At 35.1% G+C, this 69,082-nt stretch overlaps 1 protein-coding gene across 1 annotated transcript; it reads left to right on the top strand.

Moving 5' to 3' along the window:
• Nucleotides 1–15,418: 15,418 nt before the first annotated feature.
• Nucleotides 15,419–66,072, top strand: LOC145676742 (N-acetylglucosamine-1-phosphotransferase subunits alpha/beta-like; the record flags this gene model as incomplete). The annotated part of the gene is made up of 10 exons (XM_081747552.1): nucleotides 15,419–15,786; nucleotides 30,354–30,439; nucleotides 36,499–36,669; nucleotides 40,549–40,775; nucleotides 43,905–44,104; nucleotides 50,856–50,978; nucleotides 53,220–53,419; nucleotides 56,404–56,506; nucleotides 59,176–59,421; nucleotides 65,958–66,072. Coding segments are annotated over exons 1-10 (1,606 nt in total), but the record flags the coding sequence as incomplete, so codon positions are not given.
• Between the last annotated feature and the right edge of the window lie 3,010 nt (nucleotides 66,073–69,082).

The following is a 69,082-nucleotide window of genomic DNA, read 5'->3' as shown; positions in this document are numbered from 1 at the left end:
CTCAGAAGAGAAAACCAAACACACACAGGTGGAAACCAGTAACATGCAGGTGAAAACCAAACCAACCAAGGTGGGAAACGTGACACAAGGACAAACCAAAATATCAGCCCCTTCTCAGGACCAGAACAAAACTTTAACTACCAATCAGCAGCCCAAAACTAGCAGCCTACCAGAAGTCAGCCAAGATAGAGGGAAGAACCAAATACCAAAATCTAACCAGAGGAAGAAGAAAATACACATGTTCACGTGTGTTATTAAAGGCTTTCCCACAACCAAGGATCTGAAAAGCCTGCAAGAAGAACTCCAGAAGCAAAACATACAGTTTAACAGCCTAAACAGGATTCAATCAAAAGATGGCCCAACTCCACTAGTGAGAATGTTCACAACAAACCCAGAAGACGTCAACAGACTCATTACACAAGGTCTACGGACAGAATCAAAGACTTACAGAGTAGAACAGTCAAGAAGCCAACCTCGTCCATCACCCTGTTGGAATTGTTATGCATATGGGCACCGGAAGTTTCAATGCACCAGCGACAGAGTGTGCCACAGGTGTGGCCAAGCGCACAAAGACCCATGTAACATGGCAGTAAACAGGAACTTCTGTGCCACATGCAAAATAACTGGCCACAGAACAGGAAGTAGCGAATGTCCCATGAGACCGAAGGCTTCAACTCAAATCACGAAGCCAAAACTCATTACAGAAGAAAACTTTACGAAAACAGGCCCTTATCAGGGACAGACGAAAACCACAAATCAAGTAGAGAAGGATGTCCTACAAAAACAAAACGGAACCCACAACTACATAACATCTGAAGCACTAGACGAAGCTATTAATAGAGCGACGCAACAAATAGTAACGTGGGTTACTTCAATATTAACGATGACGACACCACCAGCGAACAGACCCAAAATCACCGATGCAATAGCTACAGCAACAAAAAAGATCTTCCACTTGACAATAAACACCATTTCAACAACAACCGGCGAACTGTATGTTACCAAACCTCAGATGGCCACTAGAAGCAGACAGAACGGGGGAAGCAGCGCCAAGTCCAAACCGACAGAGGGAAGAGAGGGACATTGATAAGTTGCGACCACCGAAAACCGATGACGACCAGGCGAGGCCAAGGACCAAGTTGCATGCTTAAAAATAACACAAAGACCCACTAACCAAACTTGACCACCAAACTACAGACAATTAACAAATTAGATTAAATCACACCCAGCTTTTAAGTTAGATTAAATACAGACAGTAAAATAATACTTTTACATGGGTTTTTCCACCCCTTCTTAGTGTGGTTTACCATGTAAATAACTTGAGCATGTGCATGACCGATAAAGGGGGTTTTCCTGGACTCCATGTGTTTCCCAGGTTTTTCCCTCCTACTACCCAAGCCAATGGTGAGGTGAAAAATCTTCACGCGCTTTCCTATCTTCTATTTTACTCTTCTTTCTTTCTCTAACACACACTGCCCGGTAAATGTCTTAGGATAAAAACCGCGGCGCGACACCACAGACGACATGCTGCTTTAGATCTCTAACTGCATGTAGGAGGTGCACGTAGATATAGGTTGGTGCATCACTCAAGGGGGCGAGCTTTCTTGCTAAGGGGCCCTCTTTATTCTCTAATTTATTTCCGTATTTCCGTACATAAAAGTTTAGATAGCAAGGAGAAATGTATAGGTGTTTTCCTAGATCTTTCGAAAGCATTTGACTTAGTGTCATATAGCAATCTTCTCTCAAAGGTACAAGATTACGGAATAAGATTCATTACATCCAAATGGTTTCAATCGTATCTGAAAAATCGGTAGCAAGTAGTGGAAATTACATACAATAACAGGGATACAAACCAAGCTACATGCTACATATCAGACAAACAAGAAATATCATGTGGAGTGCCACAAGGATCCGTATTAGGACCGCTATTATTTTTTATATATATTAACGACCTACCAAGTAATATTGCTCCAGCAGAAGCATCCCTTTATGCAGATGACGCTAATATTATAGTAAAAGGTAAAACAAATGAGGTTGTTGAAGGTAGTGTAAACGAAATCCTTTGTAAACTATCTCACTGGGTTAAAGAAAATAAGCTTAAATTAAATATTGAAAAGACACAAGCAATCAATTTTCATCACATGCGCAACAAACATGCAGAGCCTAGGAACATTGTAATTCAAAATAACGAATATGTAAAATCAACTAAGTTCTTAGGAATTTGGATAGATAAAAATCTCTCCTGGGATGTGCACATAACTAAGCTTAGTAAAAAAATTAAACCAAATATATTTCGCAATTATAGTACTTAAAAATGTTTTAAGAGAGTCTATTTTAAAAACAATTTACTTTGGATTATTCCAATCAAACATATGGTATTATATTTTGGGGAAATACACAAAAGGCCAAAGTAACTTTTACGATACAGAAACGAATAATAAGAATGATGGCAACTGCTAAACCAAAAGATCACTGTAAACCAATATTTAAAAAAAACTTTGTATACTTCCAGTACCCTGTTTGTATATTTTAAATCTATTGATATTTGTAAAGAGACACCTTCAAGGTGTCCTTACGCGAGTAGAACAGCAGCATGATTATGATACAAGAAACAAACAAAACTTTTCTATGGTAGAACACAGAACAGTATTATATGAAAAAGGGTGTAAATACGCTGGCATCATGCTTTACAATAAACTTCCGAAAGAAATAAAAGCTCAGGACTCTGTTGCTAAATTTAAAAAAGAACCCCAGAAATATTTTTAAAACGTTGATTTTACTCGGCTGAGGAATACATGAACTGCTAAGTGAATATAAATGTTACATCATGTACAGTAAATCAGTGTCATTACTTGCTTTTAGCATTTGAGGATATTTGTTTGAGGATTTCTAGATACACTGCAAGTAATAATTGCTTACTCTAAGTTTATATTTAACAATGATGTCATGTGAAATGTACAGTGTAATAAGTTGTAAGAAGTAAAGGCTTCATTATTAACCTAGTGTGTGTAATCTTCACTATTATTGTTTCTTTTACTTTTGTATTCATATATAAATGGCGTGTCCACTTCATATGCATTGTAATACAGTGCTAAATGTATGAAAGAGGACGAAATAAATACAATACAATACAATACAAAGCAACTTTTTTTATATAAGTTTATGAATGTTTCTTTTGTGATTTTTTAATAGTTTCTTATTATTGTTATGCAATTGCAATCAAAGAAAAATTCTAAAATTGTTTCGTTTTAATAATGTTTACTATTGTTAAAATACATCGAAATGCCGTACTTTTGTGGGTAGGGGGGGGGGCATACAAACCCCACGAGAGTCATTTCTTGAAATCAGAAGTATATTTGGTATCTATATAAATGGGTCAGGCCATAGTGGACTCAAATAGTTCGTATTTTTATTCACTTTTCTTACTGATATGCAAATTAAGTTGTATTTCTTTAACTTCGGCTAATAAAAGTCGTAGTGAAATTGTCCATATGTAATTCTGTATAATGGTTTCACTTGTGCAACTGTTTATCTCTTTGTCCTTCTGATAAGATTCTCGACAATTATATTAACAAATATGTACAGCGTAAAGATCAGTACAGCGTTTTTATTTATTTATTTATTTATTTTTTATCAGGAGTCCTTCGTGAGTGAGTCTGCAGACGTATCGCATTTGTGGCCAATTAGACCTACTTTCGCGTTCAAATGGAGGACAATTTCTCTCGGATGAGCCGAGAAGCGGTTTGGATTCCGCTTCAAGCTTATGTGACCCTTTCCAGCATAACCCAGTTATTGCATAGTAACACCAAGGCGAAACAAACTTATTTCTGTCCATTTGTGATATAAATATATAGAGCAAATCATTTAAACCAAAAAAAAAAAAAAAGAAAAGAAAAGAAAAAAGAAAAAAAGAAAAAGAAAATGGTTTAAACCAAAAAAGAACCGAGTGTAAACAAAAAACGAGTTTTTTTTTTAATTTTTTCAATAAAAACCATGGTTTTTGCCATTCCTGATTACAAGTGAAATATTTTCATGTTATCCCGGCGCAAATCTTTTATGGTACAATAAGAAGGGAAATTAGTGAAAGAATTGTATTTTTCACAATTATTTCGATCGATGTTCCAGAAGTAAACCCGTACGGTATTTAGATCTTTGTTGACGAAATGTACACGTAATATTTTTAAAAATTATTTCTTATGTTGTTGCATTCCTAGGTGTAGATTTACTTCTCGAGGGCTTCATCGTCATAAATACAAATACATACGAGACATACCCAGGCCCGTGCTGGCCCACCGGGACACCGGGACGTGTCCCGGTGCGCCCTCCGAAATATCATAGTATAAATAAAAGTACAAGTTTTTAGTAACAAATTCTTACAGTTTTATTGGTAACCCGTGAAAAGTGCAGTGCGCCCTTTACACTAGGCGCCCTTCCGAGACCAAATCAAAGATGAACGATTTTATTTACTCTTCTGTATAGCACAGTTCTGTACAATAAATACACACAGTTACTGTTGGCGAAGAACCCGTGAAAGGTACAGTGCGCCCTTTACATAAGGCGCCCTACGAAACATCACATTATAGATAAGTGGTTTTAGTTATCCCGCACCAGCTTTGTTTAATAAATTTAAATACTGACTGGTAGTACAGAACCTGTGAAGAATACAAGGTGCCCTTTACATAAGATGCCCTGCGAAATATCACATTATTCCTTTTTTTATTTTATTCTTCCGTATTTCAGTTTTGTATTATAAATTCATACAGTTGCTATTGGAAGAGAATAGGTAAAGAGTATAATCACTTACAAACATATTATAATGTTATATAGCTATAAAGCGAAACAATGTGATACATCAAGAATAATTCGGATAGTCAAACGTACGATGCATTTATGTAATACTACACTGACACTAGTCTCTAATTTACGATTTTTATGGCATCGAAGCTTTCACAGTATTAATATGCATCCATATATCCGAGCATATTGATTGTTCCTGTGTGTTTTAAAGCAGTGTTCAGATAATCAGTACCTGTTGTATTTCTGAAATATAGCTGTATTAATTTCCGTAAAATGGGGTCTTCCTGTCACCACGGCACGGCGCGTCCTCAGGTTGTGGATCGAGGAGAAGACCTCTGGGATAAGAGGTTAGCTGCGAATATACTGAGTAAGCAGTCGCGGAGAGACAGGAGGTGATAATCCAGCTTGGGAATTTGGTGTGAGGCTAACAACCTCATCCTGCAAAAAAGAATTGTTCAGACAAGTTCGCAGAATCCTCGGATCAGAACTGATAACTTGGCACGAACTCAGCAAAGTAAAATCTACATGAGATTTGGAACATGGAATATAAGAAGTCTCTGTAGGACAGGCGCGTTAAAATTTGCAAAAAAAAAATGAGTTTAGAAATAGAGGTTGTACCTAGTAGAATATCAGGAAGTTAGATGAGAAGGAAATGAAGGAGTCAAGTCGGAAAATTTTCCGTTCTTTTACCGGGAACAAATTAAAAATTACCAACTAGAAACAGGGCTTTCCGTTCACAAATGAATACGTAATATCAGCAATTACATAGGTTGAATTTGTTAATGATAGATTTTCTTTTACTTCTCTTAAGGGTCGGCGGTGTAATATTATTGCTTTAAATGCACATGCCCCAACAGAAAATGAGGATGGCGATTAAAAAAATACAGTTTTTACGAAAGAATAGAACGGGTATTTGATCATCTCCATATGAAAATTCTGTTAGGCGATTTCAATGCGGAGGTAGGACGAGAGGGTATTTTCAAACCGATTACAGGAAATAAATGTTTGCATAAGAAAGGTTGTGACAACGGCGGTAGACTCGTGAACTGTGCAATATCCAGAAACCTTATCGTGAAGATTACAAAATTCCAACATCGCGACATTCATAAATATACTTGGACTTCATCAGATGGAAAAACACATATTCAAACTGATCATGTTTTAGTAGACAGAAAAGAGCAGTCTAGCACAACTGATGTTCGGTCGTTCAGAGGAGTTGATTGTGATAGTAAGAGAGAGACTATCGTTGAATAAAGGAAATATTCAATATCTGAAAACGGAGCGGTTTAATTTTTTTTTAAATAGAAGAGAGTCAGGTGAGAGGGGAGCCAGATTGAAGTGTCAAATAGATTCTCGGTTTTAGAAGGTTCGGAATGCACTAGTGTTCAAGATACTTGGTTGAAATTAGAGATAACATTAAAATTTCAGCAAAAGAAATATTGGAGCACGGAGAAATACATAGGAACAAACCATGGTTCAACAAGGAATGTACTAAAGTAGCAAAGAAGAGAAAACAGAAGAAACTGCGTTGGCTACAAATTCCGAACGAAATAACTACATAAAATTTCATTGTCATCTGGCAGAAAACTTCTAAAACTTTTAGAACAAAAAAACGATACTTTTGAAAGTAAAATTAATTAACTTGAAGATAATAGTGAAAACAAAAACATTCGGAGCATGTATAAATGCATCAACGAACTTAAGAAAGGCTATCAACTTCGTGCTTATATATTAAAGAAACCTAAAGGAACACAGATACAGATAGCATCTTAAATAAATGGAAATATTTCTTTGACGATTTGCTTAACACATAGCCAAAAACTAATGCGCGTGGAGAAAGTGAAATGCATGCAGCATAACCGTATATTCCAGAACCTAACCAGACAGAAATAGAAATCGCTTTTAAAATATTTAAGAAGCACACATCTCCGGATGTCGACGAAATTCTAGTTGACTTAATTTTAGCTGGAGGGGAAAAATTGTAGAGCAACATACACAAACTCATTCTCATTATCTGGAACAAGGAGGAATTACCACAAGAGTGAAGAGAATCAATCATTCTTCCAGTTCAGAAGAAAAGCAACAAAACAGATTTAATAATTATCGAGGCATTTCTCTTCTGTCAACATCCAATAAATCCTCTTAAACATTGTATTAGCAAGATTGACTCCATACGCAGATGAAATTATTGGAGATTATCAGAACGGATTTAGGTAAAATCTATCAACTATCGACTAGATATTTACCATTCGACTAATACTTGAAAAGAAATGAGAGAATACAACATTCTGGCACATCAATTATTGACTTTAGACTGGTAGGAGGGAAACATTGTACAACATGCTTACAGAATTTGCAACACCACAAAAGGTAGATTATTTAAGATATGTTTAAATGAATCCCAAAGTAAGGTTCGAGTAGAGAAATTCTTGTTCACGAGTTTCACGTTGAGAATGACCTGAAACAAGGAGATGCGTTGTCGTCATTATTATTTACTTTGTTCTGGAGAACACGATAAGGAAAATCAAAGACAGCAATCAGGTCCTAGAGCTGAATTGTATTTGCCAGGTTATGGTGTATGTTGATTATGTAAATTTAATAGGTAATAATAGAATAATAGAAAGGAATGCAGAAATCTTAATTAACGCTTGCAGGGATATACTGTAGGCTTAAAAGCAAATGCAGAGAAAACTAAATAAATGGAAGTTTGTCGGGATCGTAATACTGCATTTTGGGGATGCGTTAAAATACCAAATAATATTTTCTTTCGACAAAATGGATACTTTCAAATATCTAGGATCATTATTGGTAGACCAAAACCATAATCACTAGAAAATTTGATGTCAACTGAAAACCGGGATTTCGTGCTATTATTCAGTTATTTTATTTTATTTTATTTTATTTTATTTTATTTTGTCGCTAATTCTGTTGAGGAATTTGTAGTTCAAAATATAAAACGATAATCATGCCTGTTGTGCTGTATGGTTGCGAAACATGGTCACTGACTCTGATGGAATATCGCAGACTGAAAGTATTTGAAAACAAGATTCTTAAACCAATATTCGAACTCCAAAAGGAACGGGAATGAGGAAAGGCGGAAACTTTATAAGGAGGAACTGCATAATTTTATACCGTTTACCAAACATTGTTAGAATCATCAAGTCTAGGAGGCTCAAATGGTCAGGTTATGTAGCCAAAATGGAAGAAATTAGAAACGCTTTCGAAGTTGTAACTGGAAATCCAAATAGGAAAATGACCGTTAGGAAGACCGATGGGAGGACAATATTAAAATGGTTCTCGCAGAGATTGAAATATAAAGTAGAAACTGGGTTCAGTTTTCTAAGGACAGAAATCAATGGAGAGCTTTTGTAAACGCGGCAATGAACCTCCTGCGTCCATAGGCGTGCTATATTAAGTTGTTGATACATTTTTATTTGACAGAAATGTTATTGCAGGAACTAAAAAGTTTTTCTGTAGTACAGAGGAATCGATTCGAGGTTAGCTATTTACGTTAATACTAAAACAAATTTGGTGGTGATTTTGATATAAAATGGCACCTATACTTTTTTCAAAGTCTCTCTCTCTCTCTCTCTCTATATATATATATATATATATATATATATATATATATATATATATATATATATATATATATATATATATATACATATATATATATATTCCCGTTTGTATGGGCGCCCTTTTAGTAGACTTGTCCACCGCCCTCATTAGTATCCCAGCACGGCCCTGGACATACCAGAAAAACTACTATAGGTTCCAAAACCGCTAACTGACGTGTGCTAGGTGGCCACTAATAGCAAGAAGTGTATGTAAGAGTCAAAGCAGAGAGGGAGCGCGCATGTTACCTAGGGGTTTGTCTATAGAGGGGAGGTGCATCAACGATGGAGGATATGCATACAAGCAAAAACAGTGGGAAATTTGATGTGCTATCCTATTTTATCCAATCACTTTATTACGAAATTTTATAAGTTGTTTCTTAGGATAGGAAAATGAAATAAGTTTTACATCCCACGATAAAGACGACGCTGATGATGAGAAATGAAGGAATTGGTGGAATGAATAAAGTGCTAGGAAACGGTAAAACTCGCAGAAAACCCACGCACACGGTGTTTGTCTACGACTGAGCCATGCTGCCCCTTTTAGGATATGGGTTGCATTCATTGGAGCAGATTGACCTTACGACGACGTCCCTTACGGGTATAAATACACATTCGGACGTGTTACAAAATCGACTGTGCAAAACATATACCAACTTCTGCTAGGTGGCAACTTGAGCAATAATGCTATTTAACTCAGTCAGGGTACGAACGGAACAGGTAGGCCCGCACGGGGATGCGTCTGCTGGCAGTGTTCGCTATAACAGTTCCGCACACGGTGTTCGCTACAAGGCCTCAACTAGTCTACTATAGGAACGCATATACCATTTGATAATCCTGTGCACTTACAGTAGTGTTTACGGCAATGTATTTCTGTCACGAGAGTTGTTTTGTATATGTCATATACGTTCAAACATTGTGAAAACCACATTAAGGTAGTTGTAAATACAACGTGAAGGATGATCGAAATGCTGCTGTTAGTGGATTTCTAGAACAGGTTTTTGTGCAGTTTTTGCAGTAATAATGTTTTCTGCGCATGCATGCCTTGTTTCGCGCCTTTGCTTTGTATCTTCCACTGATGGCGATGTAGATATAATTTTTGCTTGTAGTGTCAACCTAGCACAGGATGAACCTATGAACAATCGTTTTTATAGCACATCAATTTTCACGCTTCTTACCCCGTGTCTATAGGGACCACGCGCTAAGTAACAGTCGATATGTGCAGAAATGAAAAAGAAATACATCAGTTTTGTAAGGAACACACACCAACGTGAGATAGATGATTATAAAATAACGGATGAAATGGAAGTATGGCAGTAAACGAGAGAATCATGTTGCAACCAGAAACTCAGCTGGCCTAGGATCAAACTCCTCGTCTCAGAGGTGATCTTTCTACCATTGAGCAACCGTACACCTTGAAACGGTCCAAGAAGCAGGTGTTTTTAAATTCGTAACATAACTAACATTACCTTGATCCGAATGCATTGCGGGAGTTAGAACTCTCTTATGATGTCCAAGTTAGCATAAGTATTCGTTTTCTTTTGTCATGACTGTTGTGTTAACTTGTCTTCATGTATTTTGTAAAGTTACGCTATTATTAACTAATCTGATATTTAATGTATACTATTTCAGCGTTCATTGATACTTCTCTCAGTGGATTTAGCTCATCTCACTTCTCAAGACTTCATATTAAACTATTCCATGTATAGGAAGGAAGAAAAAAGTCGTGTATGTATGTTTTATTGATGCGGTTCTAGGTCAAAACAGCGCAAACAATAACAGCGATGGGCGAAAACTGCGTGTGTAAATACAGCATGGACAAAAACAGCGCATGGACAGAAACCACGCAAGGACAAAAACAGCGCACGGACAAAAACCGCGCAAGGACAAAAACAGCGCATGCAAATACCACGTGAACAAAAACAGCGCAAGGATAAAATTGCGCAATGACAAAAACCACGCAAGGACAAATACAGCGCATGCAAATACCGCGTGGACAAAAACAGCGCATGGAGAGAAGCCGCGCAAGGAGAAAAGCAGCTCATGCAAATACCGCGTGAGCGAAAACAGCCCATGCACAAAAAAATAAATGAACATTTTGCACTAGACTCGCTCGCGCTCGAGCTCACTTCTTTCAACTGGGCTCACTCGGGCTCGCGATCACTTACCTCAATTGGGCTCGGGCCTCCGACCACTTCCCTGAACTGTTTTCACAATGACTCGCGCTCGCGTTCACTTGGGCTCGCACTCACCTCTCTCGAGTGGGCTCGTAGTCACTCGATCTTGCACTCACACGAACGGGTCAAGATACTAATTAGGCTGAAAACAACTGCCACAGACTGTTTACAATTTTTATAGACATCTTTAGGAAAGCTGAGCCAGGAACAATTGCAATTGAAGTCTGTTAAGTTTGACAACCCAAATGTCTTTACTATGTTTCAGGTTGCATAATTGACAGGCGCTCTTCCTAGTCAAATAGATATGACAAAAACAGCCCATGGACAAAAACCGCGCAACGACAAAAACAGCATGGACAAAAACAGTTAATACAAATACCGCGCGGCTAACAACGCATGAACAAAAACCATGCAAGGAAAAAACAGCGCATGCAAATTCTGCATGAGCGAAAACAGCCCATGGACATTTTGCCATGGACCATAGATGAACATTTTACACTAAGCTTCGTGGCGCTCGAGCTCACTCCTTTCAACTGGGCTCGCGCTCACTCGAGCTCGCGATCACATACCTCAATGCGGATCACGCTTACCTCACTTGACTGGGCTCGTACTCACTCGGAGTTGAATTCATATGAGCTTGCACTCACTATCCTTAACTGAACTCCCGCTTACTCGGGCTCACGTTCACTTCTTTCAACAGAGCTCGCACTCACTCGCGCTCTCGTTCATTTCCATAAACATGGCTCGAGCTCGAGATCGTTTCTCTTGACTGGGCTTCCGTTCACTTCCCAAAAATGGGCTCGCGCTTACACCAGCTGGCACTCAATTCTCTCGAATGTGCTTGCTCTCACTAATCCCAAGTAGGGTAGCGTTAACTCAGACTCACGATCACTTCTCTCAACTGAAGTTGCGCTCACTGAGGCTCGCGATCACTTCTCACAATTGGGCTCCAGCTCATTCTGTCTCGCATTTATTTCTCTCGATTGGGCTCAAGCTCAGTCGGGCTCTTGCTTACTTATTTCATTGATGCTCGGGCTCACTCAGGCTCGTGCTCAATTATTCAGCCGGAGCACGGCTGAGGGCGAGTGCCGAGCTCACGAGCATCGGGCTTGCTAGTTAGGACACCTATGACAAAAGCAGCGCATGCATAGCCCGCAATACACATCCTTTCCCAAAGCAAACATTAAGGCAATAGTTGTGAAATTAATTTAGTAAAATATACTAACTCTTGCGCTGAACCCGACTCTTGGCTGGATCGCTCTGACTTGCAGTATTTCAGCCTTTATTATAGACTTCATCTTACTGCTGATTCCTGCCAGTCAGGACTATATTAACAAGTAACACTTCCCAATTGTAACACTTCGATTTTGATAATATTTGGCAGGTAGATACTACAAATAAAACAGACGAATACGTGTTTTTTTAAATTCTCTGCGGAAAAACGGTTTTATGGGGCAAAAGCCCCCACAAAAAAATTTGGAAATTGATGTTCGAAAGGCAAAAAGAAGTGGACCGAATTGAACGAAATTGTGCACAGATGTTGTAGACGTAGAATGAGGGAGTATGTATTTCGTATTTTCCTGGAAAAGTGGTTAGATGGGGCATGGACCCCTCCAAACCTTTGACCACGAAATATCAAAAGTGCTAATAACCGTCTGTCATATGTGTAAAGGACATGAAGAATTGCAACGAAACTTTGTGTAGGGACAATAAGGAAAAATAAACGAATACGTTTTTTTTATTTTCTGAGAAAAGCGGATTTAGGGGGCAAAGGCCCCACACAAAATTTTGAAAGTTGACGAACGAAAGGTAAGAAGTTAACCAAAGTGAATGGAACTGTAAACAGGTATTGTAGGCGTAAAATGAGGCTCTATATGTTTCGTATTTTCCTTAAAGAAAGATTGGGTGGGCTACAGACATTCTAAACCGTTGATTACAAAATATCAAAAGTGCAAATAAGTATATGTCAGAAGTTTCTAAAGCATATAGAGAATTTCAACGAAACTTCGTGTAGGGACAATTTGCAAAAAAAAAAAAAAAAAAAAAAAAATAAAAAGTGTTTTAATTTGTGCAATAAATAAGTGTTGGGGCAAGGCCCCCTCCGAAAAAAGTAAATATTACCGTAATATTGCAGGAAGGAGTGGACCGCAGCAAAAGAAATTGTGTGTACATATTATATATGTAAAATAAGGCTGTTCGTCTTTCTCGAATGTCCCTACCCGATTTGATTCAAATTTGACTCATCAACAGCAAGGAGGAAATAAATCGACACGTGCTTTTGTTTATGCGGAGAAACATTGTAAGGGTTAAAGGCGCCTCCTGAAATACTATAAAGTACGCTATCCTGTTTGTGCTTACTGTTGATCTGCCAAATTTGAAGAAATCGGATGGAGACACTTGTGAAACACGAAAGGACTTATTTTACATAAACAACTTTTTACCCACAATTTCATTCGTTTCGGTGCAATCCTTCTGCCACCCAACTCCTCGGTCCACCGAAGTTTTTTTTTCTTTTCAGAAAATACGAAACATACATTCTCTCGTCTTACTTCTACAATACCTCTGCACAATTTCATGCACTTCAGTCCACTTCTTCTTGCCTTTCGGACGTCAAATTTCTAAAGTTTGGGTGCGGCTTTTGCCCCTAAAACCGTCCTTCCACAGAAAATAAATAACTCGTATTCATTTATCTTTCGCTTATTATCCCTACACAAAGTTTTGTTTCAATTTTTCATGTCCTTTAGGCATTTCTGACATAGTGTTATTAGCATTTTTGATATTTCGTGATCAAAGCTTTGAAGGAGTCCATGACCCACTCAACCGTTTCTTCCAGGAAAATATGAAACACGTATTCCTTCAATTTCCGCGGTGGATCAGTGGTAGAGCGTTCACCTCTGGTGCTTGGGGTTCCGGGTTCGATCCCAGCCCCCACCAAGTGAACTTTGTGGTGGACAAACACCGTGTGCGTGGGTTTTCTCGGGGTTCTCCCGTTTCCTCCCACTTTCTTCATTCCACCATTTCATTCATTTCTCATAATCACCGTCTCCTTTAGCCTAACCGGCATAACCGTGGGACGTAAAACTCAAAGATTTCATTTCATTTTCAAAATAAAACCATCCATAACAAAAGGATTAGATTAGTCAACTCTATAAGAGAAAGAGATAGATTAAGTCGTTAAGTAATAAAAACCAAAATGATTTAGAATTTGACGAATATTGTAGAAGGTAGCCTATAGAAATAAACTTACACAATTAATAAAAGAAGTTGAAAATGACTAGTATAGAAAACAAACTATATTATATAATAACAATGATAGTAAATTATGGAAGGTAATAACAGACATTATAGATAAAAATGACAAAAAAATATGTAGAAATAAATTAACTAAACACTAAAAATGGTTTAGTAACGTTTGAACGTGATCCAATGTTAATAGTTGAAAGTTTTAATGAGCATTTTTCCAGTGCTGACAAAAAAGGTTAATGCTTTTGCAATATAGAATCTACATACTCTTTTTTATATTTAAGCTGAATTCAGCCATATCCACCAAAGTCTGTTCACATCATTGAAACCGGATAGACCCTTCTAGATCTGATTTCTGTGAGAATTTCTATTGAAACTTAACAAACTCTTCTTGATAACCTCAGAAACAACTTGCGAAAAAAACAGATGTCGAAGCGAGAAGAAGCTCCACAGTCTATGCTAAAGTCCACAATGATACACAGGAAGACTATGCTGTGCATTTGATGGGATTGGAAGGGAATCATGCATAATGAATTGCTGCCGCCGGCAAAAAGATAGATTCGGAAGTATATTCTAGTCAATTCGCGCTGGTGCACCTAGCAATTAAAAATAAACGGTAAGAAATTATCAACAGAAAGGGTGTCGTAAACGGTCTAGCTAACAACGCCAGACCACATAACCAGAACTTGGCTGGAAGATTTAATCAGTTCACCTATAGCCCGGATCTGGTACCACCAGATTAACCTCTGTAAAGTGAAATTTATCCTGAAATTTGTTTTATATTTTTTCGAAATAAATTACTTTCAGCTCAAAATCAACAATAAATAGCGGAAAACTATAATTACTTCTGAATTCCCTTTTTGAAAATAAAAATGAAATTAAATGAGGTTTTTAGGTTGTACGTCCCATGGTTATGCCGGCTAGGCTAAAAAAGACGGTGATGATGAGAAATGAATGAAAAGGTGGAATGAAGAAAGGGGAGGAAACGGGAGAACCCTGAGAAAACCAGTGTACACTGTATTTGTTCACCACAAAGCTAATTTGGCGCGTGCTGGGATTGAACCAAGGACCCCATGCACTAGAGGGGAACGTTCTACCGCAGCCACCCGCCCCCTAATTCCTTTTTTCAAGTGGGAGAAAAGTCTGAAGTTGACCCCACCTTTATCTTCTTAATATTTATTTGTTTTCGAACCATGGACTTATTAAAACCTCCAACCAGTTTCATTTTCTCCAAGTGTGCTCGCCAAATATTTTGGCTTTTATGCAGAATCGTTCTGGCGCGTGATTAGAGTTACACTAAAGAGTTCGACTAACATGTTTCCTCCAGTAGTCAGACCTTTAGTACGACTCTAATCATTCGTCAAAACGACTCTGCATAAGGCCCTTTATTTTTACGAAACAAAGTAATTGCTTTGAAAACAATCAGAAACAAACCAAGATGGAGTGATTTACGTGTGTTTTCAATGTAGATTTAAACATTAGGGCCACTTTCAAGGTGATCCCATTCTTTTTGCTTTAAGTGCAAGGGCCATTGTTGAATGTTTCTCCTCGTATGGTTCACCTGATTTTGGGGCGCTGCATGTCTCGGGGTGGAAAGTGGAAGTGGAGCATCATGGCTGCTGAGCGCATATATGTTTACGAAGTGCAAGTGTAAATAATTATTGCGTACGAATTTTTTAAACAAATGGACCCAACAGTTTAGGATAAAACTATTGCTAGTCAGGATAGTATCATATTACCAGATGTGCTGCAATGTTCATAGTATAGACGATAGCATGAGTCTAGTTCGCAAATTTCGCGTAATTTGAAATCAAGTTATGATCTCGATGAAAAAACCAGCATGGAAAGTTATTCAGAAACAAGCATATGATATACTTTCACGTAAATATTCTGTATTGATCTTATGTTTAGCATGTACAGGATTACTCATCTCTGCATTCCAATTTGGCGAGGTAGGTTAAATGAAATCAAGTGCAAATAACTGCAAGTAGATTTTCTCTGCGTCTGTAAAATCATGTAACAAAAAAGTTGTTAACTTTACAATACTCGTTCCAGCTGGTATACTCACTCCGACGAGAAATTACATTCTATTATTTGTATGAAAATGTATCAAAACTTCCCTAACCTTAAGCTAATCCGTTCGTACCCCTACCCTACTTATCCCTATCTTGCTCTACTCTATCCTACCCTACTGTACTGTACTTTTTAAAGCGGTCCTACCTATCGATGCGCAGCTGGAGCGTCTACTGTAAAATTCACCCCAAAAAGTATCAACTTGACGTTAGTAACGGTAATTGGTGTCACTCCGTGTAGAAAGTAGCACTGGTTTGAAGTTTTATCTACAAGTAGAATCAACACAAACCAGCCTAGCGGTGCTACTGGTTCGGTTCAGGGCTGGACGAAACTGCAAGACATGCACGGAGGTGCGTCTGTAGGAGCAGATGTGTCACCGGTGGTTGGTATACGCGTAAGAGAAGATAGAATTCTTTCATTATTTTCGGCGCAGATTTGCTATACGGATTCACAGATTTGTAAACTTACAGAACAGATTTCTAATAATATTTTAATAAACTAGTGTGTAAATAACTAAGTATTTTGTGCTCTTAACAAAGTTACGTGTCTACGTACAAATACATTGGTGAAAGCCGAATGTGTTATGCAAGGATTCATCCATGAGGTAGCTAGTAACTACGGTATACGAAATGAAGTGACGTGAAGAATCTGAAGTCAATATGCTAACTCATAATGTGCAACTATAGAAATGTCCGGGGGTTAAGGGATCCACATAATTGTGAAACTTACGTTAGTGGCGTGTTAGAACAGAGATGCGTAAGGGCAAGGTTCTAGATTACTGGTCTCCCGTCCCATTGAGCATTAATAAAAACAGAAAACAACGTGGCCTGCGGGACTTTAACCCACCTTCACTCGCTAGCACTCGCTCGGCAATACTATGTAAATTAAATATATAAACTTTAGTACAGAAAGAAACCATCCCAGCTACTAATCTACATGGGTGACCAGTAATCTGGAACTTTACCATGTGGGCGCAATGAAAACGTATTGGGGTATTACCTATAACATCTTTAGTAACGGACACACACATAATTCAGCACGTATGGTACTTTGGGTAGTATTTGGATTCTTCCCCAAATCACTTTGGTGTAACTCTGGTTAGGCGGAACTGTTATCTTTGATTCCCAGTAATCGTTTTCAGTGGTTCACTATTAGTCATAGAACCGGCATCGAAGACGACGATGGATGTGGGGGAGATACTACTGTATGCCGTCTGGTAATTTTATGGGCATATATTCCGAAGTTGGGCGTCCGCTTTCGCCACTTTTTTTCGCTGTTATTTCCTTTCCACACTTCCAGCAATTTGTTATTAGATTCATTAATCCGTTCTCTTTACAAACTTTTAAAAGATTTTGCGCATTATCAACGTATTGCTTCACAAATGTTAAAACTGTTACTTCATTGCCCTTGTACATTCGCCATGTTGATAACATAAATGCTCGTTACTTTCCCACAATGCTACTGTTCGGTTACCTTGCGCCAAGTAGTTCCTTCCGCTCGCCGTATAGTCCCATGTTTATAACCGCTTATATATAACAAATAAACAGATTTTTTGAGATTCTTATATATTATCAAGCACAAAAACGATCAAATTATCCATATCTTTCCTGTAAATTTAAAAAATTTTGCTGGAAACAGACGCCCAACTTTGGAACTTAACCCATTCTATGTCATATAGAGTGTTTGCTCTATCTTCGTCTATGTTTATACCCATCTTAGCTGACGCGCCTGCTCATTACGGACGCACCCCTCCCTATAGCTCGGGCCTTCATACTGCGCTCCTGCCCTGACTTGATTAGATAGCATTTGTGGTTCTTAATGGTCATCTAGCACTGGTTGGTTAGTGTCTTTTGCAAAATTGTTCTTATCGTTTAAATACACTGATACACCGTAAAATGAATCGGCACAGAGCAATGGAAGTTAATACTCCAAAACTGAACGTTTAAGACACAAAGTGTTGATTTACTGAAAAAAAAAAGTATATATACTAATGCAATGAGTTTATGTATGGATCCGTACGATAAATCTACCTTATTTTCTAATGTTGTGGTTTGTTGTAATATGTTGAAAGTAGTACCGGTAATATTTTGTCGTTTTTTATACCAGCTAGTGATTGCCGATGCTGATGTAAATTTAACCACAATAAAAAAGACTAATTGTGGCACTAGTACCAAAGCCAGTCATCAGTGTGGTACAGGGTTACGTTTTGTTTTAAACTACTTTTAAATTAATAATTCTTTTAACATCCTTTGTGCTACAACGTAGTCTGGCGTGTTAAGATTTAGAGTAGATTCGGTTTCATATTTCTGGATTTACTCTGCGGCACTTACCTCTTTTTAACAATGTATGTATAGCACGGTTGGTTGGTTAAACCAGGCATTTTTTTTTTCAAAAAGAAAAACAAAACAATTGGGTTAAACCAGAATGCATAAATAAATTTAAGAGCAAAAATGCCACAAATTGTTTGAGTTCATGAAATCTTCGTGTCTCACATTATTTAGAAGAGTGTTTCCCAATCTGTGCTCTGCGGACTCACCCACCTAGGCTGAATGCTAAATTTATAATATTAGGCCTAACTTGTATGATCTCGCTTTTTATTATTATTATTATTATTATTATTATTATTATTATTATTATTATTATTATTATTATTATTAATGTTTTCATTTACAATGAAAATAATGAGAGCAAGGTTCTAAAACACATGTTTCCCTCCAGGTCTACGACCCAGAGGAACAAGTTAGGTGAATTACTAGAAAGTAAACTATTTCAAACTGTTCACTAATCAAAATACCACTTTCATAAAAGGATTTCTTCCAATAATCTACATTATAAAATAACAGTGGCGGGCAGAGACCCCACACACCCCTAAAATGTATATTATATATGTTATTAGAAGAAATCGTTCAACGCAATCCTTCAATCCTTTTCTCATACATTACGAACAGACGAAGCATGAATGTAAATGCTTTATTAGAATCAAAGTTATTTTATGCTTATGTATATGTATGAATCTTTGAGATCCAAATTGAACTCAAATGATTCGTATCGTTATTCACTTCTTTTATTGATATGCTAATTAAATGAAGTCGCATTATTTCTAACTCATTGAACTAACTTGGACTAAATTAGATATTCTGTGCTCTGTAGTCTTTAGAAGTTGTTAGTTTATTTTAATATCGTGTATAACTCTGTGCAGTGATTTCATTTGTGTAGTTAGGTATGTTTTTGTCCTTGTGAAATAACTCTTAAAATATTCACACGTATATAACATTACTACAACACATCTATATCAGTTGTACCCCTGGATGTCAGTAACCTTTGTAGTCAAGAGGTCTTCGTTCGAGTCCAGATTGAGGACCATTTCTCTCGGATGCAGAGTAGTTGTTCGGATCTTACTGTATGCATATTGCTGCCAAATTTTTCAAAGAGAAAAGAGGAAGATCTTGCGATTTTAGGGGGGAAAACGAAGATATGTAATATTGAGAATTTATGTATCACAAACATAAATATGGTTCACATAGTAACGGAGAAACTGGAAACTGGAGCAGTTGCATTAAATAGATACTCACACACACACACACACACACATATATATATATATATATATATATATATATATATATTACAATTCCCAATGATCATGTCGCTTTTAACTCGGATTCTACGTTAAACTACATGTCCTTGCCTTACATAACCTCGGTGCTGAAAGAAATACTACTCTCAAATCCAACAACCAAGTATGTTACACAAATCTTCTTTGCCTTTTAACTATTTTAGTGAAGCCATATATTCTTTTTCATACGTTCAAAAAACTTTCATTTTCACAATAGTTTCTGTTCCTCATATCAGTATGTCACGATGGATTCAAACTGGGATGTGAAAAATCAGTTCCTCGAATAATATATATTTTTTTAAAGTAACAAAGTCGTGTAAAAACATCTTAAAAACACCCAGGACTGTTATTCCTTTGTTTATTTTTTTTTTAAAGAAAAAGAAGTAAAGAAATCGTTTAACGGGGAAAATAAAAACTTATAACGTGCGAAGAAAACGTAACACCTGACACCTCTATTTAAGTTGTAGGTCCTGCTCTTCATAACCTGTTTGTTGCGTAAGAACGTTTAAGCCAAATAAATTTTTTCTATCTATATGTAATCTAAATAAATAAAATAAATCTATTTAAACAAAAAACAAAACCGGGTTTAAAAACAGAACTTTTTTTAAAGACATGGCTTTTACCAATCCTAAATGTGTAGTGTGAAATCCATGTAAGCTTTGTTCCTTCCGATTAAATTAAGTACGGTATAGTATTTATGTTTCTAGGGTGATGTTTCAATGTCATTCTCTTGATGATAGTCTTCGAAACTTAATCTACCATTAGATGTTCTTACATATATACAAATAATGAAGAACTGCTTTTAACTGTAATTACAGATAAGCTCCTTGTAGGAACGTGCAGATTATGAATGAAGGTGCTACCATATGTCAACTGTAAATATAATGAGTATTTGGCGCTTGCTATTAAATTCAGAAAAATGATGCATTTTATATGATAAATGGAGAGAAAGAACGATTTTACGTCACACGATTCCTCAGTGGATGCGTACACAAAGAGTAAAAAATGCACGATTGGACAAAGAATTGAACCCAAGTTACCGTTCTAATGCGTTAATCATGACACTACTCAGTCCAGTCTCCTCTTTGAACAGCCACCGTGTGCGTGGGTTTTCTCGGGGTTCTCCCGTTTCCTCCCACCTTCTTCATTCCACCATTTCATTCATTACTCATCATCACCGTCTCCTTTAGCCTAACCGGCATAACCGTGGGACGTAAAACTCAAAGATTTCATTTCTTTTCATTTTCATTTTTTCTTTGAATAGACATAATTCTATCATTCGTGGAGTCGGTGCTCGACCGCTCAAAGCACATAGACTGTACCACAACTGTTGTGCTTGGACAGCCAGTGTTTACATTAATAAATGCCTGTGTACGGTTAAATTACACCTATAGAAAAATTTATTTGGTGCAAAATGGTTATTTTCCTCATTTATCGTATATGATATAAGCTTATAAATCAACTGTCCTATAAATCAACTTTAGTCAGTACGGTAAGCCGAACATCTGGTTTCGATTCGCTGTGCAGTAGTACAATTTTAACGTATATCATGTAAGAAAAAGGATAATTTCCCAGTGGGACGTGCTTACTAAAACTGTTTTAGCTTCGAGGGAAAAAAATATGAGTTAAGAAACGAAAGTACCGTATTGTACCGAAAATAGCAGAAATTAAAGCATAATTTAATTGTTTCGAAAACGATTTAAAAAGAAATCGAATTCTCTAAGTAATATATATATATATATATATATATATATATATATATATATATATATATATATATATATATATGAGTGCAAAATACAATTTACAAATTGAAATGTGGACATGTAGTACCGAACTAGTGCCAAAATTTCTTTCTTAGTACCTTCAAAGAGTGTATTTTAGTTGCGCATACAGAATTTTATCAACTCACGGTTTTTACATGAACATTAGCTATATCAGTACTGAATATAGTATACGTATTCTGTCTGTATACGTTTTCATACAGTCGGCTCCTAACACCTTAAAAGACTCTCATTCTACTGTAGACTTACAATTTTTTATAGTTATGTTTCCATGAGGATTTGCTTCCAACAACCGATGAGAGAGCATAAGAGACTAGCCGAACAATTGCAAACAAACATACGTGAATACCATAAAGGAACAGAGTGGAATGCATATTTAAATGAAAAGCACCCAGGTTAACATTTCATTACTTACTACTAGTAAGCTATTGTGTGTGCACTGGGAATCCTAACCAGGTGATTATTTCAGCTGAAATGATTTCGGTAACCAATCCTGCTACGGAACTTAGCCCTTTTTTCAAAGAAAATTTTAAAAGCATTAATTACTTTTCAGTTTGAGATTACCTACACACACTAACTCAAAAGTTGGCGATACTAATATACATAAATAAAAAATAATCTAAGACAGCATGATTTACATACCCCTGTACAATTTAAAATGTTTCACTTCACTTCGATAGTACTTTCTGTATGAATTAGTAAATTTTATGGCCTCCCAGATTCTTAGTTTGCACTGGAAAGAAGATACATTCATGTCCAAAATTATTGTAGCATGTCTATAAATATGTTGCTGTAGGCTTATAATTTGATAACTATTTTGTCCGGTATTTCTTATAATGTTAGTATGTGTATAATCAGCAAAGACATGTATGTGGCAAATTTCATGTCAAAAGAGTAGTAAATAAGAACAATGAAACGAAAATAGAACTTTCTTGTCCATTTAGCAACATTTTGTTTTATTCTAATTTTCGTATTTATAATTCTTTTCCTATGAAATTTACCACCAATATACATTTCCCGATTATACACATAGTAGCAGTATTAAAAATACTCTGCAAAGTCATAATCAAATTATATTCTTCCAAGAAGACAGTTATAGATATATGTGACAATCATTTTGGACATGAGTGTACATATACCAGAAAATTTACGCCAGCGTCATGTATTAATTGGCACACATTGTAATTTGCTTTCAGTTTAATATCTGACGAGTATACATCGAAGCTAAGGGAGACAGTAATGATGTTAATGAACGAAGTAGTAGAATGAAGACAGTGGGAAGAAACGGAAGAACCCGGAGAAAACCCACATACCTGGTATTTATTCACCGCAAAACCCACTTGACGTAAGCTGAGATCAAAACAAAGACCGCATGAGCTGAGCACTCTACCATTGAGCCATCACAGTGCCATTCCTTGAGATTTATCTTAGTATGCTACAACTAAGAGAATATGTTGCAGTAAAGTAAGTGCCTATCACGTAAACTGCAATCGTGCATTAGCGTTTCTCTTGTAATTATGATTATTATTAATTGTAATAGTAACTGTATCTGTTAACAAAGCCATGAACGCTAAGTTGTTACGGCGGAAAATTAAATAAATAAATAAATATATCCTTATACATGAAACATGAGTAATGTGTTAAATATTTTATGGTATGTGTAGATGAAGAAATGTGCAACTGAGCCACGAATCAAAACAGCTTCTCCGACTTAACCAACACGAACACGCTACCCAGACGTTGCCTGAACAGGCGAATCCTCAATTACTTGAAATCGTTCTCGGCCACTGAGACCACATGCACTATACAACTCCTGTAGGGCTTGGACTGTTCTATAATACTAACATTGGGTTATCAAAGCACAACGCCAGTTGTGGTAGAGTCCATGTGATCTGAACACTGACATCAAGAGTGATAATATATGGCTGTTCTGGTGTGAACTAAGTAGCGTAGTAGTTAACGCATCGACACAATAAGCCGGAGACAGATATCAATTTCCAGCCCAGTTGATCATATTTTTACTCTTTGTATATTACTGAATTTACACCAATAAAGGAATTGATGTGATATAAAATCGGTTATTTCTTCCATTTATCATATGAGTCGTACAATTCCAAAATATCTCTTGTCCACTTTTTTGGAATGTGTTTTTATTCCTGTGTTTATGGTTCGCTAATACCTAATTTTAACTTTTTTTCATCTAATGTGTTCAGGTATTTATCTTACATTTTACGAAACTTATTTTGCTTATTTTTAGGCAGGGTTGAAAAAAAAAATTAAAAAAAGAACAAAACATGTGTTTAAAACATAAAAAAGGTGTTTAAAATATTTTAAACATATTTTAAAACACACACGAAAAAATACACGTTTTAAACATTTTGAACAGTTTAAAACATGATTTTAATTATATTTCAAAATCGTGTAATAACGTATTTATTATGACCTTTTTGCTCTTTTATGATGTTTTCATTTATTTTATTCTCGTTAAGACTACATTGTGCTGGGTACAGAATATTTCAGTATAGATTAATAATTCTCAACTTATTTCATATCACGACCCCCTTTTATTACATCCTCTTACTAGTGACTCTCGTAAGTACTTTCTTGGTTGTAATAAGCTTTTTAGGTAGATTTTAAAATCTACCTAGTATAAAAACTTCACACAATCTATCAATATACATAGCAAAACAAAAGTCCTTACCATCCTGGTGTAGTGAGAACGGGTTGAGGGAGAATGATGAAACTTGGAAGTAGTCTGACACATCAGATGGTGCTATCAAGCATCATGGCGAACATCTTTGCGTAGTATTCGAAATTTCAAATGCAAATGGTGTCATGTTACATGTTTTAAGGCTATAATTTTACCACAAATGCGGTTGTTCGGTTATTTTAACCCTAAAGCAAGTCATTTCGAGTTACCGCTTCGAAAAGTTTTGCAGTTATGCCTTTAGTGGCTAAGCTAATGTTTCGTGGAGGCGGATGAGATTTTTGTTGCAAAATTTGATACTATTTCAGAGCACTGATGCTAATAAAATTATTTTAAAATAATATGTTTTCGAAAAGTAATGTTTGAAGCATATTTCATGCTGTGCTAACTTTAGAATATTTTTTGCAAGCCTATGTAAATTGGTTCTATTTTGAGTTAATAATTTATTGAAGAAAGGTAATATTTGGGTCGTTCAGAGCACAATGGCTCCAAATCCATTTTCAATAAAGTTCAGTTTTCCTCAGCAAATGAATTCTATTTCAAAACGTAATACACCTCGTTTCAAAAAGAATTTACGTATTACGAAGAATTATTTTGTCCAAACTATCGATCGCTGTGCCTCGGCTCGGCTATTGGAGAAACGAATACATAGTCTAGTTTATATTAATAGCCGCTAGATGTCAGTTGTCTTCTGTTTTGCTTGATAACCGTCATATGTTTAAAATGGCTACACCGCAGCAGAAATCATTTTGTGTTCTCGAGTTTGCGAAGTACAATTCCGTGTTTACAGTGCAAAGACGTTTCAGGTTGAGGTACCAAATTGATCCTCCGAATGGGTGAAACATTCGCAGATGGTATCGACAGTTTGTAGATAAAGGATGTGTATGTAAAGGAAAGAGTCCTGGCTGCCCTCGTGTTCCTGAAGAAAATGTTCCACGAATTCAAACTGCTTTCCAAGTAGTCCTTCAAAATCAACTCGTCGTGCCAGTCAGGAGTTACAAGTGCCGACATCAACAATTTGGCGTGGTTTGAGACGTCGGTTGGTTATGAAACCGTACAAGTTACAGCTGTTACAAGCCCTACGTCCTGATGACAAACGCAAACGTGTGGAATTTTGTAACGAGATTCTGGATCCTATTGACAATAATAACACTTTTGCACAACGCATCGTGTTCAGTGATGAAGCGACTTCCCGTGTTAGTGGTCAGGTGAACAAACAAAATGTTCGAATTTGGGGCCTACAGAACCCACATGCAGTCTTTGAACATGTACGAGATTCGTCCAAAGTGAGTGTGTTTTGTGCGATATCCCGTTCATCTGTTTACGGTCCATTCTTCTTTAATGGAAAGATGGTTAACAGTCAGCAGTATCTCATTATGTTACAAAATTGATTTGTTTCCGAGGCTGCACGAAGACAACTTCATTTTTCAACAAGACGGGGCATCCCCTCACTGGAGTCGAATATCTGAATGAAACACCGAATCGTTGGATTGGTCGTCAAGGAGCTGGCGACTTAGCATTTCTCAGCAGGCCAGCGGTCACCGGATTTGCCACCTGTGACTTCTTCCTGTAGGGTTTCGTTAAAGACAACGTTTAAGTACCACCACTTCCACAGAACCTGGAAGAGTTGAAGAACCGGATCCGTACTGCCATAACATCAGTGACGCAGGACATGCTTGCCCGAGTATGGGAGGAATTCGAGTGTCGATGTGATATTGTTCGTGTCGCTGATGAAGGACATATTGAACATCTGTAATTTGAACTTTGAACTGTAATTTGAACTTGAGAGGTTCGTAAATATGTGTGTAAAATTTCATATTCGTATGCCTTAAAGTTTAATAAATATATGCATTCGAAATACGTATATTCTTTTTGAAACAGGATGTACTTCGCAATCAAGAGTCTAAAACCATGAGAAAGGACGTGGGATAGTTTCATATGACAGCCGTTAGACAGGGGCGTCAGTGGAACAGGAGGGCAACCGCACCCATCCCCACTCTGAATTTCAGATATTGGGGGCAGTAAAGCAGTTTTAAAAATCTTTTGATAAGCAAAGTCCAACAGAACAAGCTTGAGGTTCTTACACCGAATAAATACGGAGAACTCTACAGATGAGTAAAACTGGAAAGTTGGTTAGGCCTAATTTCCAGAATTTTAAGCAGGTCCGAAATTCGAAAGTAGAACCACTTTTGGAATCTTTGGGCCAAAAATTATACAAGAGATCAATATAGGCCTATAGCTCCTTATGGCCAATGGAAGTGGATTATAACTGATCAAAATCCGTATTTATTCGGTGTAAGGACTTCAAATTTTTTTGTGTTGGACTTTGCTCAGCAGCACTACTGCCCCCAAAATCTGAAATTCAGGGTAGGGGACGGATGACCTCTAAACAGACGCCCCTGTCTAGCGGCAATCATATAACATTCTAGATTGCATCTTTTCATGTAGTTTTTCTTTCTTTCATCTCAAATTCGTGGTTGTGAAAATATGACGTTTTCTGTCGGTGTATTCTTTTGGACACACCCTGCATTTATTTAACGTAATTATGCATCATTGACTATGGCATTCGGAGCTTGACTTGTTAATCATTCCCACGCTGCAGCGTACACAATATAATGTTAATATCTAAAATTTATGAGCAAGAAGGGGGTAAAATTAACCCTCCTCTCCATTCCATCAACGCCCTTGTGTAGCGGTTGTCCTATGAAACTCTAGTCCACATGCTTTCACGTGATTTTTGTTTAATTTATTTCATACCCTACGCTGTAAAGATACTACGTTTGCTGAGCAAAAGTGAACCTGGATCCCTTGCGCTCTGAATGCCCCATATCTAAAAATATTTTATAAAAACTGAGTTGGAGCCAAATTTATCCTGCAACCCAAGTTTGTTCGAAATGCACAAAATTCGCGGGCGACTGCCATACCTTGCGCTTTCTCGTCTGGCTCCTTCATACAAGCTATACCAAGTTGAAAAGTTTTTAAGAAAATTTAGAACTGAGGTGGAGAAGAGGGACGAAATAAAATTTTCATAATATAATGAAAAAGATGTTGATACAAAATTAATTCTTATCTGAAGTTTCCAGTTGTATCTCAATCATATCACTGACGTTAGAATCATCAGAAGGAATTTTCGGATCAACACTTTTACCATTTGTTTGGGTTTCCAGTTTTTTCACAGCATTGCATTTTTCATAATGATTCTTCATTCTTTGAACTAAACCAACCATTTCTTTCTTACACGTTTTGCAACGAGCTCATATGGTCGTTTTCTTTTCTGATGGAGTTTGAGTTGCTCTAATAAATTTGCACCAAATCATGTCCTTTTTTTCTTCTCGTAAAACTCCAAGTTGTACGGAGACGAGAACCAACATGTACTGTATCAATGAATGCCTGCGATATTTTAATTTCAAAACCTCAATGTAGCAAATAACCTTTTGTTTGTTTTCTGAATACAACACAAAAATTTGTTTTCGTGATAATTATTTTATTTATTTTTTTAATATGAGTTCTACAAGTAGTCCAACATTTGACTACTACACTTTCTCGCAAGTTAACTGAAAAACATTTAAACAATACAGTATACGTTAAAAATAAGGGAAAAGAGACAAAATAAATTGTAGATCACCACATTGACCTGCTGTAGCCACGAGAAATCAAAACATTCACATGGGAAGAAAATAGTCTTCTGAATGAGAAGCACTTTTTGACAATTTTCTTGCTCTGGTAGTTTTTTTTTTTTTTTTTTTAATAAAATACACATACAAATAAACATATGTCTAAAACAAGTCTTAAAAATACGCGTGTTTAAAACAAAATGTTTAAAACGTATACAAAATTTGTTTTAAATAAAATGAATTGTTTAAAACAAGTTTTAATCATTTGTCTTAAACAAAACAACTCTGTTTTTAGGTGTAGGAATTAAGATGGTAAAAGGAAAAACTTGATTTCTTGGAATTTTGCAAAGTAAACAAGAGATGTTTTGGAATCGGCAACTCATATATGTTAAGTGTTTGTTTAAATTTAGCAATTCACTTAGTTATCATCATTGGTAATCAAGCTCATTATCGCCACTGCTAATTAGAACATGGCAGTATCTGCTCATTCTGAATGAATCCGATCCTATCTCAGCAGTCGATATATGATTAGTATAGTATTTTATGGAGTCAGTGTCCCAAGCACAAAAGTATCTCAAAAAGATAATTTGGTATCAGAGCATGGGGACCAAAATTAGAACAGACTCCCTCGAAAATTACAAATAGAGTGCGCGGTGTAAGTGGAGTGGATTCTTTATCGAGTGCAGTACTAATAACGGACCTAAGAGTCACAAGACGAGTTAAGTTCGCGAAATGCGGAGAGCATGGGCGGTCTTTTCACCGCATTCGGTGTGCCAGCCTAGACCGTGTTCAGACCACACATCGCCGTAGCGAACAACTATGCTGGACAAGTGTTCCATAAAGGAAACACCAATGCAGAAACTAAAGGACGCTCGATGTGTTAGCACAGTAAAGATTAACATAGCGCCAAAGTGAAACCGCTGATCGACGCAGGATTCACGTGAGTATCGCTTGACCAGACCTTTTGGTCTCAAGGATTGAGTGGTTTACCTAGTAATCGGAAGTACATGTGTAACTGCCTATACATTACTGGATTTATTAGAATCAAGCAGAAATAGCATATGTATTCACAAATTCTTTAGACTCTGTTTTTCCTGTGACCGAAACTTACGAACTTTATAATCTCTATCTCGCACATGTTTGCAGGGATAATGTTAGACCTGTCTTTTTTTTTTTTTTTTTCCTGAAAATTCACATTTGTGTATTCCCCGATCCACAAATTCAGCTCTACCGTCCAGAAATTTAGTTAAAGGAAGTAACACAATACTGCCGACTCTGTCTGCTGGCAATGGACAATCGTGCGTAAGTTTTGCACGTTTGGACCTCTGCAACACTTACCACAATATTCAGAGACAACATAATGAATTGAAGAGAAACCACGTAGTACGAAGGCAACTGATGCCTGGAACAAATATACACCAAAGTATGGTCTTCTTTTAAGTGAAATGAAAATCTGACTCTTATCTTTTCAAGAAACAAACACCAACAAGACGAACAAATAAAATTACTAGGACATTAAGATAATAGAAACTTTCGAGTTCGAAGTGACAGTAGATGGACAAATGACAGAAGGACCTACTAGGCAATACAGCATGTAATTTTCAACAAATCGCAAAACACCTGATACGGAGTCGGAACAAAATGAAAGTGAAATCTTTCAGTTTTAAGTCCCACGATTATGCTGACTAAACTAAAGGAGACGGTGATGATGAGAAATGAATGAAATGGTGCAATGAAGAAAGTGGGAGAAAACGGGATAACCCCGAGACAACTCACGCACACAGTATTTGTCCACCACAAATGTCCTATTTGGCGCGAGCTGGGATCGAACCAAGGACCCCATGTACCAGAGGTGAACGCTCTACCATTGAGACACCGCAGCCCAATGGAGCTGCAATATACCTAGGAAAGTTAAAATGCTATTTACCTCGTAATAACCTACACTGCATCATTATGTATAATAGTGCACCACTGGTACTTACATACTGAAAGGTTGAAAGAAGAGCGCATACGCAAACAATTTCTGCATGTGAAAATGATAGGTAAACGGCTACAAGAAACACCAGGGCACAGATGGCAGAACGAAGAGTGAAGGGAAGAAGGGTATGAAAAATGATGAAGTGGAAGAGGTCGTTCTAGAGAAGCCTAGTATAAACCCAGACCCTGTAGGATAGTGGATTTGGATTTTACAATGATAACAAAAGTATATAGGCAAGTGCAGAACAGACTGTAAAATAGTAACATTATATCTTATTGTGGAAGACTCATAATTCCCTTGCATATCCTTATGTTTGTAGTGGTAAGCAGTATAGGAGGTTTGACACTTTTGATAGTAGGTGTGGATGAAGATTTAAGTCCCACTTTATAATCTCATCACCTGATTTCAGAACAACACTCAAGTGAATTTTGGTTTGATTTGAATTTAGCGTTTCTTTCAGTAGCGAGGCTATATATGAAACGTGGACCTATAGCTTAACGTAGGATCTGAACCACGTGAATTCCCGCCGGGAATCGAACTTGGATCTCCGGGATTCACGTAGCCACGAGGGAGCTAAACACTCAAGTGGAGCTACTTATATCGTAAAGATCTCTATGAATACAGTAGAAACTTAATAATAGAATTATTAAAATTGGATTAAAAGTTTTAATCTGTGTACAATCATTAATGACAGTAAAACATGAGAGTATTGTATCGAATAATGTGTATTTTTCGTTTTGTGTTTAGAGTTGGTTGAATTGGAGTAAAGAGAAGTATTTGTCAGTATTCAACTCATTCAGTGATAATATTGTGGGGAGATCACTGCAAGAGAAGTAAGTATTCTTAATGTGTCTATATATGTGTATGTGTAAAGATGATATATATAATGTATCTTTTCATAAGAAACAATGACATATTTTTAGGTATTATTTTGTAAATTTAAGAAAATCTTATTGTAAAACTCATCTTTTCACGCGATTATTGTTATTAGTATACGAACGTGTTGTTTAATTTTTCATATACGCGTATATGGGATATGTCTGTCTACTTTACGATAGTTCTGAAAGTGATAATGGTGTAAGGTGACGTAATTCTTTCAACAAAATAAAATAGTTGTTCTGAATAAGTGACAAAAATGCCTTGTTTCAGAGTTGTCAGTAGGGCTGCCACCTTTAGATAAGCCTAAAGGGGAACACACGGATCGAACATACACAGACTGCTTGTTGCTCATATCCAGTTTTAAGAAGAATAAGAGAAAGAAATAGATATGTTCATGAATAAAAGATTGCAATGAAAATATAAACCAAGAACATGAGAAACAGAAAACTCTTTGCATCAGCTTGTTCTAGGTTAGTTGAACAGAAGTTATGAACCAATCAAGGAATAACCTTATTGCCGATAATATCACTGCTGATAACAGGAAATATTGTAGCTATACAACCATACCGATACCTTGATAGTCATAGGTACCCCGTCGTCGTGGGGCGAAATTTACAAACACCAGTAGCAATTTCTGTCATATTTTGTAACTGTAAGTGTAAATAATTTGGTGTCCTGCCATATGATCCTTTCCTGTTAGATGTAGTTCAGGACTCTGGCATTTTTCTTAAAATTCAGAAAGCCCTATTTAATTTGGGACAGGTGGTAACACCTAGTTGCAAGTTGCTGAAAGTGAGGAAAATAAATTTGTCAGGCAGCATTTGTCAACACCACTGGAACCTTAAAAAAATAAAATAAATCTTGATTTGAAAATTATACTAAACAATATCCGATATTTCTAATTAGGCGTTTCAGAATCGTGCTGTACGCAACAGGACGATTCTTATTTCAAAGATTAGTTATTGAATTACTAGCTATTTTCTATCCCATGTTTACAAGATAATGATGATGATGACATTATTATTAACGTTACGGTGAAATATTTCCGTAGTTTGTAGCATAACATGAAAATACTGTATTAAATCAATAGCTGAATGATGTTTGTCATGTAAATTGTTTGTGTTTCGCCTTTGGGCTGTAGAGAGGTTTTTTCTTTCTTTCTTTCATACGGGTCTCAAGTCAAATATATATCACCATCATGCGTTATGAACTTTTCATCTGAACCATGCTTTTCGCTTCCTCTTTTTGGGCCTTCGATTACTTCAACACTGTGTTTAAAAAATGAAAACGTGATCTGATTCAATATTACATTTCGATAACCTGACTTAGCTCGTGAGCTTAAGGAACCTATTTCCCCATCCAGTATAACATGAGGTTGTCTCTATAGCAGTGGTTTCCAACCTTTTTAGATTTACGACACACTTTACTTAATGCCCGCGACATAGCGACACACTTATTTGATTTTTTATTAATAATAATATAAATTATAATAATGTAAGACTATAAGTTTCTATAAAGTAGTGGCTCTGTATAGTACTGAGCATTGCTGGTGCTGCTGAAGGAGTTGACTGATACACATTGTCTTAAAATTGATTTAAACTAATTAAGTGCTTCAAGATTCTTAAATTCTAAAATTTTGCGGCACACCCATGGGAATACCCAGTACACTGGTTGGAACCATTAATCCATAGTATCAATCCCTATTTATGAATCTTTGTCATTGGCTCTCTGTTATGCAAGGAAACATTTCATTGTGCACTGTTAATGGAATTTCAACGTGATGTTTCTTCGTGGGTGTCACTGTTGTTTGTAGTGCAGTTATTCTTGTTTCTGTTATTATTATTGGCTGTCTACATATGAATGATATGTCGTACATAGTGTTATTGCTCTATTTATTGTTCATTAGTTCCTGAGCATATTGGAGTACACACTAAGAGTGGTAATAAAACCAATGATATAATTATTTTAAAGCACGATGGTTTATAATTCCCAATGTTCTCCATCTTCTTAAAAAGAATTGCAAACAAAATTGCTTTAGTATGTACAAACAAGAGCAGGGAAGAATATAAGAAGCATGTAAAGTAAATAGGAGCTCAGTTCAACAGATACTTGGTGAGTCAAAGGAAGTTCAGGACCACAAAGAAAATATAAAAGTAGATTACCTACCTAACCTATTTCAGCGAAAATATTCTCCAAAGAAGGATGCTTTATTATTATGAAAAGATTGAGTATCTCATCACGGACAAGCTACATCTTTAAAATTAGTTTTACAGGTGATAATTTTTCAGTAACGTAGAGCAATATTCAATTAAATATATATTCTTGCAAGAAGAATGGTGCAGCTTTGCGCATAACATCTTACATAAAATTTGGTTGCATGGTAGGCCAGTGTTAAGACATTCACCTCTGCTGCGGGGATCCCTGGTTCGAACCCAAGCCAAGTGAGTTTGTATTGGACAACATTGTATTCGTGAGTTTTCTCAGAGTTCTGTTTCTTCGCACTTTCTCATTCCATCAATTTTGTCAAATTATTCTCTTTCATAAATCAGCCGTTTCCTTTAGCCTAAAGAGCATAATGTGGGACGCTAAGAAAAGGTTTTATTTTTTACATAAAATCTGCAAGTGAAGAGAAAGAGGATCTTGAAATGTTTTATATGAATGAGAAATTATCCTAATTCAAATGTACACTCATGTCCAAAATGATTCTCGCATATCTATAACTGTATTCTTGTAAGAATATAATTTGATAATGATTTTGCAGGGTACTTTTAATGCTGATACTATGTGTATAATCGAAAATGTATATTTGTGGTAAATTTCATAGGAAAAGAATTATAAATACGAAAATCAGAATAAGTAAAACAAAATGGTGCTAAATGGGCAAGAAAGTTTTATTTTCGTTTTATTGATCTTATTTACTGCTCTTTTGACATGAAATTTACCACATACATGTCTTTCCGATTAAAGACATTCTAACATTATAAGATATACCGGGCGAATTCGTTATCAAATTATATTCCTACAACAATATATTTATAGACATGCGACAATAATTTTGGACATGAGTGTACATCAAGATTGCGATTACAAAAATAGAATGGTTGTGATTGTTCTGCATTCCACCAAAACATTTTTTTCCAGAATATAAATTAATTTTTCGTGGTAAACGAACTTGGTGCTGTTACTGTTGCTGTCGCAGATATGGATACTTTTGTCTTTAAGGAATACTATAAAGTTTCAAGTATGTAGTTAGACGAGCCACACATATCAAACGCAGAAATTGTGATAGGAAATGTAGTTTATCATTATGTTGTCCTCAATGAATCTGGAAGACATACGGAGAAATATGCTTCAGCTTAAAATGTCTGAAGCTTGCAGAAGTATGCGAACTGTACGCATTGAACAAAGTTCATGCAAATCATGAACATACTGCGACTCGACATCCCATCCTGGTTACTCTTATAATAATCTAATAGAAATAATCGAAACAAACACACACAAAAAAGAAAAAGAAAGAAAGAAAAAAAGAAAGCGATCAATTTGAATAGAAACAATACGTTCTGACTAAATGGCATGATATATGAACGTTCTAAAAAGTTACAGATCCAATTAAATTTGTAACCGTCAATACACTTCTCTTTGTTCTTTTTATTTCCCACTTAGTTTAATTAAATTCCTCTTAAGAATTTATTGAAAATAACCCCTAATGAACAAAATGTTAACTATAGCAATAATACTTAACATTAAGTAGCTGTCATAGTGTTAAAGACTTCAACAGGCGTGTGGTTCAAGTTCAACTCGCATTGGTATAGCGTCGCCATATAGACCAGCTGCAGTAGAGCGTAGCATTACCATTGCAGAGCAAAGAGAGCTAGAAGTGTAAAAGAGCGTAAATGACTACAAGGTAAGCGAACTTAATCTGTAATGTAGTTATGTAGTTCCCTTTAAGGCGAGATAATATGGTGGAATGAAATATGGCGGCCTGTATTATGAAGATCGATCTTACATAATAGTCTGTTCCCGCCAACTGTACCGAATTAAATCCCTGTTCAAAGTTCGGAGTCCACATTATTAATAGATCCTATCCTTCGTAACTACGTAACTACAATCTTGTGTAAGGGCATAATGACCTAGAGGATTTTTTTTTTAAGACAATTTCCTCTCACCGACTAAGGAAATGTGCTCTAATCGTAATGAGAAGACAGGTGAACCTTTGTTTTTTCTCACTTCGTAATTGGTGTTCCTGGATTCCTATCTCTTTACCAACAACTTGACTATTTTTCGGTTTTTTCCACCAGTACTAGAATAACATTTTTAATTATAAAGGACCTGGCTTTTTTTCTTTTTTGTGAATTCTCTTTCTTTTGTTAATGCTTTAGTTCAGCAACTAAATGTCGAACTTAGTGAGTAAGTAATAAATAAAAATAGATAAACGTATCTAACATCATCTAAAGCAGTTTACTATCACTGGCTTGTCATTTAGTTCAAATGGAGAAGCTTGTATAAGTTATGATTGCTACAATAACGACTTCATCGTCAACAGCAATAATAATGTAGTTTGTACGCCATATTACAAAGTGCTCCCTTCCCTTTGTACTTCACTCCAAACTCTGACACTGTTATTAACAAATTTAAGTTGATTTTTTCTTCTTTCCCGATCTCCAATGTATCTATTTGGTCTAGGAATTAATTCGTGCGGTTGGTACGCACACATTGAAGCTGTAGTACAAACACAAAATACATAAATACCTTAAGAAAAATATTGTCCATCGCTAGCCACCACTTTCGCCCATCTGTCAGGCAATGTACGGATTCCGTGGCGAAAGAAGTCCTCATCCTTGGAAGCGATCCAGTCAGAGACCCATGTTTCGATATCTTCTGAAGAAGTAAACCGCTGTCCAATCAAATTGTTGTTCATGCAATCGAACAAGTAGTAGTCCGAAGGAGCAACGTCTGGTGAATACGGCGGGTGGGGTAAAACTTCCCATCCGACATTTTCTAAATAGGTTTTGACCGGTTTTGCGACATGTGGGCGAGCGTTATCATGTTGAACAATAAGTTTATCATGTCTGTTCTCCCATTCTGGTTGTGTTCTGGCCAGAGCTTGCTTCAAACGCATTAATTGTCGTCGATAACGTTCTCCATTCATAGTTTCACCCGGTTGCAGCAGCTCATAGTACACCACACCTTTCATATCCCACCATATGCGCAGCATAACCTTTGCACAGTGAATATCTCGTTTTGGTTGTGATGGACCTGGTTCACCTGGTTTCACCCAGGCCTTTTTTCGTTTAGGGTTCTCGTAATGGATCCACTTCTCATCACCCGTAATAATTCGATGCAGAAACCCCTTTCTGCTCTGTCGTTGAAGCAGCAATTCGCAAATGGTTTTTCGTCTTTCAACGTCTCTGTCTTTCAATTCATGTGGAACCCAATGTGACATCTTTTGAATCATTCCCATGGCTTTCAAGCGTTTGGAGACTGTTGTTTGATCAACGCCTAATGCTGCTGCAAGTTGTTCCTGCGTTTGACACGAATCCTGCGCGAGCAATGCTGTCAATTCTTCGTCTTGAATTTTTTTTGGCTGTCCAGCTCGCTCTTGGTCTGCCAAGCCGAAATCACCACTTCTAAACCGTGCAAACCACTTCTGACACGTTCGCTCAGCTAGAGCATGGTCACCATACACTTCCACCAAAATACGATGACTTTCAGTCGCACTTTTCTGCATGTTAAAGTAATGCAGCAGGACACCCCGCAAAAACACTTTATCAGGCACAAATTGCGCCATGTTCACTTAACTACAAACTGGTGTTGTTGACGCTTTAATCCACTGCCCTATACTACGAACGATACGCGATGACAGGGGTTTGCAACACATGTGTGGATACACGGAACTGTGGGACGCTCCGTTCGTTGCGCCATCTCTTGTCCACCCGCACGAATTAATTCCTAGACCAAATATATAGGCTATATATAAGGTAAATCATGATAAGTATTTTTTTTTCTTTCCCAGGTTATGTCAGTATGTGCCAATAGATATTGTTTATACGTGGGTAAATGGAAGTGACCCTTTGCTTTTAGAAAATCTGCAGCATTTTTTGGAAGAATATAAACAAGAGAGAGATGAACTTGACACAAGTTGCTCGTACAAAGATTGTGTGCCATCACATTACGTAGCTTTCAGGTACATATTGTTAAATGAACCTTTAAATAAACTTTTATGATGAATATTCATAGTTAGAAATGGAAGGGTTGTTACATCATCATTATCATGACGTTTTTTAAATTAAGGAGTAATAAATTGGGAGTAATAAATTAAGGAGTAATAAGGAGTGACAATTGTTTTTACTAGCTTAATTAGGTGCGTTTTACAACTTTCATTTCTAAGTTAATTTTTATTGAATGTTCATGTTAAATGTAGTAGCTATATCTACCCTAATATCGTCTTTATCATGTCTACTTTTAACATTGTTAAAAATATCTAAATCCTTATATTCCAGCCATAACTGCTTTCTTCAATTGTAAGTACTTTAAGCATTATTAGTCCTGTCCTCACTTTTAGTTTTTAAAAATGTACCGTATACATCGCCAAGTCAACGAATAGTATAAAAATTTATCTTCTTAATTTTGTGCTACTTAGTAAATAAACATCATTGTTAATATTATTATTAGAGACCGAATGTTAGGCAAAATGCCGATTCTTTAATATTAAAGATATGATCAAAAATATCGTTTTAAAGTTTAGATGGGGGTTTATAGTTTCAATTTAAGACAATTTTATTTTGCCTGTTTCGCCCATTCCTGCCTAACGTTGTCTATTCTATGCATTTTCTTCAAAATAAGACTTTATTGGGGAAAATATATAATTTAGTATTTCAAGAAAGGATTCTGTCTCTTCCGAGAAATATAAATGTTGTTTGTAGTTATAAAATGTCGTAAAACTTTGGACTGCTGCGTGTACTGGTAAAATGCTGTAAAACTTTAGGCTGGTATGTGTACTGATAAGTGTATAAAATTAGGTTCGTTTTTATATATACTGTCAAAGAAGATATTAACAAACAGGTATGTTTCTGTATTCTTTGAACATTATCTATGACTTGAAATTATTTTTTAATTGTTTTGAATATTTATCTCTATTATTTCGAGTTCATTTTAGTGCCTATTTTACTGCTTATTTTTAAATTTTGAGTGCCTGTTTGCCTGCCTATTTTCCTTGTTTTTAGTGCCTAAACATCCTTTCTCTAATTATTATTATTTTTCAAGAAAATTTCTTCAACTATGGCATTAAGAGCTTATGTGAAGTATTAGGCAATAACAAGCAGTACCTCAGAAATTCTGACTTTTACTAACTAGTATTTTCCGTTAAGGAGGTTATATTAAGCTAGAGTTAGTATAGAATGAATCATCAGTAGAAATTATTCAACTAATTGTATTAGTCATCATCAAAACAAGATAATGACAATCTCTTGAAAATTCAACTAGCAATTAAATTGTGTGCTACTCAGTTGAATGCACGGGTGAGTGTAGGCTTATCAATTTCGAAACATGTTTATATGCTACAATAATGTGTAAATAAAAATATAAATATACAATTCCTTGTTCAAATATATCGGAGCCTGAAACTGTCTGTGGCACTCAGTGTGTTGTAATGTATGGAATGCGGGCCCTGTGGTACTATATCATTCATTGTATCGAATCAATTGAGCCATTAAGTTTATGTAGAAGGTTGGATCGTGCCCTCTTCATGTTTGTTAAGTTCGACAGTTGTCATAGTAGGTGTGCGGGAAGATGGATCCTAGTCGCCAAATAATACGTCGGGTAGTCGCCGATGCAGATTATCTAACAAACTGTAGAAGGAATGAGGCAGCATTGCATCAAAGATGAAAATAATGGCAATAGAAAAATGCTTATATGCAAAGAATTGGCTCTAGCATCGTATCTAGTGGAATTTTCCACTTGAAAAGATATGAGAAAATGCTAGTAATTTTGGAAGACAATCCATGAGTTTTGGCAATGTCTTGGAAAAGAGCTTGCTTTTACATTGACTTAAATAATAGAAGTAAGGTTTTAAAAAATATCATCTTTTTCCATGCGAAAAATTATTCAAGTTCTGGTAATTCTAAAACATTTGTGCATTTTTTAATCTTTTTAATGTCAGAAACCTATTTTAAGCTAGTCTTGTTCCTTTCCTTTTCCATATTACAAATTAGTATCAAAATTTCAACATATTAAGGAGTTACGCTTAACAAAATCCGGTAAAATTTATTTTTTGTATGGTGACTTTAAGAACGGAAATTCTCCAAACACCGTATTTGAACAGGTAACTATTCAAAAGAGATAGTCTCGTGCTCGTGGACCAGTACATGTCCAACAATAATATATATAGAGAGTAGCTTTGCAATCTGTTTTCGTCAATGATACATGGAACTTGCTGTGGATATTGTGGTGGATCTATGAGATGGTGGTAGTCATAGGCACCAGGTTCGTGTGATCGGGACCCCCTTTAGCCTTCCTATTCTCTTTAATATCTTCTATGTAAAACTCCGCCATCTAAATCTTCAAAGTTGTTTTATAACATTACTTTTTACTTTCACTTATCATGGTTAATATTTTGGAAAGTTCCGTTGTACCATATGTCGGTTAATATTACGTATATATTGACATAACATATTATTGTGTGTATTGCTTTTTGTTGTGTATATTATCTATTGTGTGTATTTACTTTTTTTCATCTTCTTCCTCATTTGCCTTTATTTCTTATATCTTTTTCTAGTGCAACTAATTTTCTGAAATTTTGTTGTTCATTTTGAAAAGAGTATGTTTTATTTGCAATACAAAGCAGGTACAAAGTTAAACTGTGTTGGTTTCTAGCATAAGAAGTAACATATGATAGATCGTCATTCTGATAATGAAACAAATAATTGTTGAAGCTGTTTTCTGAGTTTCTTATTTTTTGAATGAGTGCTCGGTTTATTTATGTAGTAAAATGTGGATTTGAAATACCATCAAATGTGAAATACGAGTATTTAAATAGTAATTGTATTAGTTTATGTACTGTTACGCAATAGGTTTAACTACATTAAACGAGTCTTCGTGAAATTTATAAGTATGATTATACACATTTAATACCATATTTAGTAAATAGGAATCAATGTATTCTATTTTATGCTACAAGCTAACTATATCAAAACTGAATTTAACAGTGTCCTTCAAAACGTTTTAAATACCAGGATAAGCATATGTTAAAGAATGAATTTCGCTCTTTTGCCAGGCATCCATCCTTCTTTTAGTAGTGATCGGTTTGTGTGGTTTATACCTAAATATTATAAGTTTCTTCATTAAGAACATTAAGTGCTTTTTCACATTTATGTCCAAACCGTCATCTAATCAGCTCTGATCGTGTATCGTCTTGAGTGACAGAATGGAGTTCCTGTCCAAGAAGGGTAACATAAATCACACAGTGTACTTAAATAATTCCTGAACATCAAAATAATGTTTATTCGGATCTTATAGTCAGCATGGTTATCGGGCCTCTTTAATTGACCATGTTCGAAACTGGATAACTTAATAGTCGCCAATAGCCAATGACGCCTATTGTATTTAGTCTTACAGAACATAAGATGGTACTAGGAAAGGAATTACAATCTTTACAACACAGTTCCACGGGCGGTAACAAAATCCATGTCAAACATGTCATTTAACATTTCGAAATTCTGTATTTCTGAATTCATAGAATAGTATGAATATTGTATTTAAGAATATTCAACTAAACGGAATGGTTTAGAATAATTCAGTCTCAATTGTTTAAATAAATACATATGAAAATACACATTTGTAAAGGAAAGTGAATGTTAACATTCAAGTTACTAGATATTCACCAAAGTAAAGCTCATGATGTAAATAAACATTTTTGTTTCTTGTGTTGGAACCAAGTTTTTCCATTTTTAGGCCCGCAGATGTAGCACTTAATCTAAAACCTCTTTTAATGTACCTTTTATACAATGATACCTGCACGACAATCACGACTATGCAATGTAATTCTACTTTTTTTTTTCTTTCTTAGTTCATGGCTTCTTCCAGAGATCTCATTAGCAGAACTTCAGTCAGCTTCTCCTTCACTTAGTGCTGCTGTTGATATGTTTAAAATTGAAATTCCAATGGTAGATGGAAATAAAAACTGGACGTTACTAGTGTTTCCCAGCGTAGAAGAAGCATCGACTGCGGTAACAGGCCGTCCATTACAATTACAAACTATAAATTACACGTTGCGTCATGCATATTGGACAGCAGGTACTAATTATAATTAGTTCACTGAACTTAATTTGAAGTAACAATGTTTCTTTCCATTTACATCAAAATTTGCTTTCAGGAAGCATTTCTTGAATATTTATTTACTTGAATTGTCATGCTATTATTTGTAATATTTTTATTTAATTATTCTTTCGCCTAATTGTATTTGTTCGTGAGGGCGAATTTTTCCATGCTTACTCCAGGGTGAGAACGAATGAAAGTAGACATTAATGGCTATTTATGATCATGATCTTCCTTGTGCAGAATCCTATGTGCTTATGAACAGATCAAAGGATTCACAGTATGGAAAAGACACCGAATAATACTTGAAAGAGTCTTCTAAGGTTCCATTTTCAAATTTGTCTTTCTGCTTAAAGTTTGATCCTTGTGTTGGAAGTTATGCGATATTTAATTGTGGTTGGACAACCGGATGTAATATATTACAAATAACTTGTGAAAAATAGTGAAGTAGAAATGGAATGGAGCATCTTGAATTAAGAGGTATCGAATTCTGGTTTAGAAAAGCGGAGGTTAATGTCCATCATACAACCAGAAGTCTGTGGTCGGTCATAATACATTATGAACCGTGATATGAGTTTAGTCTCATTTCTTATGGTTCTGTAATAGAAGTGTAAAGAATAGTCAACAGATAAGTGTTGGCTGGGATCCGCTCCACCTTGATAAACAAAAACAATTATACAGGCATGGTTTACGCTGTTGTGATAAGTGGACCATTTTTTAAAGATGAATCAGAGACCTACAAAAAGCAGTTGATTTTTGTATTATTAGTTATTTATGATAGATTTTATTTTATATCTATGAAAATGGTTACAAAATTTAGTTCTTGCGAATTCTTTAATAATTCTTTAAGTTTCTAAATAGACATTTCATTTTACATAAGTAAAATCATGAGGAAAATTACGACATTCTCAATTAAAGAAATTTATAATTTCAAATTCTGTACCGCTACGATTAAATAATACATTTTCATCAAGAACCAATGAAAATAATAATAATAATAATTTCAGATTTTACACACAAGAACAAAATATACTGATTTGGTTCCATTCCAAGAATGTTGGTTTTCATTAATATATTAAATATGTTAAAACAGGATAGAAAGAGAGGTGTATCCCTGAATTTTATTCTGATTATTTATTTATTTACAATGTTCTGACGTAGTTGGCAAACCATTTTACATTATAAATAGTATGATTAGATAATAAACTAATCGCTGAGCAAAATAAACTGATTTTTCTTACGTATAAAACTAATATATTCATCATCATCATCATAGGTATTCTGCCCTTATTGGCAGGTCACTTGCAGCAACTGAGAAGCTTCCATGCTCCACGGTCCTCCGCTAACCTCTTCGTCTTCACGTATGATCTTTCTGTTTTTATATCATCCATTAATTGTAGTCTCCTTCGCCCTCTGCCTCTCTTTCCCGCCAACGTCCTTCATGATATAGTTTCTTCTTAGGCAATGCCCCAACCAATTTCTCTTCCTCTTTTTAACAATATCTAAAAGTGTTCTTTTCTCCCCCACCATTTCTAACACCCACTCATTCGTTTTCCGCTCGACTCACCTAATTCTTTCCATTCTTCTCCACACCCACATTTCGAAGGCTTCCAGTCGTTTTTCAACACTTTTACGTAATGTCCACGTTTCCGCCCCATACAGTACAACACTCCACACGCAGTATTTTATGAGTCTTTTTCTCAACTCTCTATTCAAGGTCCCACAAAACAGATTTTTCTTCCTACTAAAGACTTCTTTCACCATTCCTATCCTTGCTTTTATTTCACGTTCGCACTTCATGTCATTACTAAGAATACTACCCAGATATCGAAAACTATTCACTTGTTCTATTTGCTCCCCTCCCACTTTTATATTTGACACAGACCTCTTCGTTCCAATCACTATGGCATTTGTCTTTCTAACATTTATTTTCATCCCATATTCTTCAAAGTCCATCCTCAGATTTTCTAACATTTTATTGATGTCCTTTTCAGAATCTGCAACAGTTCTATATTAGTTCTGTAATAAAAATCAAATTGCTTTTCTCAGCGATTAGTTTATTATCTATTTATAGTATATAATTGACAAAGTTGGATAATGGATAATATTACAAATATTAACATTAATAATCGGAAGGAAGTTAACTAGGGTATATCTCTTAAAAGTGCTTTCGCTTGAGGATTGAATAAAATCTCGGTCAGAATAACTAGCCGCATGACTCGAATCCATGACTTCCTCATTGGTAGACGAGAATGTCCGATCATTAAAGTTTAAGAATACTGTAATTGAATATTATCTTAATTGTTTATTTTGTTTATATTTAACAATTCGTATTTTATTTGCGTGAATTCTTACCGAGGTAAATAAAAATGAGCAAACTACTACAATCAAATAATTATTATTCAGCTGTTTCTTGTTCATAATTTTGTTTCGTTGTTTGCTTTGTATGATCGTATATATTATTAGTTTAATTCTTGTTTCTTTGTGTGCTCAGTTAACTTCAATTTTCATTCAATCGTTTATTATTTTTAGTCTCGTATCTTATAATATTTATCTTACCCGTACCTATTGTATATATAAATACTTTTACATTAGAGTATTTAAATAGGTGGAGTTTTTCTTTAATATTCTCGGCCTTCGAGTCTTCATACTTTATTCACTCTTCCTTTTTAGAAGTCGGTATGAGGAATTCATTCACTTCCTCTTTTCATACGAACTGTTATGCAGAATTTTCCTTATATATATATTGTAATTTTCCTTTGTATATTGTTACCTTATAATTTAATATGTTTATGTATTTTTTATGTATATGCTTTAATATATTTTGTACACTCAATATATTAAACTTTCTTCTGTTTTTAAATAATATATATATATATATATATATATATATATATATATATATATATATATATATATATATATGTGTGTGTGTGTGTGTGTGTGTGTGTTTTCTTGTTTTCTTTAGATGATGATTAAAGAATTTGCTTGGTACTTAGGTGTTTTCTACTTTGAAAAATAGTAGAATAATAGCATCAGTTTTATATCTTTGCCTGTTTTCGGTATTTGTCTGGTTTAATAACACGATACTATCGCTTTTTCTTTCAGCAAGCTCGGTACAAAACTCATACTTAGTCGTAGATGCAGTAATTTTGAGTGGAGTTCACTCAGGACTTAATGAAAAGACTTTATATGAAAAACTAGCGAAAGGTATCCAAGATGATGTTCGTAGCATTTGGTTATATTCCGAGAAAGGGCTTGCTGTTATTCAGTTTTACAGCAAGCAAACGGCAGATACCCTTCGAAAGGTATAGTATATCTTCCACTTCAATAACCAGTTTTAAAATTATTAGATAATTGTAGACATTGAGATAAAATCTGAAGTGCAGTAATATGTACACCCGATTGGGAAGAGAATGAGCGCATTGGTTGTGGCTGCTTTGAGGTAAAAATTTTCTAAATCCAACTTCTGGTATCTTTAGAAACAGTACACCAAAGATGCTAGGTCAGAGCCACCAAGCCAACCTTCGCAATTGGGAAAAATTGTGTAGATATGTTTTTCTTTCTTCTTTTAAGTCTAGTAAGACTTGTTGAAATGTTATTAAGTGTAGAAAAAATGATACAGTATTTCGGAACTATGTATACATGTGAATACATGTTTGTTTTGTCGCCTACATTTCCGTACATAAAAGAATATTTCCAATGAAAGGAACGACAATGAAATAGTTCTCGCATCCATAATAGAATATGAAACACAAAGGAGAAAAAACAGCATTTGTAATGGACATGAATGTCATTGTCTTGGAAATTCTGGTATATTTCTTCAGAAGGAGTTTGACAAGAGTGATCACGTTAGCTCAGTCGTAACCGGCGTGACTTCTAATTTTAAGGTCGTGAGTTCGATTCCAGCTTCGGTCAAAATTTTTGGTATGTAATACTATATTTTTCAATGCATGAATATTTGCCGTATGTAAAATAATTGCATTGAAATAAATCAGTTGTATATATATTCATATAATCGCTTCAGGACATATTATGTTTAAAATATAACATCTGAGATGTGATGGATGTTGACAGAACGTCAGTATATTATATGTGAATTGCTATCGACAGCGGGACGCTCATCGAAGCAAGAAAATTAAAATGTTTACCTTATTAGTTTTCCCAACCAATTTTAGTGAAAAGGACACTAGTTGGCAACAGCTAAACCAGTCTTATCGGTTTCGACCTAAAGACGCCAAAATTAACTTTGTCTTTATATGTGTGTGTGCGTAGAACAATAACTCTTTGTTCGAAAAGTTGCTGAGAGGCATTTTCTACTTCAGTTCCCGTGAGAACGAAAATTAGCAAGTCACCCCAGTTGCCTAAGTGACATCTAAACTAATTTGTGATTAAACAATTTTTGGTCATAAACCAATAGTGGACAATGTTATATTGGGTGAGTGGTTGCTAGTCACGTGACCCACGCTGACCAGAAGAAGCACAAATCAGTCGGTCGACGAACATTGAAACCCCCATCACGGGAGGGAAGTCGGGCAACCACTACGAATCGTGTGTGTGAAGTCACCCACCCCGACAAAGGGCTCGAAGAAGTAGTTATCAGCCAATAGGCCTAATACATGAAAGTTAAGCTAAAAGGCCATACGTTCTTAATCGTGAATTCGTATAGTTAATCACGATCAACGTTGGAACACAGTTTTAATTACTCAGGTGTCTGGAAAAAGTTTTTGAGTGCCGATTGACCGGACTCAGTATGCTATCATCTTAGGTAGCGTTTACAGGATTCTTCGAAGGACTCGTTACCGAAGCGGTGGAAGAGGATAAGCCGTGCCATAGGTTACAACACGGAAGAAAATTGTAAGCAGCCACAAAATTTCATTTCTGATATCAGAAGAAGAATCCAGCGTTAGGATCGCCAGAGGAATATCGTTTGAAAAGTCATAGTGAAAGAATAATATAATACGTTCAATTAGCACGCCAGCTAGTAAAGTGCCATTGTAGAAAAAAAAAAAAAAAAAAAAAGTAACAGCGCGCAATTGCTTACGCACAACTCATTCTTAACGAGCCACTTACATATAAATAAATGTGCACAACCTATTATTACTGTAAAAGATAAAAAGAGGAATAGTTAGTTGAAATTCTCAAAAGTTAACATCTGATATTTTTATTTTAACGGCCGTATATTGTGTAAATGTTGTAAACATTATTATTTTCTTACGGAGTGTTCTTACATATTTTGAAGGTTATTAAGTTGTGATAATCGAAGTATAATACTAAATGTAGTAACAACCCCTCGCAATAAGTATAAATAGTAAAAAAAGGGAAAAAGAATAATTAAGCCAATTTTAATACTTTGATAGCTCGTACGTAATCGGCCACGTTGCCTATCAATTTTTTATTTAAATCTTCCCAAGTTTAAATAACAATTGACAAAGCATGATATGTGTCCTAGTGGAGGGGATGATTGGGACTTTGCATTTTTCGATACCTCTTAGCTGTGAGCGCAAGGGTAGCGAAGCGTGACCTCCAACACTAGCGATGACAGAATGTTAAATACAATTTAAGAATATCGTGTTATAGCAATAAATAAGTAAGTGTATGTATTGTATTTGTCTGCAACTATTTGTCTTACGGAGGTTACTTCTCAATATTCTCATTACAGCATGGGATTTACGTTCTTGAAATACAGTCAAAGGCATAAAGAGAACATGAAGGTATAAACAGAATATGCAAAATCGAATCGTGGTTCCAGACAGAAAACTCACTAATCCCAAAACCATGCCCACAGGAAGTTCACAATCCGCACAAGTCACTTTAAAAGACTAAATTTTCTTAAGCAAAGAAGGCAGAACAGAACTTCTTTCTATAGGTGTTTTAGTTCAATACTCTGAAATACTTTTGTATATGGAAGTGGTGAAACTTTGGTTGCTCCCTCTCTGTATCATCTGTATTTGCATAAATAAAAATGGATGTATGTGTGTGTGTTCCAGCATATCTCTGGAACTCCTGGAACAATTTTAATCAAACCTCCTACACATATTACAGTCTGAAAAAGAGTAGTGTCGGGATAAGACCCCCTAGCACAGCTATGGGAAGTGGGGTGGGCAGTGGCGTATTTACCATTTTGTTTCGGGGGGTTTGCTAACTTTATTCCTGGAAATGTGAAATTCGGCAAGATATTTCATTTACTTTAAAATAGTAAATTAGCGATTAGCGATAGCAGTTTCGATGACAGAAGTTCATTCTGCAGTAGGGGTAAAATGACCTAGCATACCTAAGAAGGGTCGAAGGGAGTAACATATAAAATGATCGAAACCGACCTATATTAATATAGAGTCTATACTTTCGGAGTCGCTGAGATGAATAGCAGCACTTCGAATGTCTTTTAAGTCCTAGTTTAGCCCCATTGATACCTCTGGTGCATTTTTTTCGACGATTTTCTGAAAGGCAACTGGGGAATACATTTTGCTCATATCTAATAAATATATATTTAATTAATAACATGAAAATATGGCATAACTCATTTGTGCTGACATATTTACGAGGAGTAGTTTATTCTTGGAAGTGAGTTTTTTCGGGCGATTTTTCTCAATAACGAGTCATGTCATTTATTCATATTTCATAACTAAATATTTCATTTGTGCTGGAAAAAATCTACCAGAGTAGTTTATTCTTGGTAGTCTTTTGGGACGATTTTCTCAAAAAATTACTCTGGCGATTTTTTTTTTCATATTTCATAAATTTTTCGTTAATAAATTGACAATATGACATAACTCATTTGTATTGAAACCAGGGTTTGAAAAACCCCGTTTTTTAAAAAAAAGCCCAACCCACCTTGGTCCATATGGGTTTTTTCGGGCTTAATTCGGTTTCTTCGAAATATTTCAATGCCTTTGGGGTAAAAGTGTTAAAATGTGATTTATAATTCAAGATTATCATTGTCACAACTTGCAACAATTTTCTATTCACTGCTGTTTTGAAAAATGACCTCATTTTGAAATTTTGCGTTAGATCGCCGCCAAAATATATACAGTTAATTTAGTGTGTCTTGTGCTTCTACTCGGAAAATTTCAACTTAAAAAATCGAAAATTGCGGCGTGGATACCCGCTATTTTGAAGAAATGGCCACCATTTTAAAATTTTATGTTGGTATGCCGCCAAAATCTGTACATGAAATTTAGTGTGTCTCGTGCTTGTACCCTGAAAATTTAAACTTAAAAGACGGAAAGTGGTACCCTGTTGTATGTGTGGTACAGGCAGACGAACGAACAAATGTTGATCGAATCATCCCAATAGCCTCAGTGACATTCGCCAAATATGAACACCAAATATATTAATTTAAAACAAATCTATAACTCATGTTTTATAAAATAAATGTTTCAAAATGTCTTAAATAAAATTAAATATTTTCTAGAGTAAAATAAATGGTTTTATTGTTGAAGTTCACTTCCGATACTTTGCGCGTTCAATTACGGGAATTTCCCGAGCACTTGTTGCAAGACTGTTCTCCCAGAAAATTAATTTAAAACAATCAACAAATATGCAGAGTGTTTTAAAACAACACCGACAACGTTTGGGAGGTGATTCCTGACACCATGATAAGACAAAAAGTATAGATCAGCCTAGGTGCACAAATCCTTCCTTTCGGAGTTATAATCGGCCGAAAACAGGAAAAAATGAACTTTAAAGGTCCATAGCTCCACAACTATGGAACCTACCAAAGTCGGGTCAAGACTTCACTTAGAAACTGATATGTGCGCTATCCAAAAATACATGTTTCTGAACCCTGCGGTACTTCCGCAACAATTTTTATAGAGGTAGTTGGTGAGTACTTCAAATTATATGCCTGTAGCAAAACTCCCTCTATAAAAATTGTTGCGTAAATACCGCAGGATTCTGAAACATGTATTTTTGGATAGTGCACATCTTAGTTCCTAAGTGAAGTCTTGACCCGACTACGGTAGGTCCCATAGTTTTGGCGCTATAGACCTTTAAAGTTCATCTTTTATATTTTCGGCAGCCTACAACTCCGAAAGGAAGCATTTGCGCACCCAGGTTGGTCTATACTTTTTGTCTTATCTTTGTATCAGGAATCATCTCCCAAACGTTGTCGGTGTTGTTCTGAAACACCCTGTATAATTCATATTTCATAAAGTAAATGTTCAATATGTCTTAAATGAAACTAAATACCTTACAGCGTAAAATAAATAGTTTTATTAGGAACGCGGTGGCTCAGTGGTAGAGCATTCATCTCTGGTGCTTGGGGTCCCAGGTTCGATCCCAGCTTGCGCCGTGTGGACCTTGTGGTGGATAAACACCGTGCTCGTGGCTTTTCTCGGGGTTCTCCCGTTTCCGCCCACTTTCTTCATTCCACCATTTCATTCCTCATAATCACCGTCTCCTTTAGCCTGACCGGCAAAATCGTGGGACGTAAAACTGAAAGATTTCATTTCATTTTTTTCAAATAGTTTTATTGTTGAAGTATTCAGTTCTGATGCTTTGTGCGTTCAATTGCGGGATTTTCCCGAGCACTTCTTTCGCGACGGTTATTATTATTATTATTATTATTATTATTATTATTATTATTATTATTATTATTATTATTATTATTAATTAATTAATTTATTTATTTATTTATTTATTTTTTTTTATCGAAAATGCAAGCTTTCTTTACTGTACAGTACATTGAAACTTCCACTAGTACGGAAGTTTTAATTCAGCACTTGAAATAGTAAGCGTTACGTACTCTTCGGAACTCCGAGCATTAAGCTTCTTACATTTGATAAGAATTTTTATGCTATTGCTGCTGTTGATTCTACAGAATGCTTATTTGAAAAGTAGCAACAAATAACTGAACTAAACTGTTGTTGGAAAACCAAACTTTACTGAAGAATACTTGTGTTACCATCAAAGGTAATAAAAATAATAGTAATAGTTTTATTAATACACTACATATTTACTAGTAGTACCAACATCTATGGCCCTAAACCCATCAGATTTATGAGGGATAACGTCCTTCGGCGTCGCCGAGTGGGCGAGCACACTATTCACGGAAAGCATTTTCTAAAATATAAAATTGCAAATTTTACTTCAAATAGGCTATAAGCACAATCCATACATTAATTTGTTCTATAATTATCTCAATCTAAGGTACGGCTTTTTATTATTATTATTATTATTGTTATCCATTCAGTGCATTCAGAACTTTATAAAGGTATTACGTTGAATGTTGTATACCTTAACATGAAAGCACCTAATTCGCCCAAGGAAAGTCCAAAACCTGATAAAAATCACTTCCAATGTGATCTCCTTAGTTGTACCAATAATATACTAACGAAAAGCTCAAAAACCCAGGTGGGTTTTTTCAGGTGGGTCCAACCCGAAAAAAAACGGTGTTTTTTTCGGGCTGGGCCCACTTGGGCAAACCCGGATTGAAACATGTACAAGGGGTAGTTTATTCTTGGAGGTGAGTTTTTTTTCGAACGATTTTCACAATAACGAGTCATGCCATTTTGTTTATGTTCCATAAAATTATTTCATTAATAACTCTATTATATTGTGTAAATTATTTTTTATGAAAAAAATTGCAAGGAAAAGTTTTCTTTTGGGGATGAGTTTATTTTCACATTACTTTCTCAGAAACGACACAGGTGATTTTGGTTCTATTTTATAAATAAATAGAGACCTTACATTCAAAGGTTTTAATTGTAGGTACTTGTTTTAATTACATCTGTTTCTTACAATGACCAAAATCTGGAAATCCTTGCAGTCTTTCTTGGCTTTTTTTACATTTATTTTTATCTGGTATTATTAATTAAGCAATGGTATTATTAATTAAGCAATGATACATTTAGATCAAAATGTTACAAAAATTCAATGAAAATTTAAGTTATTTGCTAAATTTTTGATTTGAAGGTGGAAACACAGCTGTCGCTAGTTGTAGGCTACGTCACATTAAATTCTAGAGGTTTCATTTATTACTAAGCAGCTATTGAAACTAGTTCACAAATGAAAATTGATGTTTTGTACTAGTCTCATATTCATTATGTTCTTTCGTAGGCATCCGTTAACCTTACAATCGATGGAAAATATGCAAGTGTAAACAATGCATATTTAATTGTACAGTTACCTGTGATTAAAAATTTTGAGGACTTTTCTCCTTCAAGATTTGAGGACAAGGAGGTACGTATTGCAATGAAGAGATACCAGTATTCGTTTGAGGAATAATTACTAATTTTATAGGCTACAACTTTGTTAGTTCGGCTCTTTCTTGTGCAAGGGCGTTAGTATTCTGCGTTTGAAAATGATAATTATAATTAATTAAAATGTTCGTATTCTTCGTTTGTAAATGTTCATATTTTTAATCAAGTAATATAAATTAACACAATTTACCCATCCTATATGAAATTTAATAATTATTTAGAAGGTCTTATTTTATAATGTTTCATTTTATCATAAACATATAAAGTGATATCAACTAGTACGTATATTGTTTGGAAAAGATTGAATTATGATGGAAATTGAAGATAACTGTAGAATTCCGACGACACTATGTTGTTCACTATAAACTTAATCTGGATAGAATCACAGACCTTTCGCAGGGGTTAGCGCTATAACATGAGCTACCGTATTTCAGAGACATGCAACAAAATAAAATAAACTATGTAGAATTTGTAGTAATAATTAACCTTCTTAGTATTCCTGTATAGTCAATGTCATTACTGGGGCCGTGGTGGCTCAGTGGTAGAACGTTCACCTCCGGTGCTTGGGATCCCTGGTTCGATCCCAGCACGCGGCATGTAGACTTTGTGGTGAACAAACACCGTGCTCGTGAGTTTTCTCAGGGTTCTCCCGTTTCCTCCCACTTTCTTAATTCCACCATTTCATTCATTATTCACCATCACCGTCTCCTTTAGCCTAACCGGCATAAGCGTGGGACGTTAAACTTAAACATTTCATTTCATTTCAATGTCATTACTTATATTCTGTAAGTAATTTCTCGTTTAAGCTGTATATGTTTAACTTACTTGTACCTTTTCTGCATTACCATCATATTTATCAAAATTGCTCTAATTTTCGTTTTTCATTATTATTATTATTATTATTATTATTATTATTATTATTATTATTATTATTATTATTATTATTATTATTATTATTAATATTATTGAGAATTATTTGAATGTGTTTCTTTGTACAATAGGAATGTAGTCTAAAGATTGACCTAATTGTATGAAATAATTTACAAATACTGTGTAGGGATAGGAAAAAAAATTTCACAATTTGATCAACTTCCGCTAACTTGCAGTTTAGTATTTATTTAGCAAAACTTGTCATTTCTTAAAACTAAGATATGATTTACATTACTGCATATCAAATACATTTTGAAAAAATATTCGCACTTGATCGAATTGAAATAGGCGTACTGAAACATTAAGTTGAAAACGTATAATGTAATTAATGAAAATACTAGCTCATAATTATGGCTTTATTAAATTAATAAGTTATATTTTTGTCTGATACGCAATGCAATATAAAAAGGAAGAGACTTAAATCCGGAATAGGGAAGCATTTTATGAATGTTTTCTTCATATGCTGAATTACAAACATCAACATTGGCGTATTTTTAGGATCTTTTGGAAAATTTAATATTTTAACAAATCAGCTAAATACTAATTCAAATAAATAATTTTAAAAATTAATAACATGTAACCGATGAAATCAAACACTATTTAAAAAATGTTTTCTGTTACTTTGTTGATTTGTCACTTAAAAAAAAATACTTTGCTTGTTTTGTTTACTTATTAAATTATTATGTAATCTTCACATGTCTTCTTAAATGATGTGCCACTGATGATGTCTGTAATTCGACACCAGTTAAGGTGGTTTCATAAAATATTTCCAATTCGAAATTAATTAGGTTATTTCCTTGTACAGTAGAACCCCTCTAATCCGTCACCTTCGGGACTGGGAGTATGGGCGGAACGCAAAAAAGGTCGGATTATCATAAAATATGGAAAAATACGGATTTATAGTATAATAAATTTTTGAACTCAAAAAAGACTGTATTATTCTCTACAGTAAAAACAAACGAACAATAAGCACTTAAAACTGCACAATACAGTACAGAAAACACACCTCAAAACGAAACGACACAAGTGATGACTGAGCACTAAAGCGGAAATGCGGTAAGAGCAAGTAAACAACAATGCCGCGATGGCAGTAAACGACAATGGGCCTCGTGAATCACCGACGAGTCGGGACAAGTTCGGCTCGAGCACGGTCGGATCAACCTGAGTGGCGGACGAGAGGGGTTCTACTGTATTTCTAAATTGTAATTTTATATAAGGTTTGTTTCTATGTAGTCTTTTTGTATATAATTTCTTACAACTAACACAGATTCACAATTACATTTCTCTGTAGGAACTTAGGTATTCATTGAGATCAGTAGAGAAGTATGCTCCATGGATACGCCATGTATTTATTGTTACTAATGGACAAATTCCATATTGGCTTAATTTGGACAACCCAAGAATGACAATTGTTACCCATGATGAAATTTTTCCAAACAAATCTCATTTACCAACCTTCAGCAGTCCGGCCATAGAAAGTCATTTACACAGGTACTCTAATTTTAACAACTTCTTGTAACAATATGTTAATGAAAACTTTTGATAAGGCAATTTCTTATATGAAACATAAACATTATTTATGTATTTTAAGTTTTTTATGTGAGCGGTGTCTGTTATATTTGTAGGGTATTGATACAACTTTTGCTTTAATATTTATACAGTTAAACAAAACATACCAGATTCCGGAAGGTTTTTTGTATTTTCCTATTTAAAATTTCATCCACAATGGTAGAAAATAATATGACAATAGGGATTTGCAGAATAATTAGGGAAGACACTCAACTAATCAAAAACAAGGTATACACTCATTCAGAGAAAGAGAAATGAAATTAATAAAGAAACTTGGATTATTCGTCTTTATCTTGAAACATCTTCAGTTCTACCCGAAAGTAATAATGGAGTTCAAGAAGGACTTCAAACAGATGAAGACTGTTCATATTTGGAAACTTAATCATGTATCTGGTAATTCCCGAAAAGAAATCTTGGTGAAATTTTACATAATAATTTCATTTGGTGCGCTACAAACATTCTCAATAGTGCATGAATTAGTTGATGTTATAAATGATAAGAAAAATCGTGCCAATACATGAATGAGTAAGTATAAGGAAAAGTAAACGAATTACTATTTACATTAATAGATGATTTCTTCATTTCTTTTAGTGTGCGTCACTGTCACATATGAAAATTACTGTATGTTCTATTTAATAATGTACTTTCTAAAGTTTATTAAGACTACATTACTTATAATAAATGGAGGTAACTGACTTTCCTTACACTCAATAATTACGAATTTAATGAAATTCAAAGAGTGAAAAGTGCGAGTCTAGACCAGAAATCGAACCCATGTTTCCTGCTTAACATGTTTATGCTGCACTAACATTATCGAGTCCGGTTTTTGACTGGGCACACATTTTCATTTTTAAGGTTGGTGCTCAGGCATGTAAATCATATGGACTATATCACAACTCCTAATGTGCTTTGTCGGCCCACGTTTTATTATTATTATTATTATTATTATTATTATTATTATTATTATTATTATTATTATTATTATTATTATTATTATTATTAATGAACACTTAATGTTATAAAGAATAATTTAGAATTGAAATAATGAAAATGAAAATGAAATCTTTGAGTTTTACGTCCCACTTATGCCGGTTAGGCTAAAGGAGACAGTGATGATGAGAAATGAATGAAATGGAATGAAGTAAGTGGGAGGAAACGAGAGAACTCCTAGGAAACCCACGCACACGGTGTTTGTCCACCACAAAGTTCACTTGGCGCGAGCCGGAGAATTGAAATAATATCTAATATCCAACTATCATAGATGATAAGTAATATAGACACTAAATGACATAGCTGAGCACAGACTTCAGAATTGGAAGTGTGTGGTTGGTCAAAAGTGGACTATATTGCGTAGGAGTTAGCACACTAGCCCGGAAGTTGAAGATCAGGGTTTGATTCCCGATCTACTTTCACTCTTTGAACTTCATTCGATAATTTTTAAAAAAAAAATCAATACGTGATTCAGTTTCCATTAAATTAGCTCCCAGCGAGCCCAAAAAAATCACATACAGCTGTTCTTTGCTTTCTGCTGGCGTCTGTCAGCACTTTTGACACCCACGTTGCACAGTTTGTGTTTACTGATCTTGTCAGTCACACTCCGATGCAATAAGGAGTTTCCGCAGACACTTCTGCAAATCTTTGGCAAGTTCAGGTATTGAGAATCAGCGCTTAGATGGCATTTTCTTGTTAAGAGTCCGTGTCACTGCGAAATTAAAATACCGCTAATTTTACAGTAATTATGTGATATCTTCAAATAGATAAAAGATAATCGAAAAGTGGATCAAGACCTCCCTAGACGATGTTATTTTGCATGAGGTACTGTTATCACGAGTCACCTAGTAGCTTTCCGTTTGCAGTTATTTAGAAACGCGAAAATAAATGCCAATTTTCTAAATGACTGGAAATAGAAAGCAGATAAATGAGTCATGATAACGGTATCTCACGCAGAATAATATTGTCTAGGGAGGTCTTGTTGCACTTTTCGATTATCTTTTATCTATTTGAAGATATCACATAATTACTGTAAAATTAGCGGTATTTTAATTTCGCAGTGATGAGGCCTCTTAACGCTTCCATCAGATCGTCTATCTGAACACTAAACCTTCCCCTACGCGCATAGGCATAAACATTTGAACGCTCTTGACGAAACTCTGCACCATTACGTGATCTTCCCTTCGCTCATTACTGTCGGTCCGTAAATGGCACACAATTTCCGATAGCTGCATTCTGTCGTTTGGCGTTCAGAAATCGTGACAGATCTCATTTCACATTTGGTGGGATTTTGTATCACGGCAGCTATTTTATCTTAACTGCTACTCGTACGTACGCAGCACTGCTACTCGTACGATTCTATATTCCTGCAGATGCTCAACTTTATCAGTAGTTCCAACCTTGTGTACTTTTTTTTTTTTTTTTACATGTACCTCATAGTGTAGTTGTAATGGCTAATAACAAACAAATATTAAAATTAAGTATAAGGTAAATTATAGTGCAATTAACTGACTCATATTTTCTTTAATGGAAAGTAAGTGATATTACATCACGTAGCATATACTAGTGCAGTGATGGGCAAACTTCGGCCCGCGACAAGATCAGCACATCCCAGTTCGAAGAATTAGGAGAAACTTTTAGAAATTCATTCACAATTGAAATTATCACAGTCTCCTTCACAATCTTTAATAGGGCTTAGCATTACAAAAATTTTCTAAAATGCACTATTGTTGTTTTAAATAAATTATAATGGCTCGCCAAAACTTTTTTTTTTCTTTGGGCCCCTCTTAATAAGGTCTGCTCATCACTGTACTAATGCGTACATACTTCTAATCATATTTTAATAATATGTGTAATGTTTCATCATTAAAGAAATATGTTTTTTTTTTATATTTTTAAAGTGTGTTTTAAAACAGAATTCCAGGCTTGTCCAAAAAGTTTCTGTACCTGAATGATGACGTTTTCTTTGGAAAAGAAATTTGGCCAGATGATTTCTATTCACAAGAATATGGTCAGAAAGTAAGTGGTAATTTTCAGGTTTAATAGAAATTTGACTTTCATGTATTTATGGAAGTATACGGTATAAGAGATTTTGTTTTCTTTCTTTTATGGGACAATAAGCAACATAATAGAGCAGAGTGACTTAATGGTTAGAACATTAATTTCGTAATAGAATGATCATCGGGTCTGTACGCATCATATAATTGACCATTCTAGCTGACAGTTTGTGTGGCTTTCCGCTTGTAGCACTACAGAAACTGAAATGGTATGTTAAGTTAAAGGAAGGATTTTTTTTTTTTTAAATTTTGTGTGTAAGTTTACATTCAAGGAGATGACACTAGCATAGAGGTAACTGAAGTTTATCTTATTCGTGAAAACGTCATAGAGAATCATTTTGTGTACAAAAATAGAATTTCGTTAACCACTTATCAAATGTCATTTCAATATTTCAATATTTCCGAATTTTCAATGTGACCGTAAAAAGTATTTCTTTCTTTCTTTTTCCTTTAAGAAAGTGCATATCCCTCAGTTTTTGGAATGTGTTTAGAGAAGTTGATATTATATGTGATACAGCTTCGAACATTCAAAATAAACTACGAATATTTGGAAGCTTGCCAAGTATATCCGTGGATTCGACTAATGTGTATAAATTTTTCTTCCTTGTAATTATTTCGTAAAGAGTGCTTATGAGTACTATTCATTTACAATTTACTTGACTGTCTGACCATCGTTTGAGTAACTTTATCAAATAGAAAATCGCTTTTCTGTGTGGGCAAAGTTTGCGTGCTTCATTTTTAACAGAATTAAAAATTTGTAATATACTTATAGAAATAGATAGTTCTTTCGCTTTATATATAAAAACAGTCTCCTTCTTTCGGTGTACTAAAGGTTTTTCCATTTGTTTGATATTGAACTAGTTAATATTTCCATTGTTGAAACTGTTCAATATCAAATAAATCCTATAAGTCTTTTATACTCAAAAGTCACCGAGAAACATTTTCCCCATAACATTCTTTTGTCAACTTTCAATTTTATTTTAACTGTGCATTACAAGTGGCATTGACAAAGAACAACGTTCTAATATGTTTGTTCTATAATTAATTATACCTAAATTTGTACCTTTGTGAATTTGTACCTTTAAAATTGAGTTTGTTACAGTTGTCGTGGTTTGTGTTCTCAGGAGAAAACAAGTTTCTCTTCTTTGATATATTGTAGATAACAACATAAAGAATTTTCAGAGAATGTATGTCAATGCTATTTGCAAGAAGGAGAGTGCTCCCAAGTAATGTGTTTATTTTATTGTAAGTACTTTAGAACTGTATATCATTAAATAGTGAAAATAAGTTGATGGTAATAATAGTGCAATCAGTGGCGGATCCAGAAGGGGGAGCGCACTCTCCTGAAGGAAAAATATTTCTTTTTGTGTTATTTCAGCAAGACGAGACATCGAAAGTATATTTTCTTTCTATATATTAGCCCAAAAATTTATTCTCGCTCTGTTGTTAGTACAAACTAGCTGATGCCTCAACAATTTGATTTTGTTCAAGTTTATTTGAAATTGCTTTCTGTTTCTTTCTGAATGTCGTTTTAAATCTTCGATTCATCTTTGTGCTCTGAACAAAGACGTTTATTCCTTATGAGTAATAAGAAAATAAGATTTAGGGATGTGTTTCGCAATTGACACACATTTTACAGTTTTCTAATCAGAATAGCGCACGTAAGGGGTAGTGTTACCTACGAGACAGAAGCAAATTTTCAATTTCGAGAAGAAACATGATATTTATCTCGTTTTCTAGACAAGACGAGAAATTTCGTGATTCTCGTGGGTAACACTAGTTCACCCAAGTCTTAGACCTCAAACACTGTTTTAGTGTTGCATGATTCATAGTATAAAAACTACAAATTGATAAAGTGTTTGTACAAAAACAACGAAGAGCATTTATCAACATTTAAAGATACGCAAGTCATTTCACAATCTACTCCAATAATTAATATGGTTTAAATGTTGTTATTTTACACCGTTAATGGACCCTTCATGATGCAGAAGTTTTGTGTTAAGTTCTAGAAGAAATTATGAAAAATCAAGGCATAAGTTTACAAAACAATACGAGAAAATCGAGACAAGATGAGAAATATTTTCAAGAATCGAGACGAGGCCAGAAAACCTTATATTTTGTCACGAGAACAACACTAGTCAAAGGGCTAGTTTTTCCATTAATTCCGTAATTTATATCTACACGCATTTTATTGTATTTTATTTAACGTAATTGACCTTCAATTATAAAGGTTGTTTTTAATGTTTAACTTGAATTTGCTACATATCGTAAAATTTATGCTCGGTAAATAAAATGTGTAAAGTGCAATGTTCCAACTACACATAAAACATGAAGCTGAATGACAAACATTTTGTAAGCAAAACACCAACAGGAGGAAAATTCATATTAAATCAAATTCCTTTGACCTATACCCTATGAAGGGCTGTGATTGGCCAGATGGGGCACGTTTAACTGAGTGAATGAGTTAGCGCATCAGTTCCGTGACGTCATTATTTCTGTTTGAGGCTGAAAATTTCTAAAATAATAAAAATAAAACAGGAACTATTAGCAATTAAGCTTAGTTCATAGTAGTCGTACTTCTGAATAGTTAACATAACATTCTAGCTCATTTTGCATTGTTATCGTTTGTAGGTGTATTTGTCCTGGCCAATTCCTGAGTGCCATGAGGATTGTCCGTCTAGTTGGATAGCTGATGGTTACTGTGATAAGGCGTGCAATAATTCCGATTGTATGTGGGACGGCGGAGACTGTCGAAGAGGAGGCTTAGTCGTTTTGGACACAGAGGATAGCTTCGATCACTGGGCTGGGGAAATGGAAAAAACAGGTTGTACACCTCATTGCGCTAACGATTGGTTGGCTGATAAATATTGTGATTCAGTAAGTATCATAAAAGTAACGGTTTTAAATTCATACGAAAATTATACTACCAGGAAACAGATTACATGCAATAAATATGTAGTATGGGGTTACTACGTACAAAACTACCTTCTGTACGGGTTGTTGAGGGGAAACTGTGCACCCACCCTCGTAACATGGTAGAAAAGCAGATTTCACTTGCAGTATTGCCAACTGAGGGAAACTATTATTACTAGTCTACTCAACGATTATAACAAATTGTAGTTTTAACGTTTACAATCATGCTCTTTAGACTAAAGAGACAATGGTAAAGAAAATTAGATCATAAAGAAATAGTTAGTGGAATGTAAAGTATGACTGAAGGAAAGACAAAATCCTTAGAAAACAGACGCATCCAATGTTGTTCACTGCAAAATTCCTAAGGCACGATCCAGTATTGATTTTAACAAAAGAAACACTGACCAAAGCTTCAAACCCACTATATTTTAAACTATAATATATAACGGTGTCGGATATCCAATATATCCTTCCTCAGACACTATATAACATAAATGAAAATACAGACATTCATATATAATCATTGTTATGAACAATTCTTTAAAATTTTTTTAACAAACATATGTATAGTCATTGTTATGAAAAAGTTTAAATTCTATTAACAAACATATATATAGTCATTGTTATAGAAAAAAGTTTAATTTCTATTTGCTGAGGCCTTCATGCAGTCCCTTAAGTCTCCGTGTTCACTTTCCAACCAATTACATTCCGCCATTTTTGATTATTATAAGGGCCTTTTTTATTTTCTTCTTGTCCACGCTATCCAAACTTCTTTGCCATAATTCATTAATAGGTAACCCCCCTGTCCAGTTCATCAGTTTATCTCTTCTTACCTTCTTTATCCAATCTGCTTCTTTCCACTTCCTTATTATCATTCTTGTCTCCATCTCCAATACTTCCGTCTTATCCCAATTAATTCTGTGATTAGTCTCCTTAACATGTTTGTATATGGCATTGGTATCTTTCTTCCTCCTCACATCGTCTTTATGCTGTTTTATCCTTTCTTTAATTCTCTTTCCTGTCTCTCCTACATATGACATATCGCAGTCCTCACACCATACCCTATAGATGACTCCTTCTTCCTCTTCATTAATCTTTTTGGTGCCTTTTCTATTCTTTCTCTTTATTGATCTTAATAAAGTTTCTCCACTCTTTCTATAAGTTCTGACCCCTCCTTTCTTTAATAACTTCTTCAGTTTCTCCATTTCTTCTCCCATACCTTCTATACCATGCCATTTTCAATTCTCGTCCTCTTCATTCTTCTTTCTTCCTCTCTTCCTCCTCCTGCGTTCTTCTTCCTTCTCTAACTCCTTCCTGCTGTAACCATTCTTCTCTGTCTGTAGAATTTCTCTATGCTCTCCTTCCTTCCTTCCTCTTCGTACTCCTATCCACGTCGCTCCTGTCATGGCAGAACACCCCCGCTGAGCACTCTTTCTGGTACCACTTCGTAATCAGCCCCTCTCCTTGTTTTATTATTGTCTTGTCTAAAAAGTTTATTCTTCCATTTTCTTCCAACTCCATGTCCAATCTTATGCCTTTTTCTTTATCCTCTACACTGTCCTTGAAGTTTTCTAATTGTCTCCTAATCCCTTTCCACAAGCCTAGATAGTCATCCACATACCTACAAAACATGAGTAAGTTCTTATCCCCTTCTTCTTTCACCTTTTTCTCCCATTTGTTCATAACTATTTCTGCCAGTACTGGGCTCAGCTTCGAACCTATACTGATTCCTTGTCTTATTTTTACCACTTTTTCCCCTAGTATACCATAACTGTTTTCTCATATTACCTTCAAAGCCTTAACTACCTTCTCTTTTGTCCATCCTTTTCTACTATTACTTCCCATCTCTTCCTCTATAACACTTATTATCGATTTCTACTAAGGCAGAGCTCCCTAGTGGCTAGGCGGTTAGCGTACGCGCCTTTGGCGTGGGAGACCCGGGTTCGATTCCCGGCGGAAGCTCATGTGGTTCGGATTCCACGTTAATCAGTAGGTCTACGTCTCATATAGCCTCGCTGCTGAAAGGGACGCTAAACTAAAATCAACTCAACTCTCTACTAAGGCTCGGGAACATAGCCTTAACATTAAGACTAAACATAAGTGTTTTGCCTCCACTAATTTCCACTCTCTTTAATACTTCCTTGGCTTCTTCTGTGTTCTTCACTCTACTCGATTTTTGTCCTTCTCTTATGCTTTCATAAATCTCCTTCAACTCCTTCTCTAGTGGCTCCCAGTAGTTCTCTCTACAGTCTAGTACGGGCTTCACCTCTTTCTTGTGTAATTTTGGGAAACCTTTCATTCTTGGTATCCTTCCTTGTACTTTTATCCATTTCTTGAAACCTCTTCCCTTTTTCATTACTTTCTTCAATAGATCCTCTTCCTTCATGTCCTTATCCCCTATAACCTCATATGTGTCGTCACATAAATCTTCCAGTTTCTTCTTATATCATTGTTTCTCCATAACTACCACTGCTCTACCCTTGTCCGCCTGTTCTATTACTATGTCCTTCCTACCTCTCAACATCATAAGGCCCCTTTTTTTCTTCCTTCTTCACATTCTCTTTGCTCCTTTTCTTCATGCTGTTCTTCATTACCGCAATCGCTCTCCTTCTTATCTTCTCTCTTTGTTCTTCTTCTTTAATGTCCGCTAAGGCCTCTTCTACTGAGTAAATCAGCTCTCTAAAGTCTACCTCCCTCCTTTCACCTTGAATCTGTGACATAAACTAAGAAGTTCTTCTTCGTCTTCCGTTATTCTCACATCCCCCAATACCACTACCCTCACTTTTTCCCTGCTTTTGTCCTCTATACCATCCTAAATTTCTCCCTTTCTTCATCAGTCTCTCTTTCATTTTTCTTCAAAACTTCTCTCCCATTTCTTCAAACTCTTCATAACCACTTCTCTCACAAACACTGTCATTTCGTCTACTATTTCACTTCTTATTCTCTCTGTAGTCTCTCTACTCTTTCGTTATTCTTTCTTTCTTCTAATTACACTCCACACTAGTTCTTTTTCGGCCTTTTTAGTACTTTCCTAAACCTCACTGATCTGTGCTCCACTCCTTTCTTCAATATCCTGAGGCCTCTTGGTGTTGCTTCTTCTTCCAAACACTTTTTCAGGAACCATATTTGCTGTATCTTCACTATCTCCCTTCTTCTCCTATCTTTCAATATGTATATACTCCTTTTCAGTCTCGGAGTCACTTCAATAGCAAGACTATCCATGACTTTGGATTGATTATTTTAACAAAAGAAACACTGACAAAAGTTTCAAACCCACTATATTTTAAAATCTAATATGTAACAGGTTCGGATATCTAACATATTCTTCCTCAGACATTATATAACATAAATGAAAATACAGACATATAGTCATTGTTATGAACAATTTTTAAATTCTTTTAACAGACATATATGTAGTCATTGTTATGATAAAGCTCAGCGGGGGTGTTCTGCCATGAGAGGAGCGACGTGGATAAGAGAACGAAGAGAAATTTCATAACAAATATGATAAGAAGAATAGAAATGCTGGAGAACGAAGAGGAAGGAAGAAAGGAGAGCATAGAGAAATTCTCAGACAGTTAGAGAAGAATGGTTACAGCAGAAAGGAGTTAAAGAAGGAAGAAGAACGCAGGAGGAGGAAGAGAGGAAGAAAGGAGAATGAAGAGGACGAGAGTGGAAAGTGGCATGGTATAGAAGGTATGGGAGAAGAAATGGAAAAACTAAGAAGTTATTAAAGAAAGGAGGGGTCAGAACTTATAGAAAGAGTGGAGAAACTTTAATAAGATCAATAAAGAGAAAGAATAGAAAAGGCACCAAAAAGATTAATGAAGAGGAAGAAGGAGTCATCAGCAGGGTATGGTGTGAGGACTGCGATATGTCATATGTAGGAGAGACAGGAAAGAGAATTAAAGAAAGGATAAAACAGCATAAAGACGATGTGAGGAGGAAGAAAGATATTAATTGGGATAAGACGGAAGTATTGGAGATGGAGACAAGAATGATAATAAGGAAGTGGAAAGAAGCAGATTGGATAAAGAAGGTAAGAAGAGATAAACTGATGAAGGCCTCAGCAAATAGAAATTAAACTTTTTTATAACAATGACTATATATATATGTCTGTTAATAGAATTTAAACTTTTTCATAACAATGACTATATATATGTTTGTTAAAAGAATTTTAAAAATTGTTCATAACAGTGACTATATATATATGTCTGAATTTTCATTTATGTTATATAGTGTCTGAGAAAGGATATGTTAGATATCCGAAACCGTTATATATTATAGTTTAAAATATAGTGGGTTTGAAGCTTTGGTCAGTGTTTCTTTTGTTAAAATAATCAATCCAAAGTCTTGGATAGTCTTACCAGTATTGATACCTTGATTTGTATTTTAAAAATAATTGTGTACACTCTACAGAAGTTCGCAAGCCTGACCACCTGCCTCTCTTACTGCTGCTTGCAGAAGCTGTTATGTTTCAATGTTATAAACAAGATAATTGTGAGCTGAAACAAACAGAACGATTGTGATGCAGTATTTATTGGAAGGGAGGATGTCCTAAATTTTTGCGATTCAGAAATCATAGTTTGAATTCTTAAACATTAATTAACACTCCATGCGTGGCGTCGTATCACTACACAAAAGAACATTTAATAATGCAGACAATTAATTTTCATAATAAGCAATAAACTTAAATAAAAAGTAGATATTTCGTAGATAGTAGATAGGCAGCTGAAAAATATACCAATTTATAATGGGGAAGATAATCCATCACTCGTTCTAAGTTATATATATATATATAAAAATAAATTTAGATTTTGAAGGAAAGACTTGTAATTGGACTTAAAATGTTTTAGTACTTTAGGCATAAGTGACGAAGAGGAAGACATACTAGAGGAAAGAACGTGTTCCGAATGCCATATACGAATATGCCCCAACATCGTGTTTTTCTAAACCCCTTAAAAGATACGAAACATAACATCGATATGAGTAAAAGTTGAAATAAGATTGATTGGTTACCTAGAGTTTAGAATCCCTTTTCAGCATCGAGTCTTTATGAAACGCGGCCCTACAGTTTACAGTGGAGTCCAAACCACTGCAATACGTTCAAATTTCGAGGCTTTCCCATTGGAAATAAAAGCTGGGATCACGTGCATCAAAGGCGCGTGTATTAGCCACTAGACCAGCGGGGAGGATTTTTTAATAACATCGTTGACGCCTTCACTTTATTACCGGTTATTGAAGAAAGATTTCAAAGACTTAAGATATATATTCTGTGAAGAATCAAAGATGTTTCTAAATACTTAAATTTCTTTATGTCATATGTAATTAATAGAGCAACCCACATTATGCTTTATTTTTTGTTTAATTATGCTTTATTTTCTTCAAATTATGCTTTATTGTTAATTTCAATCATTGTTTTACATTAATCGTGTATATTGTATAATATTTACTATACATTAAATATTCTAAATATCTTGATCTATTTATTAATATTTTATGCAACCAGATTCTTTCGTATTTAATGAACTTTCTACTTAATGCACTGTAAAGAGATATGCTTTACTGGAGTCAGTTTTTTCTATCACTTGTGTGCACTTAGAGATGCATATATACAGAAAGGAAAAGTAAAAGATGCCACCAAAAAGTACAGAAAATGCTCAAGTTCAAGAGGTACACATAACAATATAGTGTGGCGTTCTTGTGCACTATTCATTGTTGGCTGAAAGTTTTTTCCATCTTTTCCTTTTTTCTTTTCTACACATCAAAGGATTACACCGAAATGTTTACAGAAATAAAAATAGGCTTTTCATTGTTGCATTGTCATGTTCTCAATGATTTTGCATTGTAAACATTGGTTTTTAATATTAATACAGTTTGTTAAACTTGAGTTAAACATAATTTTCCAAGAATTGTGGTATATATTTTAAATTATGCTTTATTATCTAAAATTATGCTTTTAAAATTAGTTTCTTCTGGACTTTTAGAAAACCACAACCATGTTCAAGGTACCAACCATATGTGTAAATTTCTGTTATGCTTTATATGCTTTTGGGTTGCCCTAGTAATTAAGTTCAATACATCGTATTCTGATTAAAACATTTTCTTATCTATGTCTTCAAATTGCTAACAGTTGTCAACGAAAAGTTTAAGTTTAATATGACTTTTTAAACAATCAATGATAGTTTTGAAGAGCAACGAACTACCTTTTTATTGTGACTAAACAACTAAGTTTACAAGTTACATTAACGTGCGTCAAATTATATATTTAGTATATATATATAAATTCAATAAATAAATATTATTTTAGAAACAGCAAAATGTACTTTTCGCATATTTTCTCGAATAATCCAACTTAAATTACGTTAAGGCATTTTGTCTTACGAATGCAGCAGTGACATTACTACGTAGCCGCCTCATATGTTTTTATTTTCTAAAATATGACGTACTGTGGAGAAGTTTGTATGCAATATTCTGTTTTCTTCTTCTTCTTCTTTCAGAACTGCAACACAAAAGAATGTGGATTTGACGCAGGAGATTGTGGAGTATCTCATTATAACTTGCTATATTCGTTTGAATTTTCTTATGACAAGAAGGAGTATTCTGTTCCTAAAGGTAATTGTCAATTTCTTATTATTTTCTTTATATGAGGTTGCCTAAAATCTATTGAGCTTTTGGAGATCAAAATTGAGAATACATTTATTATTATTTGAAACTAATATATAAACTAATTTGGTCGATGACTTGCCATTTTTCCAGTAACACACATAATCCAGTCGCTATACAACTTCTGTGGTTCTTACTCAAAAAATTATAACACGTGGTTTTCACAGACTCGTTTTGAAATTAAGTTCACACCATACCTTTCAGGGAGTTCGCTAGACATCTAAGCAAATCATAGTCGAATGATGTCAGGTCCGAGGTATACTGTGAATCAATTGAAACCACTCAGCGTGGTATACAACAGCCTTTCTGTTGACCATTTCCTGCCGTTTGTTTTGAATTGCTAGGTGCACTGGTGCTTATTATCGACAGTATAGGTCCGAGGCTGTCGTTTTATCCAGCGGCACCAACTCGTAATGCACGATATCCTTTCAATCTTACCAAACTCACACCACAACCTTTCTGGGCGCCAATGTGATCTTTGCCACGGATTGTGAAACTTCTTCTGGCTTCGATCACGCTCTTTTTCCCACGTTGTTTTCCACGTAGGCTGTCCAATTTGCATCACTGGCGTCAGAAATGGCTCGAGTTCGGTACGTTTCGGTAGAGATTTGATCGAATAAATGTTTTTTGAACAGATCATGTGACACCCTAATGCTGAGCCTCTTTTTGTAGTTAGCCTTCTGCAAATAGTGTAACACTGTTTGGTGATGGGTGATTAGGTTGTTGGTTATATTATGAGTGCTTACATTCCGGTCTTGCTCGACGTTTGCCAGAATATCGTCTTCCTTTAAGTAATTGATCGCCCACGACGAGGAGCATCTTGAATATCGAAGTTTCCAGAACGAAAGAGACTGAACCATCTGCTGGCTATTGCTTTTGACGACGTACCTTCCACAAACAGCAGAAATTTCTTCACACGCGTGCGCAGCATTTGTACCTTTTTCAAAATAAAATTGTGAAATGTTAGCGCAGATTTGCGGGAAGTTCATTCATCTTCACTATGGAATACCTTAAATGTGCTTGAAAATTTCCAACACTTTTATCATCTACTTTCTTCAACTGTCAGCTGTCAAATGACATTAAACCTGATCCGCTGTGATTCATATACCCAACGATTAAGGACATTAATGCTGTGTCGTGCGCAAAAGGCACAATACTTTTTAGACAAGCTGATATAATCAACATTTGATAATGTATTATTTAAGAAGCAATAAAGATAGAAGCTTTGATGGAAATCCGTTCCAGTCTAAAGCAATCATAGGTGATATTCGTAAGATACCAGTATGACAGAAAACTACTTCTGATTTATAGCTCTAATTTGAAAAAGTTTTTATTTATTTATTTTCTTTTTATTTTAAGTACTTTACAATTTGACTAGGTAGGTAAGTGGTGGCGAACTAACTTAAAATTTAAGTAAAGTCTACTTAAATTTCAGTACTTGTATATGTATAGAGCCCTCACTGAAACTTCTATTTCGTTCGTTTTTTTAACCATCTTTATATTCAGTTATAGAAAGAAGGAAAAAGAAAAGAATCCGAAATGAGTGAGAGTTACGTTAATAATAATGAATAAGATGTTTTGTCGGAAACAATGGGAATTCATATTGTAGTTTTTTTTAGCAAATGTTAAGTTGGTGAGAATAAAGTGTTCACTTTGGTGTGAAACATCTTTACAAGTCAACAGTGTTGGACTAAGTAACACATTCATTGCACGTCCAGCAAACAGGTTGAGGTACTCAGACAATGCATTTTTTAATGAAGTCTCATGAAAGTGCACCATGAGGTTTTCACAATTGCAAGTGATTTTTCTTTATGAATTCAGTCTAGAACATTCTGCACAGCAAGCTGCAAAAAGCATTAACAGTACATTTGGACCAGCAGTGCTGAATGAACGCACTATTCGCCATTGGTTTGTCAGACTTCAAACTGGCGACAGAGCATTTTGAAGTGAGTCCTGTGGGCACCGACCGACATCATAATATCGTAGAAGTAGACACTCGGAAAAATGTTCTAGCCATTCTAGACGCTTTAGGTATACATCATACCACTGTCGTCCGTGCAGTCGGTAAGGTGTGAAAAAGTTTGATGATGGTTGTCACGTGAATTAAAAGCAGCCAACAAAAATCTCCATCTGAAAGTGAGTAGTACTTTGAGTTAGACAAAACAAAAATACCTAATAGTAAATGAAAAATTAACCAGAAATCCAACAATAAAATATAATAATCAAAATACAAAAAGTGAAAGAATTTTAAATACTTAGGTATAATCATAGATGATGAAAGGAATTAAAACTCTAATATAAAAATGATAATTAAAAGAAAAGTATCTCATAAAATTATAGACATAACTCAAAATAGGTTCTGTATGCCAATAATAGGATATAATAACATCATCTTTAACTTAATATTAGGCAACAGAACTGTGTCTAGATCTATCTTTAAACAATTAAAGATAACAGGAGACGACTGATGCAGCACAACGATGCACAATTTTGTTAAGACTCACTGGCGCCTATAGGACAATATCTATACTAGCATCCACTGCTAAAGTGGATATTACTCCGGCCGGTTTGTTCATTAAAGAAAATGCAGTTAAATACTGGATGAAGAAAGACGAACAAATCCGAGCAACTAAAATGTCGACAAGTACAAGAATCTTACTATTAGAAAATTACAACAATAGTGAGAAACAGAAGACACAGAAAGAAGAGCGTATGGATTCATAACTAACAACACAGAAAGAATAAAATTTAAATATTTTCAATCAAATGATAGACTCATACATTCCTTATCGGGACAAGCAGGTTAGGGATCAGTATGAGACTTGTCTGTCACTGTAGACTCATTGGAACCCCAGAATATAAGGTTTTCTTTTGCCAAGATGTATACAATCGTAAACTACATAGAGCAACTTATTTATTGATACTTATAGTCTTACATTATTATAATTTATATTATTAT

The sequence above is a fragment of the Thermobia domestica genome, unplaced genomic scaffold (assembly GCF_964235325.1).
Source record: "Thermobia domestica unplaced genomic scaffold, izTheDome1.hap1.1 HAP1_SCAFFOLD_321, whole genome shotgun sequence".
NCBI classification, from domain to species: domain Eukaryota; kingdom Metazoa; phylum Arthropoda; class Insecta; order Zygentoma; family Lepismatidae; genus Thermobia; species Thermobia domestica.
The sequence above is the reverse complement of the archived record's forward strand: the minus strand, read 5'-3'. Positions and strand labels throughout refer to the sequence as shown.